The sequence below is a fragment of the Camarhynchus parvulus genome, chromosome 13, assembly GCF_901933205.1.
Source record: "Camarhynchus parvulus chromosome 13, STF_HiC, whole genome shotgun sequence".
NCBI lineage: Eukaryota > Metazoa > Chordata > Aves > Passeriformes > Thraupidae > Camarhynchus > Camarhynchus parvulus.
In genome coordinates, this window is record NC_044583.1 from 354,082 (window position 1) to 426,014 (window position 71,933).

Consider the following 71,933-nt stretch of genomic DNA (forward strand, 5'->3'; position numbering starts at 1 on the left):
CTCAGTGTGGGCAAAGTTGTTATTTCCTGGTGCTCTGCTTGTCCCATGGCACAGCACCAGAGCTGTGCATCTGGCTGAGGAGGCAGAGTGTCCTCTGGGCTCTACAGGAAGGATCTAACCCAAGCAGAAAACTCATGATGTTCAGGTTATTATGGTGCAGCCACATTGGAAGCTGAGGCTCTAAATGCCATGTGTGATGAGAGAGGTGCTAGGTCTGAAAAGAAGGTGTGTGACTGGAGCAGCACTTCCAGCAGGAAGCTGGAGACCAGAGTAGAGCAGAGCACAGCTCAGAGCTGCCACTGTGGCACCTGCTCCAAGGCCAGCACAAGCCCGAGGAGTCTTGGGCCAGCAGCCAAACTTGGTTCCACTCCCAGAAAAGCCAACGAAACCCCTTTGAAGTGCAATGACCTCATGCTCTGCTGCATGCTGAGTGGCTTGCCAGCTTTGCTGTTAATAGCAGGGGTTTATCCCACGTACAATCAATGGAGCACAGAGTTACAGCACTTCTGTGAGGCTGGGCAGGGGAGCCTGCGACTAAAAGAGGCTGAAACTGCCATCTGTGGGCAGGATCTCTCTTGGCTTCAGAGTCTGACTGCTCTGGGAGCTACCCACACATTTTCCTATTTAGTCAATCCGTTCCTGTGGTGCCATTCTCAATAGCAGCTATTGCCATCCCATACTGAGAGGAGAGGAGCTAGAATTTGTCGAGAACTTCAAGACCTGAGTTGTCACCAGGGCTTTTTATGTGGTAAGTGATAGAACATGCTGAAAAATGATACTAGTCAGGGAAAAGGGCAGGAGCCCCTGCGTATCAGGTATGTTAAACATCAATCTGTGATGGTTCTGACTGTGCAGCATTTCTTCTCCCTGTCTCCTTCCCTTAAAAAAATTAAAATAATTTTTCTTAAACCACAAGACTTTGTCTTTCTTTTCTTCTTTACAGACAAGCAGTGCAAATACAGAAACAATCTCCAGACATGTTCTGCAGATATTTTTCCTTCTTTGGTCTGTGTCTTTTTCTTCCAACCCAAAGGTAAGTGTAGAGTTTGTTTTGTTTTGTTTTAAAGGGAACATTTGAATGATGTTTCACATAAATAATGTGGGTCAAAAGGAAACTATGCTTCTAGTTATCCAGCCCACCCAAAGGTGGCAGGGTGCAGTCAGGGATGTGGTATAGGAGAGAGAAATCTTCATAGGTCCCTAAACCACATGATGTCCATTAACAGTGCAACCCCTGATTTCCTGTTCAGAACCAGCACAGGTTGTAGGTTTTTACCAGAAATGCCTCCCACAAGGTTCCCAGCTCTGTTATTACCATCCTTGGTAGTACAAGTCCCAAACTGGTTGAAGTATTTACATACATACTGTGTAAAACCTTATTCTGCTGTAAGGTCCTGCTTAGTCTAAATCCTGCAGCTCCAAGGCCCTATTAACACAGCTGTGAAGGAAACAGAAGAAAAACCCTTGGTGAGAGCTGTGAGTAACTCCATGGCTGCTTCCTGCCCAGAACAGGGTCCTGGCACTGGGAGCAGCAAAGGCTCTGCCTCCCACCTCCTCCTGCCCAAAGCAAGAACAAACTCCTAACCTTTCACTCGGTTACACTTTTCTCAGGTGAGGCAGTGCCACCCTGCACCTTAACACTCACTTTTTACATTCCAAACCCTCTCCCTCCCTCTGTCTGTGTGAGGGTACAGATCTGTCAGCCTCATAACACAGCTTCTGCCTTCAATGACCAGCCACAACATGTAAATGTTGACATTGTAATCTAGAGTTGGACCCTCAGTATACCCAGCAGCTGGAGCAGCACTGCCCACAGAGCTGAGGGGGTGTCTGTGAAGTGTACAGTCCTCCACCTTTCCCCTCCAGTATTATTCCTGACAGCAGCTGTAGAAGCTGACACTCACATGTTATGAGGATGAAGCTTATTTAGAGGACTAGAGATTAGAGAGGAGGAGCTGTTGGGCTGTAAGATTTGTCTCAGGTTGTCATAAATGGGAGGAAAAAAGAAAATAATATTCCTTAAGTAGACTCTACAAGAAGGAGTGGGAAGGGGAGATTGGGATGTATTTCTCAGGCTTGTGATCTACAGATCTTGCTTGATTTTTCTGTTTGAACAGAACATTCTTAAGATACTGTGTGTGCAACCTGTAGCTATCAGCTGAGGCAATTTGCCATTTTCCCACCTCTTGAAGGTGCTAATTATTCAGCCAGGACAGCAATGTGAGCAAATGCTTGTGATTTCAATTGCCTACTTGGTTTTAATAACTATTTTATACTGTTTGTTTGTTTGAGCACAAGCTGGAAGCAGCTGCAGCTGCACACCAGATGTGCCCAGCCCAGCATGTAACAGTTGGTGTTTGTGTCCCCAGGAGCTCTCTGGGTCATGGATCCAGCTTGCATGGCAGGGGCACAGCGTCCCTCCCTGGATTTGAGAACCTCACCATGGGGTACAACAAATACCTCCGGCCCTACTTTGGTGGTATGTTGGCTCCTCACAAGAGAGCATTTAAAATCGGTCTGTAATGCTCATGTGGAGGGGAGAGCAGGCTTTAACCTTGCTGCAGTTTCAAAGGTTGTGTTTCTTTTAAATTGGTGTCCCAGGCTGCCCTCCTTTCTCTGCAACCACTACTGTCTTGGTGCACATATGTATGGGGCTTGGGATCAGGTCCAGCTGTGAGGTGAAGAACAGGGAATTTATAAACTTTAACATCTCTATGGAAGACTTGACTATATAACTAAATTCTGCTCTAACTGTACAAGGTTTTGTTTAGAGCCTGACCCTTGTGATTTTCTGCTTTACTTTTGGTCACGTACAGCTATTATAGCTATTTATGCAGCTCTAGAGGAACAAAGCCATTCTTCTTGCCTTGATTATTGACTTTTGACACATGCTTTCACCTCACACTGCGACACAAATCTGTTTCAAACCCTAGTGAGACTCTGGGGAGTTGGGAGCAGGCAGGAATTTAGGAAGTTACCTGAGGCTATTGAGCAATTTGGGTGTCAGGTCTCCCACCTTCCAGGTTAGTGCTGTCATCACACAGAGGAATAGGTTTCTCAGAATGACATTCAGAACCTAAAAAGTATCATTGAAAGTTTTAGAAACAGCAATGACCATTTTTATTTCTATTAATTTTGATTTTGTGCCTGAACTATTAATGAAACCCCGCTTGACAGAAAAATTTCCTATCAGCTTTCACAAGGCCATGGATATTTCCCATTGTAGACTGACCTGCTGCTACTGGCAGCTCTGAGCTGCTTCCTTTTTCTGGCCATGTTAATAAATGTCTGAGACAATACAGAATTTACCATCTTGCTCTGCCTAGAATGGCTGACCTGATGCAGGATTAGAAAAGCTCCTCTAAATCCTGTGACACCAGTGAGCAGATGCTTCTCTATAACAGAACAGAGATCCACTGCATCTGCAGCAAATGTTAAACAAAACCAGCCAGGACTCTCGTGTGACCTCCCCTGGAGGCCGAGTCCTCACAGTTGTGTCCTGTGGTCAGTAAATGCAGTGGGTTTGAGTCTCGATAGACAGAGACGTGAACAACAGCTGCTTTCAAAAATACACATCTTCTGCAAATGAAATAAATTTATGAACCCGTTAAAACAAACAATCAAAGCCAAAACCACCTGGAAAGAGTTTCAGAAATCGTGTGCTTTGGTCGTTCCTCACTGTGATTCATGTGACGAGCAGCAATTCCAGCAGCTGCAGCAGGAAAGGCCCCGCTCTGTTGTCACGCAGGCACAGAGGGCTGTGCTGGAAAGGGTCGAGCTGCGCTCGGAGCTCGGCGCTCCCCCGGCATCGGCGGAGCCCGGACCGTGGGGTCCCCGTGTCTCTGTGTCCCTGTGTCCCCTTGTCCTCGTGTCTCCCTTTGTCCCCGTGTCCCTGTGTTCCCTTTGTCCCAGTACCAGTGTCCCTTTGTGCCCATGTCCCCATGTGCCCGGTGTCCCTGTGTCCTTTTGTGCCCGTGACTCTGTGTCCCAGTGTCCCTTTGTCCCTTTGTGTCTGTGTCCCCCTGTCCCCGTATCCCCATGTTCCCCTTCCCCCTTTGTCCCCGTGCCCCCATGTCCCCCTGTCCCTGTGTCCCCCCGTCCCCCTGTCCCCATGTCCCCCGTCCCCGTGTCCCCGTGTCCCCCTGTCCCCCCATCCCCGTGTCCCCATGTCCCCCTGTCCCCGTGTCCCCCTGTCCCCCGTCCCTGTGTCCCCCCGTCCCCATGTCCCCCGTCCCCGTGTCCCCCATCCCCCTGTCCCCGTGTCCCCCTATCCCCGTGTCCCCCTGTCCCCTGTCCCCTGTCCCCCTGTCCCTCTGTCCCCCTGTCCCCCTGTCCCCTGTCCCCCTGTCCCTCTGTCCCCCTGTCCCCGTGCTCCCCTGTCCCCCTGTCCCCCTGTTCCTCTGTCCCCGTGTCCCCCTGTCCCCTGTCCCCTGTCCCCTGTCCCCCTGTCCCTCTGTCCCCTGTCCCCGTGTCCCCCTGTCCCCGTGTCCCCTGTTCCTCTGTCCCCGTGTCCCCCTGTCCCCTGTCCCCCTGTCCCCGTGTCCCCCTGTCCCCTGTCCCCCTGTCCCTCTGTCCCCCTGTCCCCGTGCTCCCCTGTCCCCCTGTCCCCCAGTCCCCCGTCCCCGTGTCCCGGGCGGTGCTGCCCTCTCGCGGTGGCTCCCGGCGCTCGCGGTTCTCGGTTCGCGGCTCTCTCGGGCGGGAGCTGAGCCGGGCCGAGGCCGCTGCTCCTCCGCATTTCAGGAACGCCTGTTCTCGGGAACCAGGGACCTTCTCTCCTCTCGGTGGCTCCTCGCCAGGAGCCGGGGCTGCCCAGCACTCCCTGAGCTGTGGGAAGTGCTCTGTGCAGAGGTTCCTGGCCTGGCCGCTCCGTGCCTGGTGTGGGCTGGGATCAAGGGACAAAGTGGCCCTGGCTGCCTGTCCAATGGCAAATGCCACTGAAATGCTGCTGATCTAAACTGCTGAGCTCTGCAGCCAGTGTTAATGGGTATTTGCCCTCTGCTACCACCACCAAACACAGAACTCCACCTCCCTAACAGTGACAACTGCATTTCAGATCATAGAATTTGTGAGCCTAATGGTCTGAAACTGTGTCTGACCCTCTAGGCCTCTGCAGTTTTAGTGACAGTGAGTGAGGCTGAGGACAGTGCCCACCCTGCACAGCATCCTGAGTGGCTTTACTTCCCTTCTCTCTGCTGAAGCATTTCATTCCCTCTGCAGGAGAACCTGTACAAATTGCAATGAGTCTGGACATTGCAAGTATTTCTAGTATATCTGAGAGTGACATGGTAAGTGAAAAAAAACTTTTATTTTACAAGATAAGATTGAGATATGCCTGAGAGACTTCACATGTATTCCTGTGTGTCCAGCACAGAAATGGTCATTTTGAAACTGCTTTGCTGTTGGGGGCTGTTGACCACTTTCAGCAGTGGGATGAAAACAGAGCTCATTTATGACTGCAGACTATTGTCCTGGTTTAGGGCAAATTTGGGAGGAAACTCCCAAAGGGGTTCCTCTAGAAAGCAGATTCAAGTGGCCCCTCCCCCAACTGGTTCATGAAAATATTCCCTTGGAGATAAGTGTAAAAACCTGGTTATTTAACAAGCAAAGTATACACAAGCATAAAAAATAAATAATATTAAACAATAAAACCTCTTGCTGTTCTGAAGAGATGGTGAATTCAGAAAGTCCTTTTCATGGGCTGTGGCTTGGCTCACTCAGTCTGTTATCTGTCCCTCCCATGCTGGAATGCCATGTCCCGGACCCGGTGGGCCACAGGCATGAGCTCCTGGTGTTTTTCTGGGTTTTCAGTCTAGAGCAGGTACAAACAGTTCCGAGAAAAAGAAAAAAACCCCACAGTTTGGGGAACTTCTCTGCCTCTGCTAGCTAAAAACTAACTAAAAGCAAAGGAGAGCTCTGTCCCACTGTCTGTCTGTGCTGCAGACAACACAGTCTGTGAGAAGGAGTGTGGGGGAGCAAGTGCAGTTTCTGAAAACAAACTGCACACTTCTTTTCCCCCGCTTCACTTTCAGAAGCAGTCTTAAATGTGCAGAACTTAATATCCAGCATAAACAGAGCAGACGATTAGGAATACAAGCATCATAACGTCACCCTAAGACAACTGTGTAGATGCCATAGTAATGTGGGCTTACAAGAAAAAAGAAGTGGTTCCAAAAGTCCTACTGGTCAAAAACTCACCACCTTCTGGAAATCAGACCCCATGGAAATAGAAAATATCAGTCCTGTGTGGCATCCCTTGTGAGAAGGAAGTTGAATAGTCCAGCAGTGCCTGTGATGTCCAGAAGGCTCAGCAAAGGATCAGCTTCAGAGCCAAGTGGTGCTGCTTGGGGGCAGGCCAAACTCAAGTTAATCCCAGTGTTCTTAGATTCAAAATTCCTATTAAAATAGAAGGCACAACTTTTCTTTTTTGACTTGTTTGGGTTTTTTTTTAAGATGTCCCTGACATAACAGGTTGGATTCACTTACCTTTTTTCCCCAAAGTGCCAATGCCTCCTTGATGACCAGATTTATAGTACGTGTGGTCTATAATGTCAATGGCTTGTGGGGTGGCCTCAAGTGTATGCTTCCTATCTGTTCTCTGCAAAATGGGCACAAAAGCATCAGGTATAAAAACTGCCCATTAAAAACATAAAGTGCTGTAATTATAATCTTTAGTCCTCAAACTCCATTAGAGTGGAAATGTATTAGAAATATTACAGAGTGAACAAAACTGAAAACTGTGACAAAAGTGAAGCTTTAAGCTTGAAGCCTGGCTGTGATAGGTTGAATAAAGATGTGTTCTGTCCCTTGTCACACACGTGGTGTGCCCCAGCTGTGCCGTGCAGCTGCCTGGACACACGTCCCCAGGCTCTGCTCTGTTCTGCAGGATTACACAGCCACCATCTCCCTGCGGCAGCGCTGGACAGACCCTCGGCTGGTCTTCCATGGCAACAAGAGCTTCACGCTGGATGCTCGCCTGGTGGAGTTGCTCTGGGTGCCAGACACCTACATTGTGGAGTCAAAAAGGTCTTTCCTGCACGACGTCACTGTGGGCAACCGCCTCGTCAGGCTGTTCTCTAATGGCACTGTCTTGTATGCCTTAAGGTACAGAGACCTCCAGCTTTGCTGCTGCTGGCTCAGAATAGATTTCCAGAACTACCCTGGACAGGAGCAGGTACCAGCTGTCACAGGTCATGAGTTTGGGGTCAACGAGTCAGCTGTGAGCATTCTCTGCTGATGTCTGCTGAAGCCCTGTTCTAGCTTCCAGGAATGCCAGTCAAGGATTAGGATCTCCCATCACGGTATATGCTGTATCCTGAGGCCTGCTCAGAAAGCTCATGAGTTTAGGTGTCACCGAGGAAAAATCCAGCCAGATGGGGGCATGGGAGGAATGGAAGGAGGACATCACAAAGTAAAAGTTCAACTGATAGTGGGAAACCATTTGCTTATCCAGTGATGACTTCTGTTTTTTTACCAAGAAGTGTATTTGTCCATGAACTGCAGGAAGGCGCCCAGCACTTGAGTTAGCAATTCCTACAGTGCTCTCCTTAGCTTGCATTAAGTGAGTCCCAGTTACCTCAGCTGCAGAGCAAAACTCACCTACCTCCACATCAGAGAAAGCCAGAGTACGTGTGCAGTTAGTCACTGCACCTCAAGTCGCAAGTGCTGACTCCTTAAGATGAGCAAATTGTAGCAATGGGGAAAAAAATGTGACTCTGCACTCTGTATCCCACCAGATCAAAGCAAAATTCCTCCTTGGGCTGCATTTTCATTGAGGTGGCTGCAGAGAGCGATTGTTCTTGAGGGTTCGCAGTTAATTCTTATCATAGGTCCAAATAATCTAACTGACAGAGCAGAGCTTTGTCATCCCATTTGCTGTGTAAAACATGCTTTTATTGCAATTTTCAGAGTTCTTTCTCTCCCGACAGAATCACTACTACTGTTGCCTGTAACATGGACCTGTCAAAATACCCTATGGACACCCAAACATGCCGACTGCAGCTAGAAAGCTGTAAGTATTATGTTCTAGAAAACTCTAAATTTTTTTATTCATAAGTAACTACACATCTTGAATATTTGGATTAAGCACCATGGCTTTCTGGAGTAGATTTTTATTCCTGCAAATTATAATGTCCAAAAGAAAACAACTTCTGTGTCATCATTCTTCAAGCGTTTTTGTTGCAATCCACAGCCCAGAAAATTCCCGTCACTGTGCAATTTATGCAAAAAAAGTGGTAATAAAGAGTATTTATTAAAGTGTAGATAATTAAATCTCGTACAGAAAGGATGAAGTAATGTTGGGTGGTTTTCAAAATTCAGATTCTTTTGAACACACAGCTTCTTCAAAACTAACTTGTGAGGTAAGTGCCTGTGATAGAGTGCAAGAAGGAACAACTCTCACATCTTTAAGTAGCTAATACCTGTTGCAGCCCCCAAATCCCCACTGCCAAAAGGACATGGGGAAGGGTGGTTCTCACTAGAATTAGAGTTGAATGTGGCTCTCAAACTCATGAGCTGAAATCAGGGCCAAACCCAGGTTTGTGATACCTGCCCTCCCATTGGGGAGGGGATACAGAGAATGGGACCCTTATCAATAGGAAGAGTGTCAGACTGAGAAGTCTCAAGAAGAGGAATTATCAGTGAGTTCTGCTCTCAGTTAGATTAAAAACTCACCTAAGGCAGTGCTGGCTGAGAAAGACTCCAAGGCAATGTGGGGCACTGCAGGGTTGCTGTCCCAAAGCTCAGCCGGTGCAGTGCTGCTGCTCCAGACCTGTGATGGGTATGCAGCTCCTGCTGCATGACACAAAACCAAACTTCCACCATCTCAGCATGGAAAAGACCAGATTTTTAACCTCTGGGGTTGCAGCATGAAGCACCTAGGGAAGAACATATTATTTTCACATTAAAATCATATTAGTTCACCATGGTTAATGTTATTACAAAGAATAGCTCCTGAAATAATAATGATTGGCCTCTTCTGCTAAAGTAGAGCATGTTTAGGCCTGGCTTAAAACTGATTGGGTCCTACATCATGCTCAGTTGCTGTATAATTCCAATGAAATTACATACATATTGCCCACTGGAGATTTCATTAGGATAAGTGCCCAGAAATAATGCTATTTAAATATATGCCAGATGAATTAACAACAATCTATCACTTATAAAATTTTCCTGATTAACCACGATTTATAAAACCACTTAGGAACTTTGAAAAGTCACATCCTTAGGATTCTGCTCAGGGATTCATGCTCTGGACACCTAATTTAGGAGTTCATCACGCCCAAGCTCTGGTAATTTGTGTCTAATAAGAAAACACAATTAGATGTAAATAGAGCTGCAACTTCATCTGATTCCTTCTACCAGGACAAATGGTTTGTTATCAGAATCACAGCGTCCCTACTCATGGTCTCAAAGAAGGGCTCTTAATAAAAGAATTAAATCAGTGAAACTGATGGACTTGTTTCCTAAATTAAGTCAGATTTTTGAAGGGAATGGCAGGCTGGCAACTCAGTACAAGTTTTACCCCTCAGACTGAAGTATCCCTCAGTCTAACATGAGTTTATGTCATCCCTGGAGGTACACACTCAGATGGCATATATGGAGTCCCACTGCTTTGAGGCAGGAATTTGGTGTTACCAAATGTTGTGTGCATTTATTTGTCCTCAGTAACTTAATGCCTTTGAGGATATGAGGAATGATGTGTAGAAAAGGTTGTTTTTATGACCAGGTTTCCTGGACAATGTGTACCCAGTCAGAGAAGCCTAGTTCATAACCACATAGCAGTCTCAGCCGTAAGCTCCTGACTAACTGAAAATGCATTTTCTGATGTTTTGAAGCACTGGAATAGATGACTCAGTGAAATGTGCTTCTGCTCTGTGGTAAGGGGCTCAGTGAGATCCGAATTCTCTTTCTTTACCACTGTGTTTCTCCTGCTCTCCTCTCAGACACCAGAGAGAGTCTGTGTTTGAGGGTTAACCATGGCAGTACTAATATCCCATTGTATGTAATCAAGCTGTGTATGACAGCAATGGATTATCTTTGAAAACATGAATACCCCATGTAAACAACTGCAGCAGGCGCTCAGCAGCCTTCACGTTGTGTGTCATTCCCAAAGGTGTGTGTTCCTGTCCACATCTGGAGCAGCAGACCAAGGGCAGTGAAGGAAGTGCAGCCGATGTCCCCGCGTGGTCAGACACAGCTCAGGGGCCTCTGTCCAGTCTGCAGTGCCAGGATCGGGGTTCTGCTCCCCGCAGGAGGCAGAGCAGGGCACAACTGGGCTCTTCCTGCCCACAGCAGTCACACAGTGTCTGTGTTCTCCTCAGGGGGCTACGATGAGAACGATGTCACCTTCACCTGGCTGAGGGGAAACAACTCCGTGCACGGCATGGAGAAGCTGCGGCTCTCCCAGTACACAGTGGAGCGCTACCACACCCTGGTCTCCAAGTCACAGCAGGAGACAGGTAAATCTGGGAGAGCAAAAAGCAGGGAAAGCTCTTGGGTGTTCCCCATCCCATCTCCTCTCCTTCTGTGGGCCAAGATCGTTTGACTCAGTCCTGAACCAGTAAAGCCTTTAGCAGATCTTAATCTCACACAAAGAGATGAACAGAAAGGTGGTGTCATCCTATTAGTTGCAGTCAGGATATTCTGTAAGATGGAAATCCACAGAAAGATGGAAGTTTAAAACATACTGTATTCATTTGATGGACTTTAATTTTTTTTTCCTTCTTCCTATTTTCCTCCACACATACCTGAAGAAACTCTATCCCTTCAATCCAGGTGTGCAGTGTAGAGGTACTGTGAAAAGCAATGTTTACAGTAACTAGGAGTAAAATTAATGTTTAAAATATACATTTGTTTGTAAATTCTATCACGATGGAATAACATATTTTTGTAGATCAGAATTCAATGTCTTTTTCATTATCAGTGTAAAATACTCTTTTCTCCAATTACAGATAGTATGAAAGGGGGCAAGACTTCCTTAGAATGACAAGGTTTTAAAAATAACAGTGTTTTGTTGTTTTGTTGCATACACAGCCATGAACAACATGGACTTTGTTTCTACACTTCAAAGGGAATTGTTGTTTATAGAACAGAAATAGATCCTGAAAACACAACTGATCCAGCCTCAGAACCCTTATGTCAGTATTTACAACAAATTGTTTTTTAAAAGATGGAGAGCTCAAAAATATACCATTATCAAACATCACAAATCACTAATGAAAATGGGGGTCTGATTCTCTGTGATGGTAAGGCACAGGGGTGCTTTGGGATGTGAGCCAGAGCCTGCTGACATCAAGAGACAATGTTTTGTCTGTTTTTCAGCCATCAGGTAAGGCTGAACCTGGCAGTGCCCTTCAGAGCAGGTGTTGGGAAAGGTGCTGTGCTGAGTGTGAGAGAGCAGGTGAGATTATCAGCCCTGCTCTGCTCGGCGCTGAGGCCCTGCTGTAACATTCCTGTCATGCTCAGGGGCAGGAACCCTTTGCAAGGCATCTGCTGTTCAGATGGGGTTGTTCAGATGCCTCTTTGTCTTTCAGTGCTGTGTGTGTCCTCCTGTGTCAGGTGTGTTACCTGCATAGGCTCTGCTGAGCTCCATCAGCTGGTACTGGTGCTGGGCTGTTCTCGTTTTACTTCGGGGCTCCTTGGAAACCTCACATTCACCAAGTCTCTTCCTTTCATAAACAGGCAGTTACCCACGACTGATATTACAGTTTGAACTGAGAAGAAATGTCCTTTACTTCATACTGGAGACCTATGTGCCCTCCACTCTGCTTGTCATGTTGTCCTGGGTTTCTTTTTGGATCACACTGGACTCAGTGCCTGCAAGAACCTGCATTGGTGAGTTCTTGCCTGAAGAATGGAGAAGATTTAAGCAGACAGAGGAGCCTTTGAAGGCTGAGTAGATGGTACTTTTCTTGCGCTACCTGCTCAGGGATAAATGGTCTACTCGTCTCTGCTGTTCTTTGGGGCAGAGCTGGGTTGGTGTGGAGGAGATGCTGTGGCAGGGACACATGCCCACCTGCAGGGCTGTGTGTGGCTGAAGCTCTCAGGAGATCCATTGCAGAGTAGAGGACAGGGCACAGGTGGTGTGCTTTGGAGAAAGCAGGACGGAGGGATTTCTTTACTGAAAGCATGAAAAACAAGAGACCCAACTGCCTGTTGGAGCCAAGCTCCCAAAGGCAGGGAGAGCCTGTGTGAAGCTAGTGAATGCTACAAAAGTATTTCAGTTGCTGTGATGGATGATTTGGATTTGGTAAGAAGTGATGTGCTTTAACCAGCCAGCAATGGAGAGCAATGACATGAACAGAAGGGTAGGCCAAGACTTCTCCAAAGTGTCCACAAAAAAAGTGTCTCTCTGTTTCCAAGGAGTTACAACAGTGCTTTCTATGACAACTCTGATGATCGGCTCACGAAGTTCACTTTCAAAAACCAACTGTTTCATTAAGGCCATTGATGTTTATCTTGGCATCTGCTTCAGCTTCATCTTTGGTGCCCTTGTGGAATATGCAGTGGCTCACTACAGCTCCTCACAGAAATGTGCAGCTAAAGTACCAGAAGAGGTAAGGCCCGACGTACCTTAATAAGGCCAGTGGTCTTGGACTGGCAACAATTAGTTCTCCATTAACTGAACAAGACAAATGGTCTTCTTGCTATGGATACATCAACAATGCTTCTCCTAACTGGCACTAAATCTAAACTTTTGTGTGTAACAAATACATGAGTAGCACAGGAATGCTGTGTTTCTGGCAGACTTGTGAGCAACAGCCTTAGCTGGCAGTCCTGTTGGGTTCACAGGACCACATCCAGAAAGGCACTTGGGCCAGGCACTGGATTGAGTCCACAGCCCCGAGTTGAGCTCATGTGAGCAGGAAGCACCACTGCTCCTTTCAAATGCACTCAGAGAAGAGCCAGTATAACACAACTCTTCACTCTTCTATCAAATAACTCCAAGGAAGGAGGTACTTCCCTCTGCCACAGGAAAACTGAACCCTTCTTCCTCCTTTCCCAGAAGACGTTTCCAAACATCTGTCCCACAGCCTTCTGTGGGGATTGTGAGAGTGAGTTGTTCAAGGGCTCAGCTTTAGTGTGAGAAATTAAATAATCAGGTATGACTGTAGTCCAGTTGTCATCAAGGGCCCAAATCCTGTTGGGAAAAAGGAGGTTTCCCACTGCAATACTGAGTTCCCAGCCATTAAGTCACTGTGTAGACAGGAAGAGATGGATATCCTGTAGGAGATGGATGTTGGCACACCCAGAGTAAAACTTGGTCAAGGATCTGAAAATATCTCTATTTTGGACCTCAGGCCCTCCTAGGGTTAGGCAGCAGCTGAAAGGTGTGTTTGAGTATTGGGATGACCACATATGAAGCTGTACTCTTATGTCTTTATCCTTATGGTCTTCCTCCTCTGCAGGAGAAGACAGACCTTAAAACTGTCCACTCTTGTTTCCTAGGGGCCTGCAAATGAACTGACTGAAGAAATGGAAGAAGTTAACATCACCAACATCCTCAAAAATTCCATCACCAGCTATAAACAAAAAATCAGCTTCACAAGCATTGAGATTTCCAGCGATAATGTTAACTGCAGTGACTTGACCATGAAAAACCATGAGAAAATCAAATGTGCCTTGAGGAACAAAATGCACAGGATCATTGGTTATTTCACAATTCAGAACCCTGGCAATGTGGACCACTACTCCAAATTGCTTTTCCCTTTGTTTTTCATGGTGGTCAATGTGTTTTACTGGGCTTATTATCTATATTTTTAGTAGAAATTAGTTGCTTCATTCCCCTACTTCAGCAGGAGAGGAATTGTGCCAGTGGGCATCCAGGAACCTAACCTCAGTGAATTCAATGTGGACAAAAAGCTTCCTTGTGTTTCCTGAGGTACCCAGCAGAAGTGTGTGAGGTGTGCATGCATCAGCAGCTCTTCAGCTGAGTGGCTGTGCTGGGCTCTTCTGCTCATAGCTGCATTTCATACCACACCTTACCTGACTGGAGATGGATGTGCAGGACTGCACTGGCAGCTGCAGAGCACTACAGGTGGCAGAATTATTTTGGTAGCTTGGAGTAGGTTGGAACCTTCAAGATGAGATGTCCTAGAGGATGAATAGGATCATGACTGTTATTCTTTGTTTGCCAGAGAGAACAGAGGGACTGTGATTGCTGCCTCAATAGCTGCTCTGTTGCAGTGAGAGCCCTGAGGCAGCAGCAGGAGCTCAGTGCAGTGCAGCACAGTGGGATGCTTCTGTGCATGGTGCTGCTTTGTCCTGGATGGTGCAGTGCCAGGATGGTGATTCGGTACTGCACAATAGTGCCTCACTGCTTTTAACCTGTAACTCACTGAGGTAACCCTCACTTGCTGAAGTTCTCCATCCCTGAGATAGATGGAGCGTTGTTGTTTGTTGAGCTGCATTTTTTCAGAGATTTGGGAACATGAAATCGAGGCAACAAAATCATTTTGTAACCCATCTCTTATACTCTTCCTGCTGTACTGCACACAAACAGATTCTACCACTTTCCATGTCTTCCTCACAAATTATTTTCTGTCCTGGAGAATGTTTCCTTTGGCCTTCACTGCTACAAGCAGCTCTCACTCCTTGCCAGCCATAGGCACAAGTAGCCATTTGTCATCCCCTCCTTTACGTGGCTGTGCAGCTGTGGCAAGTCAACAGTGCTGCTGGGTGTAAAATGTGCATGGGTTTGGGGTAGGCTAGTCTAAATCACCCTTTCACACTTTCACTTTTAGTCTGAAACACTTACTTTTTTGAGAAAAATCATATTCTAAGTGGGCTCTGGAAACTACCTGAAGTCAGCTTTGTTTATCCTGCAATCAGCAGAAGCCAAAGTTTTCTTTTAAAGATAAATGAAATGCGGCCATACAGTTACATTGAAGAACCAAATGCTATTTGGTACTGTGTAGCTTGAGAATACTGGAAGTCTTTATTTGCTGATTGTAAAATGAACATTTTATGGCAGATTCCCCCACCTGGCACCCTTTTTTGGTCTGTGCTGCTTTCATCACTGAGAGGGGGCAATCCTGCAGTTATGTGGGCAGAATCGGAATTGCCTGCAGTGGCTCCATTCAGCAGAGTTCCGGCTGGGTGAGGCCTCTCAGTTTGTAGCTTATGTTAGAGTCTCAGCATGCAGTGTTTGCTTAGCTTAAGGATCTCTTCTTGGGGGTTCCTAGAGAAGGTGAACAGAGCACATGAAACTATAGATTTTTTACTTAATAACTTTTTATTGAACCACTTCACCACACTGTACTTTGAGAGATCTAACCCACATTTTCATAAATCATCGCTTTAACAAAGAGCAGCACAAGAAGACAGAGGGGAACAGGCTGACAATGGCAAGTGGATAAACACAAACTCCAATAATGAAGTGTTGGCTTGTATATACTGGCATTTGAAGTCCATTCCATAAAATGTAATAAAATGAATGTTTGTGATATGAACACAACCCCTCAGAGAGATTCTCTACGAAAAAAAAAATCATTATCTCTTCTCTCTCTAATGGTTTCTTTCTTTAAAACCCAACTAAAATGCCCTTATCTGTTTTACACTAGTCACCAAATATTAATGTTAACAAAAGGAATTTCATCGTACAAAGCCCTCCAAGACGATCGAGTCCAGCTGTTCCCCCAGCCCTGCCAAGGCCACCACTAGCCCCTGTTCCCAAGTGCCACATCCACATGGCTTTTAAATCCCTCCAGGGATGGGTACTCCACCACCGCCCTGTGCAGTCTGTTCCAATGCCACCGCCTTTCCAGTGAAGAAATTTTCCATAATATCCACCCTGAGCCTGCCCCGGCCCAGCCTGAGGCCGTTCCCTGTGCTCCTGTCCCTGTTCCCTGGAGCACAGCCCGACCCCCCCGGCTGTGCCCTCCTGGCAGGAGCTGTGCAGAGCCACAAGGGCCCCCTGAGCCTCCTTTGCTCCAGGCTGAGCCCCTTCCCAGCTCCCTGAGCTGCTCCTCACATGACTTATGCTACAGACCCTTTCCCAGAAAGGCCTTCTCCAACCTGAACAATACCTGATTTCAGCAGGTGGCTGCTCTCAGGGCTTGCTTTCATTTGCCACAGCTTTTGTTATGACTTTGCTGGCACAAGGCGTGAATCCTATTTCCCTCAAGAGACAGGAGCAGTTTATGCAAGATCCATGTGCAGCAGAGACAAGGTGAGAGAATGTTGCTTATATCACAGCTTGGATTCTGGTCACTTTCCCAGAGGAAGACCAAGATAGAATATCTCTGCATTCACTGTCATGGAGAAGACTCAGTACTGCTGTGAGAGAAAGCAGGAGCATCTGAAGGAACATCCCCCAAATTTCCTCTCTGTGCCTGATTTCTTGGCTGGTTTTAGGGACAGGTAGTTTTTGCTAATGTGACTTTGCATTATAAAGTTTCCTTTGCTTTGGAAAATACTAACTTTGCTCTGTAGACAGACAGGCCCTACAGTTATAGCTGGAATATCCTAAAGATTTAGTTCCCAGTAATAATAGGCTAAACTACAGCACCACTAGAGGCAAAAACTACATTATTTGAAATGAAACTTCTCATAAATATCCAGCTATGAAGTAATTTTATATCAACTACTCTTATATAAACTGGAAAAGACAAACTGTCCTATCCATCAGCATTAAGGTTGGCAATAAAAATTACTCTGTATTCATAGCAAGTTTTGGAGATCTCCCTTTCCATTAGACTTTCCCAGGAAACACTGTGGTTGCCACTCTGAAGAACTTTGCTGGTAGCAGCACCAGTGTCAGCTTTGAGCTTCAGCCTCCTCGTGTTCCTCCTATCTCTGCCTCTGCAGGGGAGGGATGGATGGGCACCCAAAGCAGCCAGAGATGACACTGCTGCTCAGACCGTCTGCTAAAAGCACCTTGAAACATTGCTGAAGTCAGAACCGTGTCAGGGTTTTCTATTCTGTTTTCTTCCAGCCCCTCTCCAAATGCTTAGAGCACATTTGTTGCAGGTCTGCAGCAGGAGCCAGGCCAGTTTTCCAACATCCTACTGCATGTTGAACCCAGAAGGGACTGAGAATAGCGAGGGGCACACATGGATGTTGCTGGACACTTTCATGCCAGCCACACCCTGGTGGCAGAGGTAAGTGGGTGCCTCCCAGAGCCCTACCTGTATTTCCCACCCTTTGCTGCCCACTGCCTGCAGGCCCCCCAGTCCACTGTCCCATTTCTGTCCTGCTGCTTGTAGCTGGCAGCATGTGCAAGACTCTTTCTTGTGTTGCTCTTTTATTCTCTGGGTTTGTGGGCCAAGGTCTGATGCGTTTTCCCCAGGCCCTGGTGTCTTTGAAGCCCTGCTGTATCTGGTAGCACTCTCATGTCACTGGTCATGTACACAGCAACTGCCTTTGACACAAAAATTGCTTCACTCTGCACGAAACTGCACAAAACATGCCACCTGAAAGTACTGTGGTCTGTGCAAAATAGAGGACTAATGGAAAAATGTCGCAGTACAGCTGGTCTGTAACTGAACAAGATAAATCTGGCCATAACAAATCCAATTTGGCTGACCTAGCTCATTCTAGAAAAGAGGTAACAGAAACCTCACCCAACCCTGTTCACAATTAAATGCAGATACCCCACTGGCCAGAGAGCTGGGTGGAGAGAGGTCTCTTCCAGTCAGCCATCTGGGCCTGGAAGATGCAAAGCCCCATAAAAAGGGCAGCCATAATAAACTCACTGCTGTTTGCTGATCTTGATCAGTGTGTTTTGTCGTGTGTGTGTCTCCAGCCCATAAACCCATGTAACAGACAAGCATTCCCAAAACAAAGGCAGAAGGTGGACAAAAGTTCATGGCTTCCTCTCAACAGGAAGATGAATGATGATGGCTTTTGCTTCCATACAGCAGTACGAGATGGAAGGGTACAAAAAAAGGATGAAGAGGAGCAAGCTGGATTTGCCAGGCTAGAAATGTGGGCAGGGCATATGGGTGAAATGTTCCTCTGGTATTTTCTGTGAAAGTCTCTTTGCTGCAACTCTCATCTCTCAAGAGAATGATTTCAGGGAAATGCTTGATTAACAGCTGCTGATGTTTCCAGCACCACCTTTCCGTTCTGGAATGGGAGGCTCAGGTGTTTCTGGATAAGACTGAAGAGTTTTCAGAAATTTAGTCTACTTAAAGGACAGAAGAGACACTGAACAGGCTTGAAAAAAACCCTTGATATATCTGGCCCCTTGGAAAGAAATAACTTGTAGGAAGAGGAGTCAGTAAGCCTGTATTGAAACAAACCCAGCAGCTGGTACCAGCACAGTGCTAGCAGGTACTTCTTCATCTTTTTAAGTTAAAATTTGTCTGCAGTGACCAATAATGAATATGCTGAAATACATAACAGGAGAAATCTACAGTGAGCCACTGTTGGAGACAGGTGTGAGGTGAGTCATCAAAAGTCTGGTCAAAGCCTTTCATGGAAAGGTCAGCTTACAGGTAGGGGACAAACATTAATTTTGATTTTTTAAAATTATATGTTAAACCCTACAAAAATGAACCTACATTTTAAGCTACAAAGAAAATAATTAACATCTTATTAAAATATGCAAAATTTATAATTTAATTATACAATTATAGTCTAATAGCTCCACTGTATTTTGCATATTAGGGAACAATTGCTTTCTTAAAGCTCATAGCAGAATCATTTACTTGATGCTGGAGAATAAGTTAATTATGGATCTCCTGCCTTTGATTAATGGATTTTATAATCATGTTACAGTAGGATTAACTTATAGTTCATGTGCTTACAGTACTAATGATGAGATGAAAGCAGTGTCAGCACATTGGACTGGTCCCAGAAAAGGCCCTGTCAGGAGATCCCAGGACTGCCCCAGTCAGCATTTCTGGGAGGAGCCAGCATCAGTCATGCCCATGTGCCACTTACTTCAACAAAATTAAATACTGCTCTCAGGTGAGCTAAGCACCTTGACTGAAGCTCAGTTCTGGATACTATGGGTGGAAGAGTTTTCCTAGGAGATGGGTACAGTAGCAAGTAATGCACGTACCCACTGGGCACAGCCACCTGAAGCCTGCTCTGACCCAGTATAACAGGCTGAACATTCTTAATGCTTCTTTTGGTCTTTAATGCTTCTTTTGGGCACATAATACAAGTATAAAATTCCTTGGATAGAAACACATGGAGTCAGCCAAGATTTCCTATTTCTAAGGAACCTGAAGTATAGGTAATCAGTACAGCCTAAGGGACAGAGCACTCTAGTTTCTAAACTTGACTCCAGATGTTTAAGGAGAGGAACCATTGCAGGACAGAGAAGGTAGAAGGAACATGTGGAACATTTTTGTATTTTGCTGTCATTCCTTACAGGACTCCTGTGCCTATGTAGGAACCAGGTCTGCAAGTCTGGCAGGAGCTGAATTGAGAAACTTCACTTACTTAAAACTCAAGTTGACACAAATAAAAACAGAATAAAGAGCCAAACCATATTCTGACTGAAGGAGCAGTACCTCAAAAATCACCAGCAACAGAATTTCAAATTGCATCAGCCACATACCTTACTTATTATGATACAAAGCAGAACAATGTGATACAAATCAGAAGCTGAGCATAATAGAGCCCTGGGCTGCTTTGCCGTGTCCCCTCCCTGCCCATCACGCCACCTGTGTTTCCACAGGAAGGTGGCAGAACTCCTTACACTGATCATGCCATATGGAAACACTGGGGAAAGGGCAGGGAAATTGCTGCACAGCCAGCACAGCCCTTCCTGCTGAGACCAGGGCACGTGAATGCTGCTCCACCTCCCTGTTCAGGACATGATTCTCCAAGGCGTCATTTCCCAGCTGATGGCAGCCAGCTCCCCATCCCTGCAGCCTCCTGCCCTTGCTGGGGCTGTGAGCCTCCAGTGCCCTTGCCCTGCAGGCAGCACCTGGGGGCTGCTGGCTGAAAGCACAGGGCACAGTGCTGGTTGTCCTGCAGCTCCAGTGGTGACATTCATCCATGGCTGCTTGTATTTGCTTCTGGAACATACTTAGGGTTTATTCAAGGTTTGTGCTGAAAATCAGCACTTTTCCCTACCAAAGCAAGCTTCAGGGATTAGAGACATGCTGAAATAATACATGTTTTATTCCTGAAGCAGATGGAACTATGCCTTCAATGTGCTCTGAAAACCCAGCTGTGCATCCTGCTCTCTCTCCCTGCCCCCCTGTGCTCTGACTGCCACACACCCATCCAGTGTGGGGAGTTCTCAGCTTGTCACAGCTGGCTTGATAATGAAAGACATTCAGAGATTTACCAGGCCATTTCTCCATGTCATACCACAGTGCTTTAACCTCAATTTGTTCCAGGTGATCTCGGGAATCTGTGACCAAGTAACCCTCAGCTGCAGATCATCTGCCAGGTGGCAGCTGTTTAAACGATACTGCAGGCACTTCCAGTTCTTAATTTAGAGGCTGAACCCACCAAGAATTCAGATTACATGAGTCAGGTAAATGCCAAAAATGCTTTCTAGGATATCTATGATGGGTTTTCTCTGTGCCAGCTCACAGGAGGTACTTCCTTGCAATACACTCACTGTTTTTCAGCACTAAGATCCCAGGTTTCCTGAGAGCTGCCAGACAAACCTCACCCTGCCGGGGGTGTTGCTGGCCTGCAGCTCCTTCCTGCTTTAGCTCCACTTTGCACATATGGCTTCACCCCTATAAACATTCCTTTACTTCATATGAGCCTTAGCAAATCCTTGTCCTATAGGTACTCCCCCCCTACAGCTGTAACATAAGCTGTACAGACAGATAATGAAATAGACTGTGATGACTAGACCCTATAATGCAGAACTAAATGTCCAATTAGGACTTGATAAAGAAATGTGAAATAAAACACATCAAACCGGACAAAATAATCAATTTCCCATTAAACTGAGGTTACTTTTTTTTACTGACTCTCAATGTTAAAAGCATCAATTACACACATAATTTACTTCTTTACAGTCTGATTCAGCGTTCAAAGCAAAAACTTGCACATCCAGAATACGAATTATCTCAGTGATCAGAGGAAAAAACTCAGTGCCCTGCAGGTGTCTCCAGGCTGGCTTTGAAAAGTGTGATCAGTGTAGGCTGGGGGAAATTGCATTTTGTGCTGTTCTGGAGAAGGAAGTGATTTTGAAGCAGCCTGCCACTTAACTCAAAGGAAGAGGTAATCTCAAATGGTGCAGAAGGTACAGGAGCTGAATTTCGGAAAAGCTGTGGAAATGGGATGAAAAGTAAATATATGACCTCAAAAGATTTGCCTTTGTGAATGCAGCCAGAGGATGCAAGGCTGATACAACAAAATGCATCCTTCACTGAGCTTATGCAAGGACTTACACACCATGAACAAAAAAAAGAAGAGGAAAAGCTGCTTGTGAAAGATTTTAAGTAGGCCACAAGGATGACTTCTCTTTTATTTCAGCTTGTTAACAGTGTCCTAGTTTTATGTGTTTATCTTCAAATTGTGATGCACGTAGGATTATTTTAAGCTAGCACCCAGAGACATTTGCTTTGTAGCTAGTGGTGATCTTTGACCCATGGCATTGAGCCATGCTTGCAGGGCTGCAGGTCCATGATGCTTCACTTCCACCCCCACAACCAGGAAGATGAATTGCTGGCGAGCTGCATGTGGTTTGAACAATGGTAACAGCAGTCTGTGGGGTACAAAATCTCAGCAGCAGGGCAAAGGAAGGGAGGTTTCTGCCAGGAGATAGGGAGCACATCTAAATCCTGAGATGGAGAAAGAACAGTACAACGCCTGGTGAGAAATGACCCTGCAAAGCCATCTCCCTGAACTGGCAGCCATATACACACAGGAAAAGCATGCAAAGAAATCCAAGCTACCTCTTTCATCTTCCTTCATAACCTGCAGTGTAAGCACATCTTAAGAAACTAAGTCAAAGAAGTGCTTTGAAAAGATGAGCACAGCATCTAACACTTCAGCAGAATGTCCTTCTGAAGCTGCAGCAGTTTGCTCAGTTTGCCTGTGCTCTGAACCTTTGCACATTGTTCTTAGAGCCAAACATGGACCACATTATTTTGTGTTGCAAAGCACAGACACCCATAAACACCAAGCAGAAAATATATGGAGAGACGAACAATGGGTCCTTTAATGATTACAGGCATCTTTCGTCTTAAACCTGAGAGTTTAAAGTCAATTGCAGCTGACTTGGATTGCCTCTTGCTTGTATAGAGCCTGTAAATAAAGTGTTAATTCAGAGCCCTTAGCTGTGATCAGGAATGCATCACATTTGGTGTTGCACCAAGCTCTAGTCTCTAGAGTACTGGCCAAGCCCCAGGGCACTGGGGTTTTGGGTGCTACTTTGTACACATATTTATCTTTATGTGGACATCTATTTTGCCTGATGTAGGGGAGGGCCACTCATAGCAGTCACTTTTTTGATTTTACACTCCTTGTCCCTGTTCCCCTTTCCACAATAGCTGCAATGTAATGTTTCAGTAGAGCAAGGCTTTGCAAATTTGGCTCAATGAGACATGGAGCAAACAGCTTTTCAGAGAGCTTCAACTCAGCCGTCAGAAGGGGCAGTTTGGTCTTTGTGCAAGCAGTACTCACATTCCAAACTGCATTAGGGAAAAGCTGCTGGGTTTTTATGCATTTTTATTATCAGTTCCAGATTAGGAATCTGATACTAATTTTTTCTTAAAGCCAGTGTTCAGAGTACAGCTTATACTCTAAAACAAAACCAGGATTGTGATGTTTTTCTCTCACTAGCTTGCTCTTTTTTGGTTTGCTTTTTTTTTTCCTCTCCCTGGCTTTACTCCAAGGACCTTTTCTGCTTTTTGCTACACTTTCGAGATGAAGCACCGGATGGTTACAGCAGTGCTGGTAGCACTGGTACAGGTTTCACAGAGTTTCCCTGCCTTGTACCACCGAGGCTGGTGGAGGCTGCTAAGGGAAGGAGATAGTTGTGGAAAATGTGATTTGGCACTCTGCTCTGAGCCCAAGGACTGTCCAGCTGGGGCTGTGCTGGATCGCTGTGGCTGCTGCCCGGAATGTGGCAACGTGGAAGGTCAGATCTGCGACTTGGACCAGGGCAATCATTTTTATGGGCAATGTGGGGATCACCTCGAGTGCAGGTTGGATGCTGATGAAGCAAGGTTTGGGGAAGTCCCTGAACCGCAGTGTGTGTGCAAATCTCAAGAAAGCATCTGTGGATCTGATGGGAAAACCTACGAAAACATCTGTCAGTTCAACAAGGCTTATGCTGCGAAAAGAAACATCAGTGTGAAACATAAAGGGCCATGTGAATCAGGTAATGTGTACAGAGGCACTTCCAAACTGAAAAAAAGAGCTGATTCTTATCTTCAGACATGTTACGAGCTACTCTAGCCTAACTTCATTAAACTAACACTGTGTTTTTGTTACAATTATCATTATTCTGTTATAATGCAGAGACACATTTTTAACTTTGTGTTAAAAATGTGTTTCAGCATCTGGTACTAAATCTTGTCTTTTATAAGCCTCTATATTAGACTAGTGGATTAAATCTCCTAAAAAGGCATCAATCTACAACATGGGTCTGTTCTCAATAATCAGTATAATCAGAGTATGATTTTTTTTTCTACAGAACTTGTATGTGGAGTTGGGAATTGGTAAGCAGATAGGATAGTCTGGGAGGAATGGGCAAATGATTATTATTGTAACAGGACTGACTTAAAGTGGTGATAGTAAAGCAGATCTCATTTTATATATATATATATATATATATATATATATCTCCTGTGTATACATATACACACACACTACATGTGTGCATGTGTGTATCCACCTGTGAGGATACATGGTAAGCAGTGAAGCAGGGGCAATAGAAGAAGATAGGATTTAATTAACAGCTCTGTTCTTTTTACCAAAAAGTCCAATTCAGAATCATCATAAAATCTAGCTAACCCATGAAAGAGAAATCGAAATAGTAGAACAGAATCAAGTGGAAACAATTTCCCTAAAGGACTCTTAAAGTGCACAGTTGTCTCTGTCCATTGTTAGTGGAAGGATTCCTAGGTGGGTATACAGGGGACTCGGGCTCCCTGCTCATATGCTGTTCCCTTTCTCTGCATTACTACAAGTCATTACTCCTGGGCGTCTATCACTTAAGACATGACTATAAAATGAAAATGTGAAGAGGTTTTTTTTGTTTCTAAATGAGAAACTACTGTGGGTTTTTAAGTTAATCAAATGTTTTCTCAAATGAGGTAGAAGAGGTCTGTGGGTCACAAATGAGTCACAGCTCCGGGAATCTGAAATTGCAACTCTGGCAAAGGACTGGGAGTAACTCGGGTGTATTTCACCTGCTCTTCTCTAGCAGTCTTAGACCATATGCTGTGGTTTTATATTGAATGAACAAGGGATATTGACCACTTAGAAAGTGATGAACAATTGATATCAGGCTTCTTTCCTCTTTCTCTAGCTGAGAGAGAAGGATCCATTAGAGAATCCTGTATTTGCTATCAGGGTATTAAGGTGGGAAACGAGGCTTGTCAGGAAAGCGACATGCATGCCAGCCTGCAGTACAACTGAAAGTCTGTCAGGTTGGGAAGGAGTCTTTGTTTGGGACTCCGTAGCAGTAGTTCTTGTGGCATAATCCCTCCAGCAAGATTTCAGTCAGAAGTGCTCGTCCCTTAGCGAGTGCTGGTAACATTGCAGCAGCGGCAGCTGCTCAGGCACACAGGCTTAAAGCAGTGGTCCCTCTAATTGATTTAACAGAACTGGCCCGGTTCAAGAGACTTTTTAATTTGGAAGTACTATCACTTTTAATTGCTGGTGTCATCCAGCAGCCCCCAGTGGCCCCCGAGGCGCATCGCGCTGCTGCTCCTCCAGCAGGAGAAGGATCTTGGCTGCTCTGCTCTGCATGCAGGCATCACCCCCAGCGCTTTCCCACTGCTTCCCTGGCTCCCCCGAAAATCTGGAGCCTCTCTCCAGGAATGCAGAGAATTATCCTCACCGCTCAGCTTTTTGAATTGCACAGAAGCCTGCGCAAAGTTCACAGCCGTGTCACTGCTGCGCGGTTTAGTTAAAGAGGCTGTGGCGTGCCCGCGCTGGGCAGGGTGCTGGGGTGGCAGCGACCGGGGTCACAAATGCCCTTCTCCTGTCCCCGAGCTGCCGCTCGCCACGCTGGCTCGGAAGCTTTAGAGCCGGCCGGAGCCCGGGGCTCGGAGGGGCTCGGCGGGGCTCGGAGGGGCTCGGAGGGGCTCGGAGGGGCTCGGAGGGGCTCGGAGGGGCTCGGCGGGGCTCGGAGGGGCTCGGAGGGGCTCGGAGGGGCTCGGAGGGGCTCGGAGGGGCCCCAGCCCAGCCCAGCCCGGCCCGGCCCGGCCCGGCCCGGCGGGCACCGCGCTCCGCCCCGGCCGCTCCGGGGGCAGCCGGTGACAGGAGGCAGCAGGAGCCTGGCTCGGAGAGCGGCAAACGCTGCAGCACGAGCTGTCCTGACGGCGATTTGCATGCGAAACAAACACTGAGCGCTGTGGGCTTTTGGTACCAAGCTATAAATATAACCTTCACTCAGCTCAAAGTACTTTGTTTTGTTTTTCTCCCCTTCAAAGCATCTGCTGTTTCCTCTTGATGCCAAATGGACTAATTGTATACAGCAACCAATGAATAAATAAATAACAATAAACTCCTTTCATCAGAGGAGTACAGCCTTTCATCTTTCTTCTCTTGCCAGAAAAAGGAGAAGAAAAAGGCCTCGCTCGCTAAAGAAACATGGAAAAATTCTTTCTTTTCCTGAAAACTAGTTTTGATCAGTTTATCTAATAATTTACCAAGGTTTCTAAGTACTACATTGATTATATACAGATTCTCCACATTTAAGCCATCCCCATTCACATGCAAACATTTCTCATTGATAATTTAATGAACTAACAGAACAACATAGCAGTGATTCTCTTTATCTGTGTCACATGATTTATTTTAAATGTAAATTTTGGAGTAAAAACAAATAAACAAGACACAAAAATTTCTGCCATTTCCATCTAATCAGACATAGATTAGCAAAAATTAATAATGTACAATATGAGAAAAAATATCCTATTAAATATGTAATTAATTGGTCTGGAGTGATGTCAGGTTGATTGTGAAAGGTGAAACAGTATTTTGATCTTCCCTGGCTTCTGGTTTACATCTTCTATAACACAGAGGGATAATTCGTGACTGACTGGGACTGTAAAAGGAAAGAAGCAGCTCCTGCCCATTCAGCTCTGGACACCAGGACACCAGAACATTTACCTTAGCTATCAAAAAAAATTATCTACTCGAGGAATCAAAACGACATGTTATCATAACAGTACAGCTCTGTTTCTAATTCGTTATGCCAAAAAAAAAAATACACACAGATATCATGGGAGAATTTGTCTGAACACAAAACCTGAAACACTCAAAAAAAATTTATAAATTTCTGTTTAAATTGTAGAATGTTACTTTAATTTTCTTCCATAAAACACAGCAAAATTATATGGCGAGGTTGTAGTATTTTATTTCTGAAGTTTGGGTGGACAGTGAAAGTACTGATGGTGTGCTGACATTCAGAAAGGGCAGTTTGGTTAGATCAGAACTGCTGCTTGCTGTGAGCTTGGTCTCAGGTGATGCCAGTCCTGGTCAGCCCTGGACTCAGCTGCAGGACTGGGACCAAGCCCAGACATTTCCCAGCTGTCTGCTGTATTCTCCTCCCGGTTAATGGAAAGAGGAGTATTCCTAGTGTGGAACTGTCCTAGTGCATGGTAGGCAGTGCTGAACCACTGCAATGTGGATTTGTGATTCAGACCTTTGTGTACTCCAGACTCCAGATGTGTTCCCGTGGGGGGCTGAGCCACGGCTGGGGACGGTGACAGGGACAGGACCCAGTCCTTGGCCACGCCTCAGTGCTGGCAGGGGATCCACAGGACACCTGAGTTAGGCACAACAAAAATACTCACTAGGCAACATCTGCCTGTTTGAAAAGTTTTTTACACTGTCTCTGTGTGGGAACAATTTAAAAAACTCCTGTGAGTCAATGTAGACTTTTGGTTTCTTTCTTATGTTTTAGGCTTAACTACAGTGGATGTATCTTTAAAAGGAATGGGGTTTCAATTAATTCTAAGATTTAAAAATATTTTTTAATATCAGACCCTCTGTAATCAGTTCATAGGCAAAAAAAAAAAAAAAAACCAAACCAAAAACCAAAAACATTCTCATCCAAGATATTCAGTCAATACTGATTTGAATAAAGATTTTTGAAATAATAGATTCTGAATATGCAGTTCTCATGAAAGAACAAGCATTTAAGGATTTAAGTTTCCTAGTTTGAAAAACCTTGCTTTTAAAGAGTAGCAAGATTGCTTAATGAGGCATTTATAAATGAGAAAATTGATAGTTTTCTGGGGTTTTTGCCATTAATTTTAATCAGGAAGCATTTAATATTTTTCTGCACACGCACTAATCCTTAAAAACTGAAAAATGTGTTATAAATTGTTGAAATTGTTGTTATAAATTGTCAAAAACATGGAACAGGCTGTTAAAGTTTCAAATGCCGAAGAATAAATTCTGCACCTAGGTATTGATTCAAATATTGCAAGTAAAAATATATTAATTATTTACTTGAAGTTTCTATTTCCAAGCATCTGGGATGTGTGGGGAAAAAATTCAATACAAGTCAAATCACCCAGAAAATGCTTTTTGAGTGCTGGTCTGGAAATAGAAAATAGGTTTTATGTGAAAAACGCCAATCACTTGTTTTCAAAATTTTAAAAGTTTAATCGTAATAAAAATGGTTATAAAAATAGTAATGCAATCAGAGTAATAATAATTTGGACAATCAGGATTTAGGACAATATGAGACAATAAAGACAAAGATTTACGGACGTCCGGGTACCTTTTTCCAGGCAGCATGGGCCCAGGAAAAAGGACACTCCTCTAACAAAAGGAGTAATCCTTAAGAGCAGTAGCCTGTTGCATATTCATACACTTCATACATGATGCATAAATTCCTATTCAAACACAGGATTTTTGTCTGGTCAATGTCAACTTCTCCTTTCTAACACCCATGGCGCCTTCGAGGCGGGAAGCAGTTCGTTTCTTCTGATAGGAAAGCAATAAATTCTTCTCTTCTGAAAGATTTAGGTGTCCTGTGGCTGTTATCTCGCTGCGAGTCCTTTCTTTTAAACAAAGCATCTTATATAGCATAGTTTCTATGTTAACAATTTTTTTTATAACCTAATACTATACAGTACTTAAGAGAATTAATACAGCATTACTTGCTAACACAACACATATAATATTCATTTTAATATTTGCGAAAAGCCAATCATAAAATACATGCATTTCTCACATTTTAGAAGGCAAAATATTTCTTGTTGTCGACAAATAGGTCAGGGGAAAAAAGCAGCGATCTCCAGCACGGGACATGTGTGCTAGCAGCAGATGCGCCGCTGTGTGTCTGCGCCGGACGCCCTCGAGCCCCGCAGGGACGGAGCGGAGCGCGCGCTGCGCAGGGACGGACGCGCCCGCCATCGCGCGGGGAAGCGCCGGGGATGGGCTCCGGGCCTCCGAGCCCGGGCTGGCTCCCTCTCGCGGCTGCCGGCAGCTTTTGCTTCGGGAAAAGGGAAAAGAATTCCGAGACAATCAATAAACGCTGGAGGGGGTGACAGTGCGAGAACATGAGGAAACAAGTGGAAATATAACAAGAATAATAGGCATAACATGAAATCTTACAGAAATAACTGAATTTCAATCCTTTTCGTTCCTAACACCGATATTGGATGACATCAATAACAATTGAGGATAAATGTAAAATTCATTAATGCTGTTGTAACTTGTGACTTCCATGGGTAACAGTGCTTGACAATGTTTAGCAGCTTCAAGGCAATGATGTACTCAGAAAACGCCAGCAATAGCAGAGTTTTGCCTTTCAGCTAACCAAAATGTGACACATTCAGAGCTGTCACACAATCAAATCACTCTGTGCCTCACGTGCTGTGAATTTCCTGTGGTTTCCTGTGAGGCCCAGGTCAGGCACTGGTGGCTCTGCTGAGGGGGCTGAGCCTGGGCCGCAATGACAGCTCATGGGGCCAAATAAACCCTCAATTTCAGCTTGGGTTCCACTATCATCTGCAAGGGGGAAAACAGACCTGAATAAGCATTTTTAGAAAGCACAGACACGAGGTTTTCTGAGCTTTAAAAGGTGCTTGGAATCATGTGGCTCTTTGCAGTGTGTGAGACCCAAAAGGTAAAGACAATCTGATGGTAGCCTGTGAAGCAGAGATTAGTGTTAACAAACCTTTTGTTTGTGTTCTTTGTGTACTGTCTCCTAAAGCACCTTGTTGGCTCTTTGCAGCTCCTGTTATTTCTATGCCACCTCAGGATGCCCAGAATTACACTGGCAATGATGTCATTTTTGGCTGTGAGGTGTCAGCCTATCCTATGCCACAGCTTGAATGGAAAAAAAAGGGGAATAAAATGTTTCTGCCAGGAGATGATAGCCACGTCTCCGTTCAGGTAAAACTTGAATTTACCTTTGCATACAGTTTGGGAACAGGAACAGGGTGGTTAATCTGTGAATTCCTCCTACAAAACACAACACTGTTGCAATAGATTCCCAGTAGGGGCCCTGCAACTATGCAAAGAATGATGATTTCTGTCAGCGCTTTGGCAGTCCCAGCAGAAGGAACAGCCAGGGTACCACTTATGCCTCTTTAGGAGGTTTTACTCCAAGCCAGCTGAAACTGTCATGAAGTGTGAAAGTGCCCATGGAATGTCATGACAACCCTTAAAACCTGGCTGCTGAGTGTCAGCTTGGTCAGGCCCCCGTGGCCCTAACAATTCCCCCAGACTCACTCCCCATCTCATCCAGAGCTTGAGCGTAGGTGGAATGCTCTGAGGAAGCAGCAAGTGGTGCTGGGACAAGGGATGGAAGGAGCGCTGGGAAGAGTGGCGTGAAGGGGAGCAGGAATGTGAGCACTGTGCAGGGTAGTGAAGGTGCAAGGGCAGAAAGCATGAACTCACACGTGCAGAGCAGCAAGAAGGTAAAACACAATTCAGCAAGAATAAGCAGAATCAAAGGATAATGGCATTAAAAAAAATGCAAAAGTTGTAATGATATTTAATCCATCCACAATTATTTTGAGAAACATCATGGTGTCTCCTAGCTACTTAATTTCAACCATTTCTTTTTTTCTCAAAGGCAAGAGGTGGGCCTCAGAAGTATGGTGTGACAGGCTGGCTGCAGATTCAAGGCCTCAAAAAATCAGATGAAGGCATTTATATCTGCCACACCAAAAATAAGCATGGTGCAACATATGCCTCTGCAAGATTGAAAGTCATTGATGGTAATTTTTTTTTTAATTTGGATGTAAAATTAAAAAAATGCATACAAGCAGGATGCAAAGGATGGGGTTGTTGGAATGAAAATGAAGCATAGCAGAAATTATCCAAAACTGACCATATTTTCACTCTTCTGTGTGCTTTTATTTTACTTTATCCCCTAATGGTTTATAACGTAATATTTTGCTGCAAATTATACTGGCTTCCAGAAAACAGAAAGCTGTGGATTGGAGCCATACAGCTGAGACACATTATTCCACTGTCCTTATCCCAGAAAAGTCCTTTGATGTTAGCAGGACCCAGAACAACAGCTGGGGTAACTGAGGGAGTCTTTGAATCATGGCAGGTTTGCTTAGCTGTTTATTTTTCATAAAATTAGGAAGGAAACAGTTGTTGTTCCTTAATGAGAGTGGTTCAAAAGACATAAGAAATAGCTTTGCTATTGATTTGCTTTGTGTCCAGCCCTCCCCCATAGAGAAATGTTTTTCCTGGCAAATTCAGGATAAAGATGCATTGTCATATTTACCTCCTGGTCTAGGGGAGTTTGTCACTTGTCCAGTTTCTATAAGTGGCTTTCAAAGCTTTATTTTCTCTAGGAATATTTGCAGATGCACAGGAGCTGCAGAAGACTGATACCATAGTTTACTAGTATTAGGAATTAAATGCATTTTCAACATATCCTCAGCAGAGCAAAGACGTGGACCTATTAGAGGGGTCCAGAGGAGGCCACGGAGATACTCCAATTGCTGGAGCACCTCTGCTCTTGAGACAGGCTGAGCAAGCTGCTGGTGTTAAGCCTGGGGAAGAGAAGGCTCTGGGGAGATCCCAGTGTCTTTCCAATCCCTAAAGGGGGAGTACTAGAAGGAGGGAGAGGGACTTTTTATACAGGCAGATAGGGGCTGGACAAGGGAGAATAGTTTTAAACTAAAATAGGAGAGATTTAGATTAGATGTTAGGAAGAAACTCTTTACTCAGAGCATGGTGAAGTACTGACACAGGTTTTTCAAAGGAGCTGTGGCTGCCCCATCCCTGAAGTGTCCGAGGCCAGGTTGGACGGGACTTGGAGCAACCTGGAATAGAGGAAGTGTCCCTGCCCATGGCAGGGAGTGGAACAAGATGAGGTTTAGGATTCATTTCAAACCAATCTATTCTGGGATTCCATGATTCTATATAGAAACTTGCTCATGACCTTCAGTGGTATGAGGTATTGGCTAAAACCCCTGTCCTTTTCATAGATAACAAGGATTCAGAAAATCTGGGTTTGCTGTACAAATCCAAACCCAAGCCTTCCTCTGTGTTCCTATCTTCAGCTAATTTAATCTGGATTCAATTACATCTTGCAGGCCCGTCTCCTGCATTTGCATTTACTGCTGGCAGTAGAAGTGCAAGCTACAGCGTTGAATACGAGGAGTATTATGACACCTCTGATGAGGAAGATGATGAAGAATATGAATCCGGGAACTACGATAATGAAAACAATTCTGAATAATAATTTTTATACATCTGTTGTCCAAATCCTTTCACACTGTTATATTTACCAGTAGTCTCTGTTCTGTAAATGGCTCCTCTGATAACACACATACTTACTTGTGTATCCACCTTCCTGGAATGCAGCTTTGGATGAAGTGTATTGTGCTACTCACCAGAAGCAAGAACAGTTGTAACACCATATATTTAGACTATTAAATAAAATGCTTCAGCATGCACCTTCCTACGAAATATACCAAAGGGATGAAATTTTATATTAATTTTTAAATTATCTTTTAATTTCTTTCACACATTCTAAGTTGTTCAGCAAAAATGCCAATAGTTTAACAAAATTTTTATTTTCTATCAAATTTCTTTTTCTCTGTAAAGTACTAAGAAATATCAAGAGATTGTTCACATAGCAACAAGCCTAAGTATGGAGGTTGCAAAACAGTCTTTAATTTCCTTAGTTCATATTTTCTCATAAGTTTCAGCAAGATTTTCCTTCTCATATGAAATTTTCTGTGTCTCATCAAAGGTGAATTATCTGTCTTTTGGGGGATGTTTTTGTTTACTGTTAATAGATATGTGAAGCAATCGCAGTCTAAAGGCAGTAGGTACTGTTTTACAGTCAATACTCAAACACAGCCAGAAAAGATTCCTTGTGCATTCAAACTTCTGAGCACACTTTTGGGCTCCTTCCTGTAACAGCTCCTGCATTGCTCCCCACAGCAATGGCTCCCTCCCAGCACCCTTGGGCCGTTCAGGGCTTGGGATCATGATCTTCCCCCTGAACAGGATGCTGGTTGGTGGGAATTCCTGCAGTTAAAAGGCAGCAGCTGCTCTGTAGCTCAATGCATGCCCTCCAAACACACAGGGATTGCACTCTGGAGCCAGGATCTGGGCTTTGTCTGGGGCTGTGAACAAGTTACCCCTATCCCTGAGCCATCAGCATTGCCAGGCTGCTGAAAGAGCAGCAAACCACCAGAACACATGAACATGAACATTGTTCCAACTGACCCATGAACCAGACAGCAAAGGAGTTGGAGTCAAAAGCACAGCACTTCCAAGGGCTGAGTGAGCACCCTGAGAAATTTCTCTGATTGCTTTTGTTAACTAATTAATGAAGGCTGGCTCTGAGTTAATGGGTAATGGAAAACACCAGCCCTGCTCTTACACCTCTGGTTCCCATGGCCGAGGGCAGATGGACAGCAGTAAATTACTGACCATGTTCAGGACTAAGGCAGCAGAAGCTGAGGCATGAGCAGGCTGAGGCACAGCCCGTGCAGTGGTCCCTGCACACACAGAGCTGCCCCCAGCTGCATTCACCGTGACAGGGAGCCTTTAAGGGTGCTGGACATGCACACTGTGTGGAATTTTTAATGCATATACAATGCCTCACAAATTCTTCTTTTAATGTGCTATTTGTGCCTTTTTTTTTGCTATCAGAAAGATTTTTCTTTTCAATTTGAAATTCTTTAAGAAATTGGCTATAGACAGTGTTTGCCCTGAGGTATTATTGACCTCTGTCCAGCAAACAAGCAAAGAATAATTTATCTCATTTCAGGCTTCATGGGGAATTGTCAGCTTATGAGAAGAAAGTGTGTCATTGTGTTATTGAAAAAGATTAATTAGTTTTAATTAGGAATAGGAAGTGGCTGGCTTCATATTTAACTACTGATTTTGGTTTTATGGACTCCTCCTGGTCTTGTGATATGTTAATAACTTTTTTTGCTTATCCACTATATATTAACATAAAATTATCTGACAGAAATTACTGATTACTTTTTATGGAACTATTTAATATGCAAACATATCCTCAAGATCAGTTGTGATCTGCATTGCAAATTAATGAATTAGATTACTAAAGTAATCACTAAATGGTGGCAATATAGATTGGTATAATATAGTACATGGCACAGAAAATAATCTTGAAATCATTAGCCATCGAAAGAAATTAGAATTCTTGAGGGCCTTTTGCTGTTGTTAATGGAAAATGAAAAACAGAAAGAAAAGAATGTTTGAATGAGAAAATGTGCAGCAGAACTCCAGCAAATACCTGCAAGTGTTTGTCCTGATGGAGTATGTCTATTTAAGAAAAGCTAAGAGTGCCAGAACAAAGAATTCTAAATTAAATACATTGCATTTCTCTCTCTATGTATTTTTAAATATAATTTATAAGTTCTTGTAAATTATCAGACATTTCTTTCAGTAAGAAAACTGCATTTTAGGAAAAATATCAGTGTGATGCAAAAAAACCAAAGGAACACTGGTACCTTGAACAATTCCTAGTTTCTTTTTTTATAGGAGGGGACACAAACGGCTGGTTTTGTGTATATGCTTTAATCGAGCAATTTATTATTGAATTTAAAAAAGCATGAAGAAGGTTCAGTCCTCTCTAAGCAGTAGACTGGAATCTCATTGTGAATGCATTGCCTGTAGCAACAGATTTGTTCATGTAACCCAAAGGAACAGCAAGTTCAAGAAGGGAGGTTTATTCCACCCAGTGGGAAATGAGCTGGGCTTGAGCTGAAAATGATGTATTAGTCCTGGTCCTGTATTTTGCAAGGCAGACCTGAAGCTTTCTTTAATTGAGCTTCCACAGAAGACTGTTAGATTTTGTGACATGCACGTCTGAATTTCATGGCACAGCTTCCTCCTGTCACACAAGCATCTTCACTATGTCATTTCCCCCTCCCTTGTGAAGGTGAAGGAATTGTACAGAAGTTGCTAAAGAAATTCCACTGCTTGATGCAGAAGGTCCATTGGGCAAGACCCTGACATAGGCTGGGGTACTTGCACAATCTAATATTAGTACTTGCTGTGTTTAAGTCGTGTCAACTATTAGTCTAGGAATCCATTAATTCTTTAGCTGGAGCAATTCTTTTCCCCTTAAAATAATCAGGATATAGCTGACAGAAATTGGATATAGAAAGGCAATTGTTTGTGTTCCAGAGACTCAAATGATTCAAGTGATGGTTAAAGCGTGTGCCAGGGCTGCCCTGCGCAGCTGAACACAGCGTGGGCTCTGTGCCTGCCCTGTGGAGCAGCTTCGTGCTGTCCCTTCTGTCCTTGCCCAGCCGTCACCTCGGGCAGGAGACCCACGCCAGGGGAACAAACCCACACCTGTGTTTGGCCAGGAACAAACACACTCCAGACAAGCTGGAAATTGGCTCATCCTGCAGGAAGCCCAGCTCTAACTCACACTTAGGTACATATGCTATCCACAGACTCTGCTCTTGAACTATTTATTTATTTATTTATTAACCCCATTTCCATAATTTTGCTTCAGACAGTTAATGAAGGTTTTTTGTATAAAAGCATATGGTTCAGTGATTCAACTGTGATAGTTCATGTACAAAGAAACCACTCTTCCTATCCTGATTAAATTGTCATAATAATTGTTTCTCGACCTCACTGCTGAAGATGAGTCCAGCAAATACACCCAGTTCATGTTTTCCTTCAATGTCTAAAGCAATTTCCATTTCCAGCATCATTCTACTGGTGTGGGCCCCTTCTTTGGGGCTACCGGGCTTCACATGGGAATCTTTGCAATGTGGTCAGTCAGGGAAACATCACCTGCTCAGACCCTTTATCATCGCGAGGCTCCAGCCGCGCCGGTCCGGGGGGAGCTGGCACCGCCCGTGTCCGCGCGTGCCCCACCGCCCCCGGTCCGTCTCCGCCCGTGTCCGCCCCCGGTCCGCCCCCGGTCCGCCCCGCCCGGCCCGCACACCCCGCACCCCCGGCCGGCCCCGGCTCCGCCGCTGCCCCGACAGGGCCCGCTCGGCAGGATGCGCGGCTCGGCAGGATGCGCTGCGCGTCCAGGTGGGTGCGCCCGGCGGGACCTGGGCTGGGGCGGTGCGGGGCCGTCCGTGGGGACGGGCCGGAGCTCGGGGGAGGGAGGGAGGGCGGTGCTGAGGTCCGCGGTGCTGCGCTCAGGCGGTGCGGGGCGGGGGCTGCGGGATGCGCAGGGCGGCCGGGCAGAGGGGCCGGAGGAGCCCGGGAGCCGCCCTGCCCGAGCAGCTGCGGCGGGGCTGGGGCCAGCGGAGCCGAGCCGGCGGCCGCGGCTGTGCTGCGGGAGAGGGGCTCGCGTGGGGCCGAGATGCTGCGCGGGGCCGGGACCGACGGCGCTCCCGTGCTCCCCGCGCCCCTCGCTCCGCTCCCACTGCCCCGCTCCCCGCTCCCCTCGCCCCGCTCCCGGCTGGGACCACGGCGGCTGCCGGGGGGAAGCAGCCGCACCTGCTCCTCCGAGCCGCTGCTCCCTGAAGGCAGTGGTGGGCTCCTGCGACACTTCTTCCCCGAAAACCAGACACTGCTGAACGTGTCCGACATGAGCATCAGCCACTGAAACGGCCTCGAACGACGGGGAAAGGAAGCGGGGGTGGGAAAGGGCTTCGGGAGACACCCGCTGAAGTTTCAGGCATGTGGCATCCCTTGTGGCTCTGCTCCACTGCTGGCAGCAAGGCTCTGGCAGCGTGAGAGAGGTCATTTTTGGCATTTATTTGAATACTTGAGTACAAGGCATGGCACGTAAAAGGACCACTAAATTTAATTTTTTTTTCCCTCAACTGTGACAATTCAGGAGTTATGCCTGTCAAGTTGCTCTTGGGCAGAGCTGGTTGAACTTTATTAATAGAGTGTTTTCAATCAGCAAGTGTTGTTTAAAATCAAAACGTTTGTGGGAATTTTTCTGTGTCAGCAAAGTTTTGGTTGGGAACCTCCCTGGTTTCCTGCCAGTGTGCTTGGCTCCATGGCTGCCTGCCTGGTGGGCTGCTGCAGAGCTGGGCCTCCAGCCTTTCTGGTTCTTGGAACTTTGACAGGCTGCTAGCAGAGATGCCTGGGACTTCAGGGAGCTAGAGAGGTGGGACTAGAATACCCACAGAATTTTGTTCACCTTATTCTTGAGTGTTATGAGAATATGACAAGTGTGTGGTAGAGGGAAATATTATCTAATGTTTTCCATTAGGATGTAAATCTGTTTCTTGGAAAAAGTTCCTGTTCTTTGTGATCAAAAATGCCACTTCTTGTTCAAGTCTATTTCTACTCCCAAATCAGTTAAAGCAGCCAGCACCTGTTTGACTGCTAGACCATCTCTGTTGACACAATTGTTTTCTTAGGAATCACCTTTCAGCTGTTGATAAGGGTTTGAACAAAGGAGGTGTCTGAAGGTAGTTAGAGCAGAATTTCTACCACTGCAAAGTCCATTACCTGGTGGGAAGATGAAGATTGAATTGAGAAAATTCATAGAGACTTGGTTGTAAAAACTTGAATACAGCTGGCTGTGAGAGCTGCTCTTCCAGAGTGAAATAATCAGTACCCACTGTATGGGACCAGAATGAATTATTACTGTTTTACCTGCTGGTGTTCTGTGAATTCAAAAACTGCTGTCATGTATCCTAGAATAATGACTGTGTATGTAATGTACTTTGTGTTGCTAAATATTTATGTCTATTTAATGATATAATGTTAATTATTGTGCTAACCATATGAATTCTTTAAAAAAAAAATCCATGGCTTAAGTTTCTATTAGAACTGTTAAGCTCATATTCTTTATAGAAAACTTGTGTTGCTAATCTTAAAATGCTTCATTACAGAAAGTTACATTCTGAACTATGTCGCTTCTCGACCCAAACTGGTTCTTTTTGTCATCAAGCTCTTACTCATGTGATTTCTAAAATTACAAAATTAGGATGGCTTGATATGCTGAAAAATCAGCTCATCTTCAAAGACATTATTGCTGACGTTAAAAAAAAAAAGGTTTGGTAGTGAGAAACATTTGTTAATTTCTGCCATTTTTGGACCTCTTCATTTACAGTTATTGGCATGTTATGTTCCTTGGTTTCATACTGGGGTGGGAAAAGTGTGAAGTGCATTGCTTGAAACAGATTGTCCCATGGGGAAGGACCAGGGTGGTTTTGCTGCCTGTGTGAGATTGTGGGGTTTAATGCCTCACAGAGATCATAGTGCTGTCATGGCTTTTTCTTGGCTTTCTTTTTCAGAAAGGTCCTTATCGTGTGGCTGTAAAATAGCAGCCCTTGTTATCAAGCCATTGTGTTTAATACTTTCATTTTTCTTCAGCTCCTATAGAAACACGTTTCTGATACGTGTCTGTGTGAAGGTTAAGCCTTTCTCCACTTCTGATACGAAAAACAATGGGAAAATTCAAGCTATTTGGCAATTTACTTGCAGCATGATCCATTATGTGCATATGTGTTAGTGATCCTGGTAACTCAGCAAGGAAGTGCAAAGTTAACAGGTTTTTTTCCTTGCCAGTGAGGTTCTCATTTGCTTTTCAGTCTTACTTTGTTTGTAATACTGTTCAAGTTAATGTACTTCTTGAATTACTTTGGGAATGTCCAATAAAAGCTAAGTTGCAATAATGTGTTTATTAAAAATGAACTCAAGTACACTTCTCCATGATTTTGCAGTTATTTTTATGAATGTACTGTAATTGGAGTTTGCATTTATTATTAAAATGATTGCAGTGTGACTCTTCAGTGTGCAGCTCATTAAAAACAGTGATTTAAATACAAAATATAGTTTTGTAAGACATATCTTTAGTTAAATTAAGAATTTCTGCAGAAAAGAAAATTAAACCATAGATCTAGTGAATTAAATTTTATATAAAAGCTGAAGAAATAATCCCTAAACAATACTAATATACATAATAATTAACATATGGTAGTTTCAAATACATATACATTAACATTCCGGATTGAGGTTCATCCAGTGTGAATTTGAGTGTGATTTAATATTGGGAAAGGGATTAGCAGCCAGGTCTGCAGTTCTTTTCCCAGCTCCCTTCATAATTCAGCACACTGTGTTTCACACCTAGTGAAGGGAAGAGTGCATTTTCCTTTTTTGCATGTTTGTGTGATCTAAGGAACATTCCAATGTTCATAGAATGTGAAATGTAAAAGGCAGATAGGGGCAGCAATGTAACTTTTGCCTGAGAGCTCCCCTAAATTATCTCTCCTTACGTGCTTTGGTGCAAGTGACAGTAGAACATAGAGGACAGGGAAAAGTCAGGCCCCTTGGTACATAGCCAGATTTTTCATTAGCTGAATTCTGGGTGATCTTCAGAGTTGTAGAAAGGAGTGTGATTGCAGCAAATAGCAGGAAAATATTGACATGTATGACTTGGTATTTTGAACACCAGGGGAGTAGAGGCTGCAAACTGCAGCTGTGAAAGTACACAGAGATCTTCCCCAGATTAAATGGCAAGGCCTAATTGATTTTGAGGCAGCTGGTTTTAGTTGTTTCAACAAGGAGCAGATTTAATTGTTCTATAAAAGCTTTGGCATAGCTGAATGAAGACAGTTAAATGTTGTTAATTAATTGCACAATTCTGCGTTGTATCTGATTTTAAAACATTCCAAGGATCTTAAACCCTGATGATGAAATTGTATGCTCAATGGAATATTGAACACCCCCTGCATTGCTTTTTAGACAGAAGTTCTCAATGATGGAATGTATAATTCAGTTCAAACCAATGCTTTTAAACTACTGTGGAAGGAAGAGAATGAATTTTTTTGATAGATGGCATGTATTTTTGAGTGTGCCCTCTGATCTTTTTCATCTGTGCACAGTTTAATTTTTTCTAATGGTTTGAATTTCATGCAGCTTGCCTTTCAAGTACTAGAATACTAAACCTCTGAGATCTCAGAGAAAAGTGTAGGAGTGAATTTCTAGACTCCAGTTCCTTGGAGTCTCTTTTCAGATGGATTTTTGTAACCACAGAATTCTTAAAATTTATGATGAGAGGGTTTTTTCAGAGATAATTAGGAAATGTGAAAGTCCAGTTCCATTAATGTTGATAGAATTTGGCATGAAAGCCTTCTAAACATCTTAGGAAGTCTCAGCCTCACAATTCCTCTTCATTCTAGAAATGTTGGAAAATATTAAATACAATCTGCTTCTAGTAATTCTGGAAAATGGTAACTACAAAGCCTGATGTTTGAGCAATCCTGTCTTTTTCCCCCATAGGGCGTTGTGGACCATTGTGTAACAGGAATGGTTCTCTCAGAACTGACTTGGGAAATGGGTCTGGTGAGCGTCTTTTTTCCTTCTGCGAGGGATGCTGGTAAAGCCTTCCATGAGAAATACTTCTTAGCCATGAAGGGATTAAAACGCCTTTCTTCTCGGACAAAAATACATATAGACACAGGAAACTCTTAGTGCCGGGACTCATCCAGTACTGCATGTATCAGTTCTCTCATCACAGGCACCAGAACCCGTGAAGCAAAATGAACAGCCAGCTGTATTTCTGCTCGTGAGTTTCTTTTGCCTACATCTTAACTTGAAGAAGTTCTCAGGCCCATCCATCGAGAAAGAGGAACAACCTTGAAGGGAAAAAATGAGGCAAGCCAGGAACCTGTTGAGGCCTACATCTAGTGCTGGGCCATACTTTTCATTTCTGGTGTCAAATAATTAATTTGCCAAATATCCCTCTAGTTTTAGCAACAAAGAAACATTGTTTGTTCACTTCTTACTTTTCTTGGGATGATTATTCAAGACCTTCAGCAAAGTCTTGTAAAAGAGCTGCCTCATTTTGTGACACCTCTCTGAAGAACACACCGGTGTTTGTGTGCTCTTTTGAAGGAGGTGAGGCTTTTCATTACTGAACCTAAATTGCTCACATAATTGCCCCTATTTTTTTCTGACTTGATGAATTCTGTGCTTAAATGGATTACGTGGCACCCAATTAAGCTCCAGTGGCCAAAAAAGGTTCAAAGACAAAAATTCCAGTCTTCTTTCTTCCACGTCTCTCTTGCTGTCTCTCCATCTCTCTGCCATCTCTCTATGTCTTGCCATAAAGTTTGGACTGTATAAATTCTGAGCTTGTCTTCTTTTTTTATGGTTTTCTTAATTTAATTGTATCTCAGATTTGCTGGGCCCTACCATCTCAGTATTTGCTAAAAGAATGATTTTATTGAACTAGGAGAAACCAAGAAGAAAGACAAATTCTTGCGGTAAGGCAGCACTGTCAAATCAGGCCAAGGTGTTTTTCTCCTTGAGCAGTTCCCTCATCCTCTCTGTAACATTTTGGGGTAATTAAGTCTGTAATCTCTCCAGTGCCTTGGCAGGAGGGGGTGAAGGGCTTTCATTTGTGTGTTCCACAAGTGAAAATTTTATTACTTGTGAGTTCTGCTTTCTGTTTTCTGCAGTACTTCCTTTAATTATTGTGGGTGAAGAAGTGCAGAGGAGCTGCTGGTCAACAACTGGAAATTTAGCCTTATTTTTAGACTACAGCTTGAAATAAAAAAGAAGGCTCTAGATTTAAAATTGTGCATACTAGAGTCTTCCTTTTGCAGTGAGCTGGGGATTTTTGTGAATGACCAATTTCTTGTAGCAAAAACTTTCTTAATCCTTGTGCATGTTTGATCGTGCTCTTTTCCATCCGCTAGCTAACACATGAAACTTAGCAGCTTAGAAGTGGAGAAAAAGCTTTACATTTTCTCCTTTGTTTCTTGCCTTTCTAATCTACCCTGGGGCTCTGTGGTGTTAGCAATCTTCTGTTATTTTTTTATTAAAAGTGAAAGGTTTTAAAATGCAGGTTTACAGATGAAGTAGCTACTGACTTCTAATCCAGTGGCTGTACCAGACCTGACAAAAAGTGAGAATTAATTTTAAGAATTACTAGGGAATTTAGATTTCAAGGAATAGATAGCAGAAGAACTCGTGAGGTTAAATAAAGGAATATTCCTTTTAAAAATTAATTAAATTTTCTTGGCTGACACAGACTGAAATTGATTATTTGAATTGAATCTTGTTAATATGGAAATATTTACCAGGGAAGGATTTAGGGCAGAAAAATCATTGGTTCAGATGTTTTATGACAGACAGAAGTAGGGGGATTGACCCTGCATTATATGGTACATATGTAAATTTGTTTCTATGTACAAGAGCTTCTGTGCCCAGGGAACCCAAACTGCTCTTCTGCACTTGCAGTTTGAGACCCCTGAAGTTTCTCAGACTTCTGTTTCTGTCAGTCTGGAAGGGATGCTCCAAGAAAAAAAAAAAAACAACAAAGCTCTTTTACAAATTCGCCACAGTATAACACATGCATCTGAGGAAATTTCAAATTACAAAGTAATTAGGAAAACATTATGTTGATGTTTAATCATGGCCAATTAGCATAATTAGCATCTAAACACGGGGAAATCTTGTGGCGGATGTTGAAGCCAGGCACGCCACAAGAGCGCACGACGCACGTGCGGCCGCGGTTTGGGCGCCCCCTTTTAGAGGGGCTTTGAATGCACATGATTGGTTGGGGTCTTAGCTCCGCCCAGCTCACTGGCCAATGGAATGTTTGCATTCGTGGTTCAAAGGGATTGGCCGGGGTCCCCTGTTTGACTTTGAATCCAGCCTATCATTGTCTTAGCCGGGCGCGCGTTCACTCTGTTCCCTCACGAGCTGGGCTGGGCCACTCGCTGGCCCTTGGGCCAATCTGTCTGTGCAGCTCACGGACCCGCTGCTGCTGTCACTGAATCTTAGAAGAACCTTAAAGCTGGGTAAACAAAAACAGCTGATGGGTTCCTAGAGAGATTGGCTGTGGCAATATACTTTCACTTCAGAATTCTTCCTGAAAATGCTTGTTTGTGTCATTAAGAGTTTTCCAGATTATTTCTTTGACAGATGCTCAGTTACCCCAGTATTAAAATGACGAAGTAGAACTAGCAATTCTGTGATTCTTGGATCAGCGTGAGAGCCCAGCTTCAGCACAGCTCAAAGGTAAATACTTGTTGTAAACCACAACATTTGAACTCAAACAGTCTGCGCAGAAATGAACCTGCCAATATATCTCACCCATAAAAGCTCTTGAGCTCAGCTGAGGGAAAATGACTGGATAGAGAGAGAGGGAACCACTTATTGAGATGTTCGTCTAATCAGGCTTCCTACCATGTATGCTTTGGAGTTTTGGCATGCAGGGAGTTAATATTTTAGCAGCAATGTTCATTAAACAATTTTAGGTTACTTTGCATTTCAATTTTTTATTTCAAACATTTAGCTGGGTTCTGCTATATTGTGTTATATTTCACAGCTGGGTACACAAGATTTATTCTTTTAATAGTTCTGTTCTTTTGACGGTTATTCATTTATGTGGTTTCCACTGTATTTCTCACATTATTTGGCTTTTCTGCATTTTAAATACGGAAAAGGAAAAGTAAGATGCATTTTTGAAGAAGCAGCAGTTAATTCACCTTAACTGTAGGGGACAATCATAATGTAGATGTTATAAAGAGAATGTCAGTAAGATGAGATGAATTGATCTTGAGAAAGAATTCTGTTGGAGCCTCAAGCAAATCTTTAGCAAGAATTGTGACAGTGACTGAGGTTTTGCTTCACTTGTGTAGCATGCCTTCCTTGCTTTCTGGAGGACAGTACCAATCTCCAGAATATTTTTACCTCTTCAGGTTTGAAATGTACTTCAACTTTCTCACTTACTATTAAAAGGAAAGTTATGCACTGTACTGAATTACTTTTCCATTAAAGCAATGTGTTCCTTTCAGTTGTCAAAGCTGACTTGTTCTTTTAAAATCTGGTGGGCTTTTCTAATGCTAAGGAACAGGAAGTACCCCGTAAAAGTGTACTGGTGCTCCAGGTATTTTCATAAGCAAAATTCCTACTAATGAGACTTCAAAGGCAGTGTGGCTCTACAGTAGTTGTCATTCTGATCTGTAATTTCTCTTTATTATAATAATATTCTTTTTATTTTTATTCATTTATTCCTAAATTATTTTATTATACCATTATAATTACGCTTTTTGCTTTCTCCGATGTTGAGGCTTTCTGTTTCCCCTGATCTCCTGCCTGATGGGGGTGTAACTGCCTTGGAGAGGCCCCATCACTGTAAAGTGTGCTCTGAGGGGCTGGGTAGGAGATTGTGTCCCAAGCTTTTTATATCCATCCTTAGTGAGAGCTGGAGGAAGCATTTGTGTGTGTATGGAGCAGCAGGCAGAAATGGGCAGTACATTATTTATATTTAAGCACCTGGAGCTTTGTTATCAGTAGGAAAAATGTCCAGGCTGACCCTTTGCCAGCTCAGCAGTGTGCTGTGGGTGACCACAAGCCTGGCTCTGCCACTGCACTGTATAGGGAGGGTGAAATAGTTAATTACTGAGGAAATGCTGGCTAATGTTTCCAGCTGATTTATTGGAGAGCACTTGGAACAGAAAGAAATAACCTGTACTATAAGAATGTGGTGAAATACCGAAGGGTGAATTTAAGAAAACGGTTTTGTGTTGATTCATTGTCTCTGTTTTTCCTCCACCCCATCAGTGGACATGAGTCAAACTGGTGATAAATCTATTTCATACACTGCTTTTGCCCCTGGCATGTGCTCCTATGGAACCAGGCTGGGACAGGAGGAGTTCTACAAGGCTCTCCTGGTATGTAACCGTTCAAAGGATGTTCCCGAATTCCAGCCCCACTCTTGACCCCTAGACTTCATTGCAAATGCACTTTCAAAGTGATTTTTTTTTCAATAGTTTGATTACATTATTTACCAGTATCCTTTAGTTTGCAGTCAAATTTTTGTTGTGTTCTAGCAGGCGTAGAACAGGTACAGGAGCCCCTCATCTGCATGGGTAGATTCCCATGGTCTGGAGCGCAGTATTTGCCAGGTCATCTAACAAATGCTGTGTGTGAAGGCATCTGAGCTCCCTGTTTTGGTACTTTTGTGAACATTTTCAGTCAGGCAGGCTGAGCTGTGTGTGCAGTCTGCAGCTCAGAGGCAGCAGAAGGCAGCACTGGGTGCTGCTGTAGCAGCTCAGAGAGCAGCAGATGGCACGCTGCCCCCGCGCTGTAAATCCTCACATACGGGTCCTGCTGGCAGCTCTCTGCAAACTGGCAAGAAACTTGGAAGCAGAAAAGTCAGACATACATCAAATGACTAAGTTAATACAGATTTATATAAATGTTCAGGATTGCTTGGATTGTTGTATTTACAGAATGGACAATGGAAATTTTGCATGCTTCAGTCATGTTGTAATGATTTTTTTTGTTCATATGCTTTCATACTGACAAACAGAAAATGGTTAGACAATGGTGAAGAGTCTGATGTAAATGTAGAACAAGTCTTCTATATAAATATATAAATTTTGTTCAATAATTAACTCATATTCTTAAGCATGTGCATGTAATAAAAACAAACTCATTATAGGAAATGAGAAGTGGCTAGGTAAATGAATGCATTCTTATTAACCAGCACACTGGGGCTTACTGTCTGAGGAAGGAGAGCAAAACCTCAGAGATTTCTTCCATGATGCTGTAATACACTTTTAGTGCCATAACCATTCCAGTACAAAGATGATGCATCAAGATTGACTGGCTTTGGAACAGACAGACTTTTGAATGAACATATACATAATAAATTTCTGTTGAATACTGGACTGGACTCTCTGGTAACTGTGCAGGACTGTTAATACTGGTCTATCAATTGTCTATCAGTACATATTTTGTTTTAATGCTGGCATGACTTAGTTTTCATAGTGTCACTGTTTTGTGGTGTATTGCTGGTTTGGATGCTGGCTGGGTAGGAGGAAGAAAGCTGTCTGGAAAAGCAGCGCTGCTAAGCAGACGTTTGCCCTCAGAAGGGGAAAAAGCAAAAGGAGGGGGGGTTTGTAGCCTTCCCTGGAGCAGTTCAATGTGCAGCTATTCCCAGTTCTCCTGGGACAGGCTGGATGGGCAGGGGTTAGCTGTGACTACCCCTAAATGGCCATAAGATATTGCCAGGGGTCAATAAAACCGGTAAGTCTTGCGGATTAATGTATCAAAGGAAATGCAACTGGGCGAAGGTAGTAGTTACTGAAATTTCTTCAGTTCACTTAGAATCATGAACTTGAAACAAGTTTAAGGTGCCTTCATACTCGGGAGTTCTGACTCTTGTAACAGTTCCGTTTCCACATATACACTGTCACAGTGATTGTAAAAAAGAGATTGCTTTGGTTGAAGATTTTTCTCATGAGATTGCATTAGGAGTTATTCTGGAAGTGAAAAATAGTTCTAGTTCTTGGAAATAACAGGCATAGAGGCAGGAAGTTCTTTTTATTGTTAGTTCAATTGCATTGTACTTTTCTGGGGGAATGCTTGTAGTCGTTTAACATTTTGTGATTGAAACCAGAATAATTTAGTGGACAGTGCAGGAGGAAGGCGCACATAGGAGGTGGCTGTGCGCCCGGTGCAGGCGGGGCGGGCTCGGTGCCGCCGCTGTTCGGTGCCCGGTGCAGGCGGGGCGGGCTCGGTGCCGCCGCTGTTCCGTGCCCGGTGCAGGCGGGGCGGGCTCGGCGCCGCGTTCCGGTGCCCGCCTGAGGCGGGGCGTCGGGGCGGGCTCGGTGCCGCCGCTGTTCCGGTGCCCGGTGCAGGCGGGGCGGGCTCGGTGCCGCCGCTGTTCCGTGCCCGGTGCAGGCGGGGCGGGCTCGGGCGGGCTCGGTGCCGCCGCTGTTCCGTGCGTGCGGCGGGCGGCCGCCGCTGTTCCGTGCCCGGTGCAGGCGGGGCGGGCTCGGGGCGGGCTCGGTGCCGCCGCTGTTCCGTGCCGGTGCGGGGGGCGGCCGGTGCCGGTCCGGCGGGGTCGGGGGCGCCGCTTGTAGGTTCGGTGCCCGGCCCGGCGCGGGGCCGAGCCCAGCGCGCGGCGCTGTTGGACCGGAGTTCAGCGGGACGAGCGCGGCCGCCGGGAAATGTCGCCGTCCTCTCATCAGGTAGCTGCGTGTGCCAGGGCGGTGCTTGCTTTGCCTGTTAATTTTTTTATTAAAGCGCACTTAGGAAAGCTCTTTAACTGAGAGCGATTACCGGTTCCCTGCTCGGATCCTTCGCAGCCAGCGGTAGCCCTGAATGAGCTCAGAGAAGTCCTGGGGTGGTTAATCCGTGCCGGGTACTGCCGTTTGAGGGAACCCTCTGGAAGTGAAGATCCCTGGCAATGGGCTGTTCCAGCAAGCCGTGTTTTTATTTTGCCCCATCTTTAAATAGCAGTGATGGGGACCCAAGGTGGGAGAGCAGAGTGAAAATCCTGGCTGCGGGGTTTCTGGGGAGCAGCCTCATGTACCCGTGGAGAGATAAAGTCACCGCCTGGCACCGGAGGGGTGTCGGTCTCACAGTCTGGGAACCTGGGCTTTTAGACTTGGCGGATCTGCAGCATCATAAAAAGTATCTCAAGGGGTTAGAATTTGGACTGCAGTGCGTTTAGGGGGAGGGAAAAATTAGCTTTCTTGCTGGATTGTGTTTGCAACAGCTGAAAGCCAGGCGTGTATAGCCAGGTGTCACCTAAGCACTGAACACAGGCTTGTCCTCTCACCTGGAAGGGGCATTCTCTTGACTTGTTATTTTGAGATTTCTTCGGTATATGTATATCTCTTTGATTACATTGCCTACAGACACAAAGCATGACCTAGCAAAAAGGAGAAATACACTAATTGTGCAGCATGTGACCACTTTTCCCATGTGCAGTACGAGAGCAGAGATCTGCAGCAGTCCCACTGCCTTCAGTGGGATCCTTGGGAGTGGAGGAGTTGAGCTGTGAATGGCTGAGCAAAAGCTCTGGGCCCTGGCATATCCATGATTAATGATATCTTAACCCTTATGAATGATTATCCTTTCCTGGCTGTAAAATACATACACTGTTTTATTTCATTACCACGAGGTGAAGATCCAACACTGACAGGTGCTGGGAATTAGCAGGCAGTTTTGAAATTGTTCTGTGCACTAGAAATTAGATCTCATTTTAATTCAGCTTTTCCAAACTAGTAAATGAGGTTAATGCCATACATATTCAGCTGATATGGATGAAGAAATTGATATAAAGTAGATCAACATAGCTACAGGGCTACTTTAATTTATACGTAAAGAGGCAGTGATAAATGAAAGTAATGTAGTAGTGGTCACTAACTCCTCAGCCATCAGGGATTCAATAGTGTTAGCTGCTCATTAAAGACATGGTTGGGGTTACCTCAAATAGAAATTTGATAAGAAATAGCCAACTAACCCTTAATTATCAAAACATAGAAAATACTAATTATGCCTTAATTAGCTTTTCTTTTAATGTACTGAAATTGTTACTTTTTGTGTAGCACAAATGGATAGTTATATCAACAATAAATAGGTTGTTTTAATAACTTTCTTTTACCTCTGGGAAAACCACACTCCAATTTTAATATGCAATAATGCTTCTCTCTAGCCTGTAGGAGATGAAAATTATTAAGTAGCTCTATTTTTTGAAGATCTTACAGCAGCTTTGGGAAGAATTATTTCACTATGCATCAATTATTTTTAATTGAACTGAATATATTTCAGATTGCATGAAATGCCTCTCATTTAAGTTTAACATTTAGAGTTTGTTAAGGAAATATTACAGAGAGAATTGAATACAACTTATTTCTGTGGCATTTTCTAGGAAGAATAAAAAATGGTTGTTTCAGAAGAAAAATATTGTCACTGGTATTTTTCCCTTCACTGGGCCAAATCTCATTTTTGCTCTGTTTCATAGCTCCCACACTGCTCTCATCCAATCTCTCTGCAGTTTACATAGGAAAAGAAAGTCGGGATTGGCTTTGGTGGGTCTGGGATCCTCTGGTGCTGATGGAAAGCTCCAGCAGCTGTTGCACAATTCCTCTCCCCGTGAGGCGCCCAGAGCTTTCCCCCGTGGGTGTGAGCAGGAGGGAACAGCCCAGCACAGCTCCCTGTGGTTTATCAGACACAGCAGGTTTGTGCTTTTCCAGCTACAGGATGGCAGGGAAGCACTGAGCAGTGCCCACCATGAAAAATCCAAATTCACTTAACAGCCCATACTGAATTAAATAGATGGTAAGTGTTAGTACAGAAGTCAAAATAAGTAGTTCTTAGTAACAAAACCTTGGCAAACTTTAAAACACAATGTCTGCCCTTTAACTGATTTTGGAAATTTCTTTATTGAATTTCTCCATTACCTGGAAATTCTATACCTCAAACACACTGTCAGGACACAGAGACAAAACCTCAAAACTTTGTGGAATCATAAACACTGATTTCCTCATTAGGTTGAGTTGTGAAGTGTGTTCTTCTCTTTACATGTCCTCAATTCCATCATTTTTGCGTGGTTGTTTTATGTGTGAATTGATGCTTTTCTTCATGCACTGTACAGCACATTCCTTTCTGCCTTTGCTTGGGGAATTTTTATTCTGCTTTCTCTTTTCTCCGATTTTACATTATGTAGTCCTGCCTTCCTCCTTCTATTACAATGACGTTTAAAACATTTAAGTCCTTAAAATCTCCTTTTCTTTTTTTCCCCCTGAATTGCAGTGTATTTGCTGTGCTGTCACTTACACCTTTGTCTCTCTCACTCGTTACCTTTGGGCTCCTTGCTCATGGCAACCAAACCTGCATGAGTCATTATAGAGATATTCTTTACTCACATGTTTGCAATTAAAGCACTGGTTTAAGTGCCACACTATTTTATTTTAGAATTTTATAACACGAATCAGGCAATACTAACAATAAATAATAAGCACAGTTCAGTTCTTCACTTGACTGTTGCTGAGCTTTATTTTGTAGCTGCTAATAAAGGCACATTATCATGTTCAGGGATTGCAATTATCACTGAAATGTGTATGTCCATTAACTGCAACATTAGGCTGAGGGTATAATTACTGTCTAGAGCCAATATCTGTGTGAAGTTACATCTATGATGCTATTAAGCTATAAGCAATATTTGTAAACTAATATTTAAACATTTCAGAATTGATTCCATCACTTGCCAATTTAAAATCTAATCCTACTTCCACTCCAAATGATTGATGATTTAAGTGTTTGGCAAATAAATAATTGAGTTATTTGGATGTGAGTATAATTTGTGATGTGAGAGAGAATACTGTTTTTCTAATAGCAAGTGCCCAGAACGAACTGAGCTGGTGGCAGGAGGAGAGAGAAGCTGTGGTGACAACAAAATGCTGATAAAGTAGTGGTACAGTGTGTCACAAAATGCTGCAAACAGGATGATTTTTTCTCAGAGTTACATTTCAGACAATTTAGTACAGCAATTTAACAACATAAAAACCTGCTGCATGCTTAAAGGACAAGAAGGAAAAGACTTTCCTAATAATATCACAAGTGTGTTTTGAAGAGGAATGAGGTTGAGTTTGTGCATTGATTTGCTTTAGGAAAAATTCCAGTGTTTCTGCTGACAGAACATGAAACTGCCTGTGAAATTAGGTGGATAGTTCATTTGCAAAACTAGTCTTAAGTCGCCTGTCAGTAATTCCACACATGGAGATGTTTGCATCTGTAATGAAGCAACCTTTTGATACATTTTGTTTTTGTATGCAAAATATGCATAGTAGTAATTGACTTTTAAGTGCTTGTGTAAATTAATATTCTGTTGTATTTCCTTGGCATGTGAGAGATGGCCACCCCTTTGGTTAATTTGGTTACCTGTCTCAGTAATGGATAGTTAGGGAATGCTGTTTGGCCGTAAATGTTAATAGAATCAGTCTTTCAGCATTTTACATCTTATTCTGAATGCAAGTGTGTTTCAGATTTTTCTAGGAGAGAGGAACTTTTGCATTGCTAAATGATTTTTTTTCTGGTACAGATATACCTAATAGGTCCCTAATAGAATTCCTCTTTCTGCTTTATAACAGTTGTTTTGGATTCAGCTTTCGTTTGTGTCTGTTTTGTGGCTTTCCAGCCTCTGCTCTGTTTTTGATGGCCAGACTCGGTTGTTCTGACACTATTCGCTGCCTACATCACTAAATATGACTTTGTATTTATTAGATTGTTGGTAATTTTTATGTTGATTATGCTCTTTGTTTCAAAATTCACATATTTCACCTCAAGCAGATTCTCTTCTCTGAGTATCCTCTGACTGCTGGACCTTTTCACTTGGGCTGCATTTCCCAAAACCAACTTAGCAAGAAGGAATAAGTAGCAAATAGGGCATCTTGGGGAAAAAAAACAACCCCAGCAACCCAGGCTAACTTGACTTACTCATCTAAAATATATTGGTTTCATTGCTGTACATTGGCCTTGTATCTTCATTATTTAAGTAGCTTAATGAATTAATTTAACAGACCTTGCTGTAAGTAAATTAACCATCAGAGTTCAGAGCAGAGCGAGTAATTTTTTAATACTAGACTACAGCAATTTTTATGATTCAAGTTAATTATTAAATTGCTTATTGCATATTTGTGTAATTCAAAGAGAAAAATTATGCAAAGAACAATCCAGTAAGATCCCAGGAGGTTAGAAAATTCTTGTTGATACTGGGTGAGTTATTCACCATTCTGTTTGGGTCCTGGGTTTGTGGTGTGCACTGTCCAGCACTGCTGAAAGGGTGGTTGTATGATTTTACCTGATCAGTTGTTAACCTCTCCTTCAAAATTACTCATGAATTGAATTTAGTTACCAGCAATTAGTGTGATACAAAAACAGTCCTCTGGATGATCTTCTAGATTTTCCTTTAGAACAATGTTGTCAGTTTAGATTTATAAAGGGGAATATGTATTTGTCTGGCAGCATTCCTAAACAGGAATTGTTCCACAGCACTAACTTTTGTTCATTTAATTTTTTTTTTTCATGAGAAAATAATTGCTACTCAAGTAGCAATCTTCCCAGGTAGCTTCATGCACTGATGATTTCTATTCTTACATGTGAAACAAAGGTGAAATTGAGTAGATAAAGTGCAGACTTCCACCCTTTGTGACCTCAAGGTCAGTTGGTTTTGACCTTACAAAAAAGTGACTGTTAAACACAGCATGGGAACTGTCCATCACTTGGGGCTTTTTGTTATAGTTGTAAGTACTGGGTTAATCCAGAATTGCAAAGGACATGCTGTTCTTCCTTTTAGCTTTTACTCTCATATCACTACTCCTGTTTTTTTTTAATTAAATAAGATTGGACAGTTTGTTTTCCTATTATGGACTATTAATTGCTTTTTTCATGCTTTTTAGAGTTATTTACAAGTAACTGTGTGGAAAGAACAGTGCTGGCCTGATCAAGTGTTCGTGGAGCTGCATGTGCAGAAACCTTTGTGTCTTTTGTTAAGGTGTTGTCACCTGACCAGCAATGCATCACGGTGGAGCTGAGCTCCTAAGGAGTCTTTTCTTCAGAGCAGCAGTCATGTGCAATATATAGAATGAGAAAACTTCTAAGGTTTGAGGTAGAAATGAGGCTTCAGCTATTTCCTCTGTTTCCTTTGATCTGGAAACCTTCCAGATGCATGAAGTCATCAGATTTCTCAATCAATTTTTTTTTTTTGACTACCCTTGGCTTCACATGACTTATGTACACACATACATATGAGAGTGTCATATGGAGAAAACATCCACATCATTGTAAAATGCTTCATGGTGAATAAAGAGAAAAGACTCTAAGGCAGGTGAGATGTCACACCTACTTCCTTCCTTCTCCACCTGTGTGACAATAACTGTACCAGGAGAGATCTGCACAGAAATCTCTGCAGAAACTGCATTTGCTCAGTCAAGGACAGAGCTTCCAGCAAGCACTTCTATTTCTGTTTGGGTGGCAGTTCATGGCTCATCCGAACATTTGCACTCTGATAATTTTTTTTTCCTTTTCTACTAAATATTTGAACCATTTGTACTTTTCATCCCATTTTATAGTACCATTAGGAAAAGCTGTAAAGTGTTTCAAATGCCAAGTTTAACCGGGAAAATACTTTAAAAAAATACAAAGGCTACTTTTTCTTATGTGAGTGACTCTGGTGTTGAAAAGCCAGAGTGCACACAGGTATGGTGTTAGAGGGTACCAGATGGTGTTTCTTCTCCAGGAACAGGAAAACGAACCCATTGCCTCTCTATTGTTTCACTTTTTTTTTTGTGTTGCACGAGAAATTAGCATCTTTCTGCGAGATCATGTGGCAAACCAACCTACCTTGGGTCATTCTTCTCCTCAGGGAATATTTGGCTTGTCATCTGCAGTTCTAGGAGCGCTCGTAAAGGCCCAGGTGAGAGGTCAGTGCTGTCGGGAACTTTCCATCCAGGTAAGGTGAGCCATGAGAGATGAAGCAGCTTCCCTTTAGGAATCTACAGTAGGGCTGGTACAGATATTTTGAGGAAGCCTGATTCTTTAGAAGCTTTCAAGCTGTTGACATTAGTTTATTTTTTCAAGACCAAACTGCACAGGCTAGAAGGTCTTCCAGGTGTTAGAGACTGGTTCTAACTGCACAGGCTTTGCAGCTGCCTTCAGTTTATACAGCCCCCTGCAGAAGTTTTTTCAGAGTGTCAGGGCACCGTGGCTGAATTTAGTGCAGTACCGAGACTGCTTTGTAAAGCTGCCAGTACCCTTGGAAGCTCAGGTGATCTCCTGAACTACTGGGATTTTAAGGAAATTCATACTTTGCAAAGTAAATCTAATGATTAGTATTTATTAGTAATTGTGGTGATATTTTAAAAAATAATTTTAATTGTACATGCTGTGAATTATTTTATTTGTTACCTTTGGAAATAAATCCATCAGTCCCACCTGTTGGGAAGCACGGGCTGTGAGAGGCAGAGGGTCAGCAGAGGGAGCACAAGGAAACGAGCAGGACTGCGCTGTGTGCCATGGACGGGGCTGGGAGTGCTTCTGCTGAGCATGCACTGAATCATCAAATACCTCTTTGTTTGGTATTGTATAAAGATTTCATCACAGGAACACTTCCAGGCTGCCACCATGAATATTTAGATGGTGAATGATACAAAGTTAATTCTAGAGGTGCATAAACCTGTCCAGTGAGACTGATCTGTGATGTGGGGAGGTGTTTCTGTCACCAATCCTGGATTACTTTTTGCAGTTCAACTTTGTTTTAGTTTGCCTTTTGCTTTCCTGCTGTGTCAATAAGTGAATACTTGTGCAGATACATCCCTCCTGCTCACCCCTGGAGGGCCACGAGGAGGGGAAGCAGGTGGGTGGAGGCTGCTTGCACTGCAGGTTCCACACACTGTTGGTGGCATTGAGCTTCCTGCTTGCCTTGATGCTCCTTTGGCCCAAAACAAGGGAGAAGATATTTTTCAGAAATACGTTTTATTTTTAAGCAAGCTTGACCTTAATAGTTATGACAAATTTTTAAAATATGTGCATTTGAGACAGCATTAATAATTCACGTATGTTTCATTAGGAGAAAGAACAAACTGTCTATAGGGCCATTAAATTCTTACTTGGCTAAGATCATCAAAATTCAGATGACCTAAAATGGTACCTTATTGGGGTCATAATATGCCGCTTGAAAAAAAATACCCTGTGATTTAGTTTTGATTCTGACAATACTCAAAAGGATTTGTTATGTCTTAGAGACCTCTCTGCAAACTACTAATGGGATGAACACAATATATCACTTTTATAATAGTGAGCTATTAAAGGCAAACATAAAGCAGTCTGAAGCCCATAAGTGCTGCCAACAGCTCCTGCTTTAATGAATTCCCTTTTAGATGTCCATTAAATGCTCATGGCAAATGTACTCATAATGGAAATGGCAAATCTAAATGGGTAGATATGAATAATCCATGGAGTTTAAATTCTGTTTATGATCATCTTCACATTTAGTTTTCAAGACAACGCAGTTTAGTTTTCATTACAGTTTGGAATAAAGAGGACAGGGAGTAATTGATTGCTTCAAGCAGATTAAAATCAATGGGTTGCTTTTCAAAGAACCCGTTGAATGCAGTAATTTCAACTTTAAACATTGATTTAGGGAACTCAACACAAAATGTTTTGTGCTGTGTGAACTTTTATGTGGAAAGACTAATACTAATTTTATTTCTATATATCTGTATATAGAAATATATAGAGGTTGTTATCAGTATGTGCATGAGTATACAGTGATCTATAGTAAGTTATTTTGGTATTATTGCACTCATATAATGAATCAATGAGATTCCCGTCATCACTGGGATACTGTTTGTAAACCATTAGCACACAGAAATTACAGCCCATCATACATCATTACTGTGATTGAGGCTTTATTACCATATTCTCAAATTGCTTGCTTGCTATAAAACTAAATAGACACCAGACAACTATAGGTAGACGATAGACTGTGCATTATTGGGCTGGAGTAATGAAGGATTATTGTAGCATAATGGGGCACAACTTATGAGGAAAATAAACTTGGCAGCAAAGGAAAGCTTGAGTGTTTTTAATGTTTGTTGTTACTGCTTTAAAGGTCAAATATATTTGTTATGATCGAGTTAGTGTTTCCTTATTTCATGAATCATGCACTTTTTGTGTTCCACATAGGCCTTGTTTTATATTTAAGCATTTAAAACACAGGAACTGCACTGCACCTTTCAGCTCCAGAGGTGGATCTACAGCTCTGGGGGAGTGGTTGTCGAGATGCTGGGATGGGGGAGAGCACAGCCAGACCTCTGCACACATTGGTTTTGTGTGGACAGAGGCAGGGAAGGAGAACTGCATTAACAGACGTCAGCTGTTAAATGTGATATGAGTTCTCCAAACACACAGAGGCAAAGTATCCATTAGGAATTTTGGGAACTACTGTGAAAGGATTTATGATACCTTCCTTATAAAAGATGAGAGGACACACTGAATTTCGACTTGAGGAATTTCGCAATCTCTTGTGACAGAACCAGGGACTTTGCAGTACAACACCAGTATGCACAGGATATATTCAAGGTGTTACTTTCTCCAGGTACAGAAAAAAATGTGTTTTAGAAAATTGAACTTAGGACTTCTGACCATGAGACATGTAAAGAGGGAAGCATCTCTTCATACTCTTGTGAGATTTCAGAGATGGGTTCTGAAAGACATAACGGTCTGTTATGGTGACATCCTTTTTACTTGCTTCCTCAAAAAGATGCAAACCTTCACACCCTTCTGAATTTGTGCTGTATGTGCCATCTTTTATCAATACTTGATTCTTCTCTACTAGAGTTTTTAGAATATTACAGCAAAATGTGGTAAGCTCCGTATTTTAGTAAGGTTGTTTCTGCCAGTTATATTTAGCTGAATTTTTGCATGAGCAAGGGTTGCAAACCTTTGGGTGCTGAGTGTTGGGAGAGCAGACACCTTAGTGCTTGGCTACCAGCAGGCAGAGATTGCTGAAAAAGGTAACAGACAGTGTTAAGACTTCTGTAAGTTGTTTAAAAAATTCTGTAAGTTGGTGTACTACTATTTACCTGACAATTTCAGTTTTAATAATAATGATATTCTGTATTTTTTTGCATGAAAACTTCTGGAGTTCTTAATGGGAACTAGAGAAACCATCAGGGTAGAGTACTCAATTACTGAGAGGCAATAAGCAACTTCATGTGCATTCACTTTTGCCAGGGGTTTTGGAAACACATGCTTTTTAATAAAGTACATTTGACCTTTCTTTGGCTTCCATTTGGCATGAATTCACATTTCATTTCAGTTCTGAAAGTAGAGGCAATGTCTGTAAACCACAACACATCATTATGCACCAGTCCAAATGATTGTTGGGTTGTATTTCAGAGATGTTTGACAATACATATCTATTATAATGTTTTTAACTAGGATGTATACAATAAGAGCATTCCAGGTTGAGAAGTAGTCAAAACATATTGCTGATATGCAAGCTAGACACAAAATACTGCTTCTCATGAGTGGAATGGGTCAGACCTGGAAAACTCGCCGAGCTTCTGTCTGAGTTTGCAGTGAGCGCCTGTCTGGTGGGCTGAGTCCTGCTGCTGCTGGGAACCTCCTGCACCTCCCCTCATTCCACAGGGAACTTCCTTGGCTCAAGGAAAAACCCTTTGAAGTGACAATGATGCTGTTATGTACCGATAGAACATTGTGTGGTTCCATTATCTCCGTAATGGACGTTGGTTTGGAGAGAGCTTCCCTTTGTCCTTTCATCAGGAATTGGTTTCTTCAGTGCTCAATGAGTCAGTTCTGATTCCTTCAAAGAGTGTCTGTCAGGGAGTCTGAGTGTTCTGGAGTAATCGTTGTTAGGCAATGTTCTCTTCTTGAGTTTAAGACAGCTGTAATTCTAAACATCTCACCATTTAGGTTTTAATAGACATGGTTACCACAGCAAATATGTTCAGCTGTTAGGTTTGAGGAATATATTTCTATTAGCTTTTCAGCACATCTTGCATGTAGTTGCAGAAGGTGTCTCTATGATATGTTGATACCATTTTTACATAATAATGCCATTTTACATAATAATTTTGCCATTTTAACATAAATATTTTAGAGTGCTGCATGAAGCCACTCACTTTTATTCATGTTAAATCTCTTCATGCATATTTGGTAAGACTTATATAGATGTGTTTTCATTTTATCAGTAGAAATCAGATAATTTGCTAATTTCTCAGAAATTGTGAGCTGTGTTTGATCACTCTTTTTAATAATATAAATTATTTTGGTTTAAAATATTTTTTAAAACATTTCATTTGGAAGTATCACTCAGGTTTTGACTATTAGATTTAACATGCATTTGGTTTGCTCATCAAAGTGGAGAACATTTAATATTTATTCATAACAAAAGTATTAGAGAAGCTGTCAATAAATTTTCTGTCATAATTGAATCAAAGGATATCTAAATTGTTGATAATATGATCTGCTTGTTAAACAAAAGTGTCTGGAGAAAATGATGGATTAATTGACTGATGGCTAAGGTTTCTCTCAAATATAATGGTTTACCCAGTTTGATTTGATTTGTGTAAAATAACTTTCTCTAATAAACAATTTGCTCAGAGGCAATAGAAGAAATGAATGGTTATCAAACCAAACTTAATTAGTCTCTCCTAGATTGATATTACTTGGGGAGTCTTCGTTTTAATTGTGGAGAGCTGGATACAAAGAGTTTGGTTCATTATATTTTTCCTGTATAAACACTATTGTGTAACTACCTATGGAATATAACATGTAAATTCATTTTAATAAGTGCATGTAAAGTGGATTAGCTAATTATGCCAGGCTAAAAATGATTCCTTTAATTATTTTACATATTTAACTAGTACTTCAATTTTATTATTGTTAGTCTGTAAACATAATTTGTATTAGCTGTGCCAAACTAATTAGAATATACAACTTAAACAGTTTTAACAGTTTTGTAATGCTCATAATGCACTCTTCTCTTAAAAATACATTTCTATTATAGAAATATTCAAATGATAAAGAGATTTTTGCCATAGAAAGATTTTTATATGTGAGGAAGAATATCTTTTTCTCAAAAATACAGTTTCAGAAAAGTTCATATGGTTCGAGACTCTGGAATATTTGAAGAAAATACATGAAGGAAAAAATTTTTCTTTTCCTCAGAAATGGAGTCAAACTAAACATAAATCATTGAGTAACATAACTTTGTTGGATTCCAGACCAGTTGGTTGTCCATGGATAGCACAAACCACAAGTACAGTTGCATTTCACCCTTTCAAAGGTTAAGCACATACTTAATTGTGTTAGTAGGTGAGACTGCACGTTCAGACTATGAAGAGTTGCTCTTAAAGACTTCCAGTGAATTTAATGTAAATAATTTTCTCTTTTATTTGAAATAAAGAATTTTCAAAACATCTGTAGAAGATTTACAAGATTTAAATATAAAATGTACATGAGAGGGCTGTTGTTTGAAGCTGAGTAAGTGTGGAAAGCAAGACTTTAATGAAGAGTAATTTGGTTGTTCTTAATTATATTTATTCATTATTAATCTTGGGTTTATAAACCCAGAAATTAATCTGGATTATTGTTTCTTCCGCAAATGAAATTTTCATTTTGACAATCTGTTACTTTAGTTTTCCTTAGTGTAGGAAACTACAGATAACTGAAAATGCAGGGAGGAAATAAGGAACATCTTTTAGTTTTGTCTGTACAGTCACTGAATGTGGGTGTGCTCAGACTTGGGGACATGGAGCCTTCTGAGCATGCATTGGTGCCATGAGCCTGAGCTGGCACATCTGTGAGAGTGACGGGAGCCTGCTGCAGACTGGCACCCTGGGAACATCTCTGGGGCAGAAACAGCACCGAGCAGAACCTCTGGTACTCTCAGTTAACGTGTTCGCAGGAGTTCTCTCTGATGCCTTGGTTTCGTTATCTGCCCTCGGGGGAGATAACAGAGCCCCGGGGCTGCGCGGGTGTCCTGCACTCCTCCCTGGCTCTGGGAGGCTCACGGGTGTCCTGCACTCTCCCTGGCTCTGGGAGGCTCACGGGTGTCCTGCACTCCTCCCTGGGATGGCTCTCTGGGAGTCTCACCAGCATTTGGGGAGCAAGACAGCAAGAACATACAGTAATCTTTGCAATATAGTAAGTTGATGAAAATAAACGTAAACAGTAAAGTTGAGCAAGTCCCTGGACACTATTTACATATCAAACTTTATCAGTTACATGTCATTAAAGTCCCTGAGAGTCTCACAACTACCTTGAGGTCCCTCCTGCTGTGACTCAGCAGTGCAGCAGAGAGGCAATGTGGCCACCATACCAAATCCAGCTGTCAGATTCTGCTGAAAACACTGAGAGCACGGGGGCAGCTCTGTGCAGACAAATGTTCCTGCCTGGGGTGCAGGGAGGGCATGGTGAATGTCATTATTGAACACCCATAGATTTACAGGTAAAATCCAGTGATGCTGAGGTAGGGATAATAATCACCCTCCTGGCTAATTGTGGCAAGCACATCACAGAGAGGGGTGTAGCAAGATTTTGTGGCAGTTCCAACTAAATGTGTTGTTTTGGAGATTCTTAGCAATGATTTATTTTCTTTGGTAAACTATAATGTATTCCTTTACAAGTCATTATTTCATTAGGCAGTTTTACTCATTCTGAAATAAAAAAACCAAAACCAAAAGAATTTGTTTACAAATTCTTACCTTACAGGCAGGAAATAAGTATTCTTTGACTTTTTACAAACCTTTATGATTCAAGGCAGCTGGTGATTTTCAATATAGAAAAAAACAAGTATAGGGCACAGAAAAAATTTAGTTGGATCAGAAATGCAAGGTTTATCCTAAAGCATTTACATGTTGGTATTTGAATTGGAGTATTTAAGAAATATTAAACAGTATGCAAATTAACATAGGAAGTGATCTTGAAATATTTGAAATTCTTAAGATAAAGCATAAAAATAATATATGTTGAAATTATATTAAACATTTATAATGTTTAATCTTAAAGCACAGCACAACTTTCAGATCAAGTTTTGAAGCAACACTGCAGAGATGTGTGTAATGTGCTTCAGTGAGGTTGTGTTATTCTGAACTGGCATGTTTCACTTCACTGACTGACACGTTCCTATGGTGTGATTCATGCTGAATCTTTGTAATCTCTGTTGGTATCCAAACACACTGTGCATTGTTAGATAACCACGTACCAAATCTCATGTTGGTGTTGCATTATCATTCCACTACAATGTATAGCAAAAGTAGTGATGATTATTTAATATTTTTATTCTGATAGTTTCAGCTACAGAGTTTCAACACACACCTAGGAGGAGCTTTGTGTTGCTCATTGTGCTTCCCAAGGAGTATGTTATGGGAACAGTAGATTTCTCATTCAATATTTCAATGGAACAAATGCGGAAGGGTTCCCTGCATCCTCTGTTTTCTCTGTTACAGCGCTGCTGGCTTGTGGGCTTGGCTAACAGTTTGTCCTTGATATCCTATCTGCTTGACAAACCAAACAACTTGTTGTTGTATTTTAGTCAAGGTCCTTCCTTGACCCTTCTCAAGACTCCCATCAAAGTCTTGTGGGAGCAACATAAAACTCAAAAAAATCCCAAAGAAACAACATGTGCATATAGCAAACAGCTCCTAATTTCTTTGTAGTAATTTTGATTTGAAAACTAACCAGATAGCTGTTAATTAGAAGAGTAACAACTTTGGTTTTACTGCATTTTGTGGTTTTTTTATAATCTGTGGTGGAAACTGACTGCATTTTGTTAATATTTCTTGCTTGATATTAAAGCCTATCACAGAATCACCATCCTCGTTCCTGCCATGCCTCCTGGCACCTCTCAGTGCAGTAACTTTGACCTTTCTGTACACATGGCACAGCTCTGACAGAAGCTGGCCTTGAGCTGGCCATTCAGAACGCAGGCACTATAAAGGGATCCTTTCCTCACTATAACACCTGGGAATCTCTCATTTGTGTTCATGCATTCTAAATGAGACCAATCTTTTGGAGGTCAATTGGCAAGGTGGGCCAAAACTTTAAAGGTAACCTGCTGGAATAAATTCCTTTGGTTACACCAAACCGGTGTTTATACTTGGCTGTCTTGGTACTTGATTTGAGATCTATCTTTGTGGTTTATTCTATAGTTATTGCAGGCTTCCAAACCCTACAGGTTTGGTTCTACACTTGATGGTTTCATGCTTTCATGCTCAGGATGTCAGTAACTGTTTAAAAGGCTGAAGAACGTAGTTAGTTTTAGGATTGTACTTGATAAGTTTATGAATGAATTAAAATGGTCTGGTTGCCTGGAGCAGCAGCAGTCTGGATAAAAGCCCTGGGAAGCCTCTGTCAGGGCTGTGCTCTGCGTTCCTCTGTTCATGTCTGTATATATTCAATGGTTTAAAATGTTGCATAGATGATTAGCAATAAGTTTGAGTTTGATTTAGAGGGTCATTATGATGTCTTTTTGTTACCTGTATACTGGCTTTGTATTCCGCAGCAGCTGTAAAAATAATCCTCTCTTCCTGGATGAAGTTCAGAATGGAATAAAAACAATCCTTGTAATACTTCAGTCATATAGTAAATGGCATTTGGGGATAAATAGAGGAGGTGACTGCAAGCTTTAATGGAAAAAGGATTTTTAAAAGGATTGTCTCAAACATAGTACAATAACTCTTGAGATAAGGAAGGGGGTTAAAGATGCAAAAGTGAAAGAGTGCACTCTTACCTGTTGCCAAGTATTTTTTCATGTATGCATTACAGCTCTATTTTGTAATGGTCAGTATTGCCCTTATTGTGTTCTATTTACATGTCTGACTTCTTGTTTGGATTTTACTTGGTGATTTGGTATTAATTTTTAATGTGAAAGCACTTAGCATTAGGAGTTTGACATTTTGTCTGACCTTAATCACCAAGAGGATCATGAGAGGTTTATTCAGTGGGAAGAGAATTGTTACAGCTCCGACAGAAATGATGGGAAATAAGTAAACAGCCTTTTAAATCTTCACCAGAAATCAATAGAGCTTAAAGATGATGGACGTTGGTGTTTTTTGCTGCTTAAGGACTTCAACCTTTTACGGGAAAATATCTTCTCAGAGTGTCAGCGTTTTTTTGCCCACCACCATGAATCACTGCTGCAAATAGAACACGCTGCATAGAGCACTTCATCATTGTTACACAGATGTTGTTACAGATCTGTCTCTCTCTGATACTGCAGATGTTTATATTTTTACACATAGAGGTGTGGTGCTACTTCATAATATTGCTAATTAATGGATGGTCAACAAAGTAATGATGTGTTTTTGATAGTATTTAAACTGATGAACTCCTGGTTTTATTCCATAATTAAAGCCTGCTATTTAGAACTTTTCCAGTTTTATCTCCTTCCCTGTGTCTATAGAAATACCTTCCTTTAAGTGAGAGTTCTCAGCTTTTACTAACTGGGAGTAAAAGCTCTTCTGAAGTCTTTGTGTCAGCAGGCCTTTCAGAGCCAGGCAGATTTTGAGCAGCAGCATAGCAAATTATGTACTTTGGCTTTTCATGAATGATTTATTAGACGTTAGGCTGATACAGTAGTTAGCAATATATGCAGAAAGAGCACTATTCAGACCCAAGTATTTGTATATTTGCATCATCATAAATCATTTGTTGTGCTATTTGGGATTTTATTATACAGTATTGGATTCCATTTTAAAACAGCTAAGTATATAGTAAATTATATTCAAATATAGTAAAGTTGCAGTTAAATAGTAATTGAGAACTTGACTTTCAAGCTTTCAGTTAATTTGTTTGCATCCTTATGCAGCCATTTACTCAGAATAAAGTGAAGAGGATTTAATTTTGATTTGTAGACAACCTTTTGTATTGAAAATAACTGTAGTGACTGTAGTTTTATGCTAATATCTAAGCATGCCACATATACTCTTAGGCAAAATTGTCCCTTAAGACCTTGTAATATGAAGTGATCTTTGATTTAAGGCTGCAGTACTTTGGCTACAACTGTGTTCAATGATTATTAAACTGGAGTTATTACATAGCAGCTGATGGAATTTTTTCTGTAGTTTATCTCAATTGATTACCCATATTGAGTGTAAACATTTAAAGCCATTCCTTGTGTTCCTGGTGCAGCAGCCAGGCCCTGCGCTGGGCTGGGCTTGGAGCTCCTCCGGGACTGCGGCGGTGGAGCTGGGATGGAATGGGGATGGAGCTCGGATGGAATGAAGATGGAGCTGGGATGGAACAGGGGAGGAATGGGGATGGAGCTGGGATAGAGTTGGGATGGAATGAGGATGGAACTGGGATGGAGCCGGGATGGAGTGGGGATGGAATGGGGATGGAGCTGGGATGGAATGGGGATGGAGCCGGGATGGAATGGGGATGGAATGGGGATAGAGCTGGGATGGAATGGGGATAGAGCCGGGATGGAATGGGGATGGAGCCGGGATAGAGCCAGGATGGAATGGGGATGGAATGGGGATAGAGCTGGGATGCAATGGGGATAGAGCCGGGATGGAATGGGGATGGAGCCGAGATGGAACGGGGGTGGAATGGGGATGGAGTGGATGGAATGGGGATGGAGCCGAGATGGAACGGGGGTGGAATGGGGATGGAGCCGGGATGGAATGGGGATGGAGCCGGGATGGAACGGGGGTGGAATGGGGATGGAGCCGAGATGGAACGGGGGTGGAATGGGGATGGAGCTGGGATGGAATCAGGGTGGAGCTGGGATAGAGCCAGGATGGACGCGGAGAATGGGGCAGGGACCCTCAGGCTGGGATGCCCGGGGCGGAGGCTGGAGCCCTCCTGGAATCTCTGGGATTGTTCACCTGCAGGAAAAGGGGCTGTGTACATCCAGGCAGCGTTTGGCTGTCCCCTTAGCAGCTAACACATTACAGGGTGCCCAGCTATGAGAGCAGGACCTGGAAGAGAAGGAAAATCTTCCAAACAGCACAGCCCTGTAGATATTTTCCTACCTTTCATCCACTGTGTGGATTATAAGGGCAGTAGGTAATCTTGCTTTCACTTAACATAAAACTAAACTATCAGAGATGGCAGGGATATTTCAGGACTGGAACCTTATTTTTCGATGACTTAGATGTCCTTACGTACAAATATTCCTTTTAAATAAGTTAAAAGACACAGCAAAGAAGCACAGAAAAGGGAAAGAAACACATAATGCCCTCTCACTAGTTCTTATTGTTTAGTTGATCTGGGCCTAAATTTTCCACTGTTAGGCAGATAATTTTGCTTACTTTGTAGTCGATTTTTATATATTCATAGAATGCTTCTCTGTGATGGCAGGCTGAAGTTTTGCCTTTATTTCTCTTTCATTGTTTTAAGAGGACAGACACAGACACCAGATGCTGGGTCAGAGACATTTCTTTCAGGTCCAGAAGTTTAGACATCTTTGAAGGTTTTCTTGGGATAGCAAGCACTTTTCTTCATTTTTCAACCTTTAAGAGTCATATAATTTTTAGCATTTTAATATTTGCCACATACTAATGATGAATATGGATTTTCTTTAACAGCCTTTTTTTAATGATTTCATATAGCTTTACTAAAGATGAGTAAGCATTCTGTGGATTGATTAGCCAGTGAATGCCACAATAGCAAGCTGTACACTTGATTTTTTTCAATTTGTCGCTTTCCTTTTTAAACCCATTTATGAAGCTTGTGTTGCCTTAAAAAATGTCACCTCCTTTGGCCCGTTGCAAATGTGAAGTAACAATTGTGTGGATGTTACCCCTCTCTGCTTTACCTTGGCAGAGAGAGTCCTTCAAAGCAGGAGGGATGTGCAGCATGGCTGTAGACATCTAATGGAGCCTTTCCTGGCTGCCTGGGGAGCCCTGGGAATGTGGGCTGGGATGGGACAGGATCCATCACCGTGTGTGGGGGAGGGAGAGGACAGCTAAAAACTCTGGGCAGGTAAAAGAGCCTTTTAAATTAAGGATGCTGCTGGCCCAGGATCAAATGGATATGGCTATCAAACCTCTGGTTAGAAATTCAAAACATCCAGGCTCATCCAGAGGAGCCTCCCAGAGGGGGAATTGTGGAGGGAAAATTATTAACAGATTTTGAAATGAAATTTGAGTGATTTATAAAAGGATTAAGGGACATGGTTGCCTGTAATGGTATGAACAGTATTCGGCATCCACAAGATTCCTTCTAGGTATTTTAGGTCTCTTTAGAGACTTTATCTGTTCTTTAACATGATTGAATCATGTGGAACTTAATTTTGCATTTCCCGTTTAAAATCTTATATTAATACTTGTGAATCTATGAACATAGAGGATAACTAATGAGATTTCTGCCTCGTTTTTCTGTTAGAAAATAACCTCTAGATGACACACTGTCCATCTGGAGAGCAAAGGAAGGTAGGACTCGTGCAGAAGGCAGTGGTGTCCCTGCCGATGGCGCAGCTTTGCTGAGGTAGCTGAGGAGAGCAGCTGGTGGCTGCTGCTGCTCCTTCCACTGCCTGGTTTCACTTCTGAGCCCACAGTGATTGCCGTGCAGAACTCAAAAGAGGATTTTACTGATCTGTGCTCTGTACTGTAAGTGAAGCTGAGTTTGCCCAGGCTCTGCTGCTCTGCAGCACCCTGGCTGCTGAGGCTCCCTGTGCCACCCCCACACTGCCTCGGCTGCAGCTGGAGGGAGGCAGACAGACAGACACAGCTCACTGTGCACGCAGCCCTGCCCTGCTTGTGCTTCCCTGGGATGCTGAAAGTGCGTGTCAGGCTGCTAGGGTGCGCTTGGTGCTGTAGTGCTGGGTGGGAAGCTCGGTCTGGTGGTTCACAAGGTGATTGATTGGTGCTGATTTTCAGGATGAAATCACTGACCTACTCATTTATGATGTAATGTTTACCTTCCCTTGCCTTGTAAGTGGTTTGTTCTAATAATTTTGAGATGTCTTTAAAATTCCCATCTCTTGTGCTTGCGTTTCATTAACGAGACTCCTTTGCTGCATGTTTCAATTCAGTGTTGCAGAAGAGGGGAGTGAAAATGGAACCAAGTGTTGATCCTTCCTCAATGGTAATTTTGTTGGATATTAATTGGTAACTTATTTTGGATTGACACACAATTATTGATCCCTGGATTTAATAGAATAGAAGACGTGAAGCAAAAGGCAGCAGAAAGAACACGCAGAGCAGAGTGTTCTCTGAGCAAGCAGGGCCATAGCTCTGACACTGCCACCTGCAGTGACAGGGTGGGTGTCAAGGTGCGTGTTAGGGTGGGTGTCAGTGCCGCCCAGAGTGTCAGGGTGGCTGTCAGGGGTGGGTGTCAGGGTGGGTGTCAAGGTGGGTGTTAGGGTGGGTGTCAGTGCCACCCAGTGTGTCAGGGTGGGTGTCAGGGTGGGTGTCAGGGATGGGTATCAGGGATGGGTGTCAGGGATGGTTCAGGGATGGGTGTCAGGGATGGTGTCAGTGCCACCTGCAGTGACAGGGTGGCTGTCAGGGGTGGGTGTCAGCGCCACGTGTGGTGCTGGAGGTCCCTCCTGTGTCAGGGAACTGCTGGGATCACGCTGTACATCTTCATCAGCCAGGCAGGCACAGCAGCCTCGTATTCCCACGAGCTGTGGCCGGGCCATAATTAACCTTGTGAACCCGGATTTCAAACAGAATGTAAAATCAGCTCAGGTTATCAATTACAGCCACACTCCATTGATGGTTGCCAAGGAGAGCTTCTTAGGAAGAAAAAGACATTATGATTTGCTCATTTCTTCATAAAGTAGCAAAATATGTTACCATTCATTAAATCATAAATCTAAATAATAGCTAGTCCATAGATTTAATATCACCTTATTTTGGTGCATTACTCACAGGTCATGGGCCAGTACCATGTCCGTCATTAGCAAAGCTCACAAGTAATTGTGTTATAAAACTGAATTAGGAAATGTTTTATAAAAAGAAATTACAAGTCTTTAAGGGAATTTTATCAGTGTTTTGAGTTGTTAATGTTATCATTTTAATCTATGTTGTAAATCCTTAGCCCTTCAGTCTGTGGAAAACTAGTTTTACATAACTCAGGGACTTCGGAGTCCATATATTTGTTGTAACTTTTAAGCATAATCACGAATTCAAAGCAGTATTTGAGATTGTGATCTGTTGAGTGTATCAACTGTTCTCAGCTGAATTTATATCTTTGTAATACTAGTCAATGATGATGCTTTACAGCATCAATGTTACTCAATGTTAATAGCTCAGTGTTTATAGGTACTCAATGTTATATGCAAAGCAAATGATCATCTAGTTAGATTTGAATTTTTTTTATTCTTACATGGTACTGTATGAATATGCAGAATATTTTTAAACAAACTTCTTACATTTGTTTTTCCTATAATGTACTTAATTTGTCATAAAAATGAATGAGGTTATCAGTCAAGGACTGACTGCTTTTTCTTAGTTTGATTGCTACTGTCACCAGTGTTTTACAAATCTGGAAGGATTCCCCTTTAAGAATAGTTTGTCATTACTACTCTTTAAATACAGACAGTAAATTATCTGTCCACCCCTGCAATATCTTATGATGGAGGAAAAACTCCTATTACATATCCACAATATATAGAAGATCTTTAGTATGCACTTCAATAATTCTTATTCATTCTTTTCTCTTGTTAGTATTGAAAACTTTATTTTCAAGCCTACTTAAACAAATAAACACAGAATTACTAGAATATGTTCATCTTTGAAAGGCAATAAATGTTACTTTCTTAAGAAGACATACTTTTGGTCTTTCACACATTACTGTCTTTACCTGCTAACGGTACTCACAATCCATGCATGAGCAATCTTTTCTAAACTTCCCTTAATCCTTTTCCTTTCTTCATTTTCTGGAAGTATGGATTTGTTAACTGCTTGCAAGATATTTCAGTCATATTTTTATTCTGTCCATCAGAAACCAAGGAAAGGGCCTTTAGGAGACCATTTGTCCTCACAAGGAAGGAGCCTGATAAAATTGGGTTGTTTTTTATTTTACCGGCCCACAATTTAAACACAGTCTTATTAAAAAAAAAAAAAAAACAGCATGAACCTTGTGTAAGGGTAGTCCAGCCATGGTACATGAATTCAAAATGTTACATTTCTTTCTGTATCCTTACTTGTTAGATTTGGGAAAACAAATTGTATTTAATTTTCTTTAAAGAAATTGATGATTCCTATGTAGAAGATAGGAGAACCACCTGAACTATAACATTCAGGTAACATAAATTTTTGCATCAAAAAAATCTCCCAAACCAGAAAATTATTTAATTGTGCTTTCAATCAGAGTTTAATATTGTCTGTTTCCATCGATGGGCAGGGGTTGCCTGCCCGCTCTGAGAGGTTTGTCCTGACTCTGGCTCTGTTGTTCAGAAGGGCAGGGTTTGCAAAGGTGTGACAGGATTTTGTGTGCAAGCAAAGAGATGTGCTGAGGTCTGAGGGAATCGGTGTTGGTTTGGATTTTATGTGTCTGGCTGGAATTCTGGAGGGCTGTATGGAAGCACTGACAGAGGATTGCCATCCCCAATTACAAGGGCAACAAAAGGCACCCAAATTAAATTTTCAGTCTTTGAAATCAATTCAAAAATATTTTATTACTTGTTGAATTTCTTTCTCTGCCATTCCTGTCTGTCTTCTGTCCTTCTGCTTGATAAATGACTTTGTTGTATATTTGCTAAAGGATTCTGAAGAACTGCTTGAATAAGAGTATAAGGTGCAGTGTTAATTACCCCTCTCAAATGCATTTGTAGGTGATACCTGAATTATACAAACAAAAACCCTTCCAGTCTCTTTTTCAGCTTCTGCAGACACAAGCAGAATCTTGGATAACATGATTCTTTAATGTGGGTTGGGGTTTTTTTGCTCCTCACATCTTAATTAGGAAAGGGAAAGTATAATTGTATAAAATACAAACTAGATTTCCATATCTGAGCAGTATTTTCTGGATTGTGCTTCTGAAACAATATTTAAGATACAAGAATGGAACAACACATTGGCCTAAGCCTTGGAAACAATGAGTATTATTAATGCCATGGAAATCAGCAGAACCTGAAAATTGGATTCCTTAATAATAGAATCTCTTCTCTTGCATTGGAATCTAAAAAGTTCTTTAATTCTCAGGTTTATCATTTCACATTCTTAAAGTTCATTTCTTCCCTCAATCTGAGAGTGATTTATGGTTTCTCTGTTATGGATGAAGTAGTTTCATCTTTCAACCTCACTGCATTTTCTCTAGCATTTCTATCACTTAAGACCTCAAAATAAAGGTGAGAGAAGATGAATGTGTGTATGGAAGAACTCTCAGCTGGACCCAGCCCCAGACAGGTATCTGAAACTTTGCAGTTTCTCAAAGTTTAATGAATGTTTACTGGGCTCAACAGAGCAATTTGAAAGGTCAGATGAAAACCAAAGTTATTATTCCACCGAGCTTCATCACTGAGACACTGCTGGTGTTACAGCAGTGGAGCAGCAGTGTTTTGTAAGCAGAGAGTGCTTTGCTCTCCTCGGGTGGCTGGCACACGTGGGGATGGACACAGGCAGCCCTGACACACCTGCCTGCCTGGCTGGGCTATTCTTGCATGGCTTTTTTGAGTCTGTGTGTTCCTTTCAAGAATCAAGACACAAACATGTTTAGATAAACGGAGTGTCACTGTAGTAGGTGGCCGTGTAAGCAGCAGGCAGTGTCCTGGGTTCCGTTTGGTGCAGGGCAGGCAGGGATGTGCCCGGAGCCCTCTCAGCCTGGTCTGCGGGAGCAGCTCCGGGGCACGGGGGTGCTGGGGGCACAGTGGGTGCTGGGGAGGGGGTGGGTGCTGGGGGAGGGGGTGGGTGCTGGAGGCACGGTGGGTGCTGGGGACACGGGGGTGCTGGGGGGGCTGGGGGGGTGCTGGGGGCTGGGGGTGCTGAGGTTAGGGGGATGCTGGGGGTACGGGGGGTGCTGGGGGCACGGGGGGGGCTGGGGGTACGGGGCTGCTGAGGTTAGGGGGATGCTGAGGGTACGGTGGTGCTGGGGGTTAGGGGGGGGGGCATGTGGGGGCTGGGGGGGGGCTGGGGGGTGCTGGGGGTACGGGGGTGCTGAGGTTAGGGGGATGCTGGGGGTACGGGGGATGCTGGGGGCAGGGGGGTGCTGGGGGTACGGGGGGTGCTGAGGTTAGGGGGATGCTGGGGGTACGGGGGATGCTGGGGGTACGGGGGTGCTGGGGGCAGGGGGGTGCTGAGGTTAGGGGGATGCTGAGGTTAGGGGGATGCTGGGGGCAGGGGGGTGCTGGGGGTACGGGGGCGCTGCTCTGGGGCGCAGCCTGCCCGTGCTCTCGGGCTGGAGGCTCTGCCCCGCTCCGGGAGGGCCGCGGGCCGCTCTCTCTCGGGGCCAGCCGAGGTTTCCCCGCTGCTGCTCTCGCTGTGCCGAAGCCGAGCCCAGCACAGGCGCGCTAATGAGCGGAGCGGGGCTGGCGGGTGATTGATGATCCCCGGTTCTGACAGCTCCGGTGCCGACATTCCCTGGGTATCCGATCCGGCATTAGCATGCTGACAGCTCAGCATTTAGGACATTATGGTAATTTATCCTGCATACGCTGTCACCTGCACTGTCAGAGTTTGCTTTTAATGATGGTATAACTATTTTGTTTGTTTGTACTGCATTCTTTTCATTTGGCTAATGTCTCCTCATTAGATTGCACCTAGTAAATGAGAGTAATTAAGTGTTTCCTATAGCTCAGATGCAATGATTAAGTTGCAGAGTTGGTGCTGATTATGTTTTGCCATTTATCTCTATTAATCTGAGAATAATCCAGATGATAAACACGTGTAATTTTTTAGCTAATGTTCAATAGATGAAATTTATAGCTTCTCAATGGAGCCAAACAATGTGTGTATTTTTATATGAATCCTAAGTTATTGTACTTATATTTAAGCATACAATTATCTGTGCAACTAAGAAAAAGAAGTGGAAAATCTACTGAATGTAGAGATTCTCACTTTTAAAAATGCGTTTGTGTATGGAAAACGACTACTCATAATTCACAGTTCAGTGACTGACTTTATTCTGCTTTCTCAAATATCTACAGAGATTCCTGTGGTGATATTTCCAAGGATTTTTTCCTGCAGTTATTATCTGTATTTGTTGTTATTAATTCTAGAATACAAATTGCATCTCTAGTACTGAAATGTAATTTTCATATAGATGCTTCCAAATGACTCAGTTTAGAAACAAAAAAAAGAAAAAAAAAAAAAAAAAAACCCCACTAACACATCAAATTAAGTACCTCACAGTAATTTGTAAATCTTTAATTTAACTTTCATGCTGTAGATAGACATTGAAAAATAGCTTGAGTTATTTCTTCAACACAAAGTAGCAATAATTAATTTTGATGCAAATAGTAATTGCAACACTAGGAATGCCCTGAGTTGTTTGATGATGTTCCTTTGTTTTCCTGGCTCTATGACCTTCCTAGCACATCACACTGTCATGTGCTATTTCTAAATTTACTATTTCTAAATGTGTAATTTACTATTTCAGTATATATACCTTGAGAAAGTCAGACATCGTAGCCTCATAATTGTGTGGGGTTTATACATCAAAATTCTGATTGGCTTCAAAAGTAGCAGCTTTTGTGTGTCCCCAGTTAATAAACTGCTTCAGCATGGCAGTTGGAAGAGCTGTTGAGGGACAGACCCTGGGCTAGTGTGGGGTTTCTGTTAAATGTGTATAAATAAAAGCTGGACAGTGTTTCAGGCGTACCTCCTGCCTGGCGTTCCTGGCCAGAATGGGAACCTGTCTCTGTGGTGCTGTGTGTCCCTGTGGTGTCAGTGTGTCTGTCCTGTGCTGTGTGTCCCTGTGGTGTCAGTGTGTGTGTCCCCGTGGTGTCAGTGTGTCTGTCCTGTGCTGTGTGTCCCTGTGGTGTCAGTGTGTGTGTCCCTTTTGTCCGTGTGTGTGTCATGGTTTGTGTGTTGTCTGTCTTTCGTTTTTGTCTGTGGTGTCTGTTTCCCTGTCTGTGTCCCCGTGGTGTCAGTGTGTGTGTGTCCTGTGCTGTGTGTCCCTGTGGTGTCAGTGTGTTTCCCCATTTTTTCTTTCTGTGTGTCCCCGTGGTGTCAGTGTGTCTGTCCTGTGCTGTGTGTCCCTGTGGTGTCAGTGTGTCTGTCCTGTGCTGTGTGTCCCTGTTGTGTGTG

At 43.0% G+C, this 71,933-nt stretch overlaps 2 protein-coding genes across 2 annotated transcripts; both read left to right on the forward strand.

Moving 5' to 3' along the window:
• Positions 1-977: 977 nt before the first annotated feature.
• On the forward strand, positions 978-13,761 carry GABRP (gamma-aminobutyric acid type A receptor pi subunit). Its single transcript, XM_030957512.1, is given in 9 exon segments — positions 978-1,039; positions 2,373-2,479; positions 5,218-5,285; positions 6,884-7,101; positions 7,926-8,008; positions 10,320-10,457; positions 11,680-11,832; positions 12,361-12,554; positions 13,447-13,761. Coding segments are annotated over 9 exon segments (1,338 nt in total).
• Positions 13,762-22,581: 8,820 nt separating this feature from the next.
• LOC115908712 (kazal-type serine protease inhibitor domain-containing protein 1-like) lies at positions 22,582-31,771 on the forward strand. Its single transcript, XM_030957511.1, has 4 exons — positions 22,582-23,251; positions 29,297-29,457; positions 30,143-30,287; positions 31,626-31,771. The coding sequence occupies exons 1-4, from the start codon at positions 22,795-22,797 to the stop codon at positions 31,769-31,771; spliced, it is 909 nt and encodes a 302-aa protein (XP_030813371.1). The 5' UTR covers positions 22,582-22,794.
• Positions 31,772-71,933: the final 40,162 nt, after the last annotated feature.

Excerpts from the sequence above, each read along its gene's own strand:
- LOC115908712 (XM_030957511.1), top strand. The coding sequence starts at position 22,795 with ATGAAGCACCGGATGGTTACAGCAGTGCTGGTAGCACTGGTACAGGTT. Across the intron at positions 23,252-29,296 it reads TAAAGGGCCATGTGAATCAG|CTCCTGTTATTTCTATGCCA; the intron begins GTAATGTGTACA and ends GGCTCTTTGCAG. Across the intron at positions 30,288-31,625 it reads AAGATTGAAAGTCATTGATG|GCCCGTCTCCTGCATTTGCA; the intron begins GTAATTTTTTTT and ends TACATCTTGCAG.